The sequence below is a fragment of the Vulpes vulpes genome, chromosome 11 (assembly GCF_048418805.1).
Source record: "Vulpes vulpes isolate BD-2025 chromosome 11, VulVul3, whole genome shotgun sequence".
In the NCBI taxonomy this organism is placed as follows: domain Eukaryota; kingdom Metazoa; phylum Chordata; class Mammalia; order Carnivora; family Canidae; genus Vulpes; species Vulpes vulpes.
The window spans coordinates 23,123,231-23,195,319 of record NC_132790.1 but is presented as its reverse complement, the minus strand read 5'-3'; the positions used below and the strand labels follow the sequence as shown (position 1 = coordinate 23,195,319).

The 72,089-nt window shown below is 40.1% G+C and overlaps 2 protein-coding genes across 2 annotated transcripts; one reads left to right on the top strand and one right to left on the bottom strand.

Moving 5' to 3' along the window:
- Positions 1 to 18,086: 18,086 nt before the first annotated feature.
- Positions 18,087 to 19,031, top strand: LOC112928595 (olfactory receptor 52K1). Its single transcript, XM_026010404.2, has one exon. It carries the CDS (start codon positions 18,087 to 18,089, stop codon positions 19,029 to 19,031), a length of 945 nt encoding a protein of 314 aa, XP_025866189.2.
- A 27,110-nt stretch (positions 19,032 to 46,141) lies between these two features.
- LOC112928602 (olfactory receptor 52M1-like) lies at positions 46,142 to 47,095 on the bottom strand. The gene has a single exon (XM_026010411.2). It carries the CDS (start codon positions 47,093 to 47,095, stop codon positions 46,142 to 46,144), a length of 954 nt encoding a protein of 317 aa, XP_025866196.1.
- Positions 47,096 to 72,089: the final 24,994 nt, after the last annotated feature.

The window sequence follows — 72,089 nt, the reverse complement described above, 5'->3', positions numbered from 1 at the left end:
AGATTCTCTCTCTCCTCTGCCTCCCCACCTGCTCACTTGCTTGTACACACTGTCTCTAAAATAAATCTAAAAAAAAAGTGTTATGTAGAAATCCCACTTTGTCTCAATATCCCAGGCAATCATCCATCATGGGAAAGTGCTGAGGCCAATAGTTAGGAGAGGTAAAGTTAGATCCAGTATACTTCTGTCAAAAGGGAATATGTATAGCTGGGGTGTAGAGCTCTGAGATTGCTTTTAAAACATATAAATCTACCAAAACTAAATCATGCAGAATTAGAAAGCCTAAGCATAACTAGTTGAAGACTGAATCAGTAATCAAAAGCCTCCCATTAAAGAAAAATCCAGGAACAGAGGGCTGCATTGGTAAATTCTACCAAATATTTAAAGAATTGACACTACTCCTTCTGAAATTTGTAAATAAATAAAAAAAAATAAAAGGAAGGAGTACTTTCAGACTCCTTTTATGAAGCCAGCATTACCCTGATATTAAAGCCTGACAAAGCTATCACAAGAAAACGAGGCTAATATCTCTGATAAGTATAGATATGAATATCCTCAATAAAATACCAACAAACCAAATCCAACAATACACTAAAAGGATCATACACCACAACTGACAGGGATTTATCCCTGGGGTTTTTCTTTTTTTTTTTAAATTTTTAAATTTATTTATGATAGTCACACAGAGAGAGAGAGAGGCAGAGACACAGGCAGAGGGAGAAGCAGGCTCCATGCACCGGGAGCCCGACGTGGGATTCGATCCCAGGTCTCCAGGATCGCGCCCTGGGCCAAAGGCAGGTGCCAAACCGCTGCGCCACCCAGGGATCCCTATCCCTGGGGTTCTTCAATAAATTTATACATATATATCAATTAAGTATATGCCACATTAACAGGATAAGGGATTAAAAAATTCACATAATCACCTCAATAGATGCAGAAAGAGCATTCAAAAGAATTCAATATCCTTCCATGACAATTTCAAGTTCAGATTAAAAGGAAAATACATCAATTTGATAAAAGCTGTATATGAAGAGTCTGTAACTAACATTCTCAATGTGAAATGAATAAGACAGGAATGCCCACTCTTGAATATAAGAAATAGGGAAAGGGATCATAAGTGAAAGGAGAACTGAGTGGGAAAAATTAGAGAGGGAGACAAACCATGAGAGACTGCTAACTCTGGGAAGCAAACAAAGGGTTGTGGAAGGGGGGGATGGGGTAGCTGGGTGATGGGCACTGAGGAGGGCATTTGATGGGATGAGCACTGAGTGTTATAGTATATGTTGGCAAATTGAATTTAAATAAATAAAAAAGAATGCCCACTCTTGCTATTTCTATTTAATGTAGTATTGGAAGTCCTAGCCAAAGCAATTAAACAAGAAATAAAAGGTATCCAAATTGGGAAGGAAGAAGTAAAATTATCCTTTTGTCAGTTACAAATCTTATATATAATAAATCACAGAGACTCCTTAAAAATATTGTTAGAATTAAAACAAGTCAGTAAGTTCAGAATACAAAAATCAACATATAAAGATTAGTTTTATTTCTATACACTGACTGTCTTGAAATTAGGACAAAAATCCAATATACAATGGCGCCAAAAAGAATAAAACACTTAGGAATAAACTAATGAGGTGAAAGATTTAAATACCAAAAGCTATAAAATATCATTGAAAGAAATTAAAGACACACACACAAAATGGAAAGACCTCTCATATTCATGGACTGGAAGACTTATTAAAATGTCCATACTACTCAAAGCAACTTACAGATTCAATGGGTTATAGAAATAGAGAAAGAATTCCACAATTCACATGGAACTACAAAATGCCATGAATAATGCTAAGAAAAACAATGCTAAGAATGCTAAGAAATGCTAAGAAAAACAATGTTAAGACAAATGCTAAGAAAAACAAAGCTGGTGTCAGCACACTTCTAGATTTCAAAATATATTAAAAGCTACAGTAAATCAAAATGATATGGAACTGGCATAAATATAGATAGGCAGACCAATGGAACGAAACAAAAATCCGGAAATAAATCCACATATATGATCAATTGATCCTTGTCAGAGGTGTCAAGAATACATCCCTTCTCTTCAGCAAATGGTGTAGGGAAAACTAGGCATCTATACAAAAAGATAATTGTATCCTTATCTTTTACAGCATATACAAAAAATATCAACTCAAAATGGATTAAAAACTTAAACATAAGACCTGAAGTTATAAAATTCTTAGAAGAAAATATAGGGGAAAATCTTCATGACACTAGACTTGGCAATGATTTCATGGATAGGACATCTAAAGTAGAGGAAACAAAAGCAAAAGTCAACACTCTGAAGGGTTTTGCTCAGGAATGGATACTGTATTTTGTCAAATGCTTTCTCTGCATCCAATGAGAGTATCATATGGTTCTTGGTTTTTCTCTTGCTGATATGATGAATCACCTTGATGGTTTTACGAGTGTTGAACCAGCCTTGTGTCCCGGGGATAAATCCTACTTGGTCATGGTGAATAATTTTCTTAATGTGTTGTTGGATCCTATTGGCTAGTATCTTGTTGAGAATTTTTGCATCCATGTTCATCAGGGATATTGGTCTGTAATTCTCCTTTTTGGTGGGATCTTTGTCTGGTTTTGGAATTAAGGTGATGCTGGCCTCATAGAACGAATTTGGAAGTACTCCATCTCTTTCTATCTTTCCAAACAGCTTTAGCAGAATAGGTATGATTTCTTCTTTAAACGTTTGATAGAATTCCCCTGGGAAGCCATCTGGCCCTGGACTCTTGTGTCTTGGGAGGTTTTTGATGACTGCTTCAATTTCCTCCCTGGTTATTGGCCTGTTCAGGTTTTCTATTTCTTCCTGCTCCAGTTTTGGTAGTTTGTGGCTTTCCAGGAATGCGTCCATTTCTTCTAGATTTCCTAATTTATTGGCGTACAGCTGTTCATAATATGTTTTTAAAATCGTTTGTATTTCCTTGGTGTTGGTAGTGATCTCTCCTTTCTCATTCATGATTTTATTAATTTGAGTCTTCTCTCTCTTCTTTTTAATAAGGTTGGCTAATGGTTTATCTATCTTATTAATTCTTTTAAAGAACCAACTCCTGGTTCTGTTGATCTGTTCCACAGTTCTTTTGGTCTCGATATCATTTAGTTCTGCTCGAATTTTAATTAACTGTCTTCTTCTACTGGGGGTGGGGTCTATTTGTTGCTTTTTGTCTAGTTCCTTTATGTGTAAGGTGAGCTTTTGAATTTGAGTTCTTTCCAGTTTTTGAATGGATGCTTGTATTGCGATGTATTTCCCCTTCAGGACTGCTTTTGCTGCATCCCAAAGATTTTGAACGGTTGTATCTTCATTCTCATTAGTTTCCATGAATCTTTTTAATTCTTCCTTAATTTCCTGTTTGACCTTTTCATCTTTTAGCAGGATGGTCCTTAACCTCCAGGTGTTTGAGGTCCTTCCAAACTTCTTGTTGTGATTGAGTTCTAATTTCAAGGCATTATGGTCTGAGAACATAGAGGGGACTATCCCGATCTTTTGGTATCGGTTCAGACCCGATTTGTGACCCAGTATGTGGTCTATTCTGGAGAAAGTTCCATGTGCACTTGAGAAGAATGTGTATTCAGTTGAGTTTGGATGTAAAGTTCTGTAGATATCTGTGAAATCTATCTGGTCCAGTGTATCATTTAAAGCTCTCGTTTCTTTGGAGATGTTGTGCTTAGAAGACGTATCGAGGGTAGAAAGAGGTAGATTGAAGTCACCAAGTATAAGTGTATTATTATCAAAGTATTTCTTGAGTTTGGTTATTAATTGGTTTAAATATTTGGCAGCTCCCACATTCGGGGCATATATATTGAGGATTGTTAAGTCCTCTTGTTGGATAGATCCTTTGAGTATGAGATAGTGTCCCTCTTCATCTCTCACTATAGTCTTCGGGGTAAATTTTAATTTATCTGATATAAGGATGGCTACCCATGCTTTCTTTTGAGGACCATTTGAATGGTAAATGGTTCTCCAAGCTTTTATTTTGAGGTTGTAGGTGTCCTTCTGTTTAAAATGAGTCTCTTGTAGACAGCAAATAGATGGGTCCTGCTTTTTTATCCAGTCTGAAACCCTGCGCCTTTTGATGGGGTCATTAAGCCTGTTCACATTCAGAGTTACTATTGACAGATATGAGTTTAGTGTCATCATATCTATTCAGTCCTTGTTTTTGTGGATTGTTCCACTGAACTTCTTCTTAAAGGGGAATTTTAAGAGTCCCCCTTAATATTTCTTGCAGAGCTGATTTGGAGGTCACATATTCTTTCAGTTCCTGCCTGTCTTGGAAGCTCTTTATCTCTCCTTCCATTTTGAATGAGAGCCTTGCTGGATAAAGTATTCTTGGTTGCATGTTCTTCTCATTTAGGACCCTGAATATATCCTGCCAGCCCTTTATGGCCTACCAGGTCTCTGTGGAGAGGTCTGCTGTTACCCTAATATTCCTCCCCATAAAAGTCAGGGACTTTTTTTCTCTTGCTGCTTTAAGGATCTTCTTCTTATCTTTGGAATTTGCAAGCTTCACTATTAAATGTTGAGGTGTTGAACGGTTTTTTTATTGATTTTAGGGGGGTATCTCTCTATTTCCTGGATCTGAATGCCTGTTTCCCTCCCCAGATTCGGAAAGTTTTCAGCTAGGATTTGTTCAAAGACATATTCTGGCCCTCTGTCCCTTTCCGCGCCCTCGGGAACCCCAATTAAACATAGGTTTTTCTTCCTCAGGCTGTCGTTTATTTCCCTTAATCTGTCTTCATGGTCTCTTAATTGTCTGTCTCTTTTTTCTCAGTTTCCCTCTTTGCCATCAACTTGTCTTCTATGTCACTCACTCGTTCTTCCACTTCGTTAAGCCTCGTTGTTAGGACTTCTAGTTTGGATTGCATCTCATTTAATTGATTTTTAATTTCTGCCTGATTGGATCTAAGTTCTGCAGTCTTGAAGTCTCTGGAGTCCTTTATGCTTTTTTTCTAGAGCCACCAGTAGCTGTATAATAGTGCTTCTGAATTGGCTTTCTGACATTGAATTGTAATCCAGATTTTGTAACTGTCGGAGAGAGGACTGCTTCTGATTCTTTCTTCTGAGGTGAGGTTTCCTTCTAGTCATTTTGCTCAGTGCAGAGTGGCCAAAAACAAGTTGTATTGGGAAAAGTAGAAAAAGAGAGAGAGAAGGAAAGAAAAGAGAATAAGAAAAAAGAGAAAGAAGAAAAAAAGGGGAAAAAGGAGAAGAAAAAGAGAAAGAAAAAGAAAGAAAGGTGATAAAAAAAGGGCGGTGGGGGAAGCAATCAGAAATCAAAAAGAAAGAGAAAAAAAACACAAAACAAAACAAACAAACAAACAAAAAAACCCCAAAAAGACGTGGGAGTATCTTCCGATTCTGTATACTTTAAGTCCCTTGACTTCCCCTGGAACTGGTCCGTCTAGCTGGTCTTCTGGGGGAGGGGCCTGCTGTGCTGATTCTCAGGTGTTAGCACTTGGGGGAGCTGCTCTGCCCCTGCAGGGCTCAGTGGGGGTTGTTCACCCCGTGAGGCCCCGGGAGGAAGCCACAGTGGCGGGGGCAGCTCTGGGACCCTGGAGTCAGCTCCCGCAGTAGCTCCGGGGCTCTCCGGCTGCAGGGCCTGGGGGCTCCGGGGCGGGGCCGCTGATCTGCTCAGCTCCAGGCAGGAGCGTCCTTGCTGTCCTGGGCCCTCCCGGCCTCTGCCTGTCCCGGGGGAGGCCGGATCCTGGGCTGTGTCCCGGCGCCCTGTGCCCCGGGGCCTGCGCTGTTGGATTCGCTCGTGCCCCGCAGCCCCCTCCGCGGAGCCGCCGCCCGAGCCCCTCCGAGCTGCTCCGGGTCCCGCCGAGCGCTGCAGCCCTTAGGGAGCTCGGCGCATCTCCCGGGGCGCAGGTGCCTGTTAGTGTCCCCGGGAGCCCGAGGGCATCCCCGCCTTTCTGGGGATCCTGCTCCAATTCCCCGGGAGGCCTTTCCGCGGGGAAGGTCGGTGCAGCTCCTGCTCCTCCGGGACGGGGCTCTCCTGTCCTGGGGACACTCGCCCCGGCCTCAGCCCGGCTCCTCGCGGGGCCCCTCCCCCTTGGAGGCCTTTTGTTTCTTTATTTCTTTTTCCCCGTCTTCCTACCTTGATAGAAGCGCGAACTCTTCTCACTGTAGCGTTCCAGCTGGTCTCTCTTTAAATCTCAGGCCGAATTCGTAGATTTTCAGGATGATTTGAAGGTTATCTAGGTAATTTGTTGGGGACAGGTGACTTGGGGACCCTACTCTTCCGCCATCTTGCCCCTCCTCCTGATCTAGCACTTCTTGATATATATCCAATAGAATTGTAATCAGGATCTTTAAGATTTTATTTATTTATTTGACAGAGAGAACACAGCAGGGGGAGTGGCAGGCAGAGTGAGAGGGAGAGGGAGAAGCAGACTCCCCACTGAGCAGGGAGCCTGATGTGGGGGTCAATCCCAGGACCCTGGAATCATGACCTGAGCTGAAGGCAGATGCTTAACTGACTGAGCCATCCAGCTACCCTGGAATCAGGATCTTGAAAAGATTATTGGCACTCCCACATTCGTTTCAGCACATTCACAATAGCTAAGATGTGGGAAAAAGCCTAGAAGCCTTTATCCATGAACAGATAAAGAAAATGTGGAATACATATTTCATGGAATACTATTCAACCTTAAAAAAGACATTCTGTATTACTCAGCCATTTGAAATGACAAATACCCACCATTTGCTTTGGTGGATGGAACTGGAGGGTATTACGCTGAGTGAAATAAGTCAATCAGAGAAGGACAAACATTATATGGTCTCATTCATTTGGGCAATATAAAAAATAGTGAAAGGGAATAAAGGGGAAAGGATAAAAAATGAGTGGGAAATATCAGAAAGGGAGACAGACCATGAGAGACTCCTAACTCTGGGAAGCTAACTAGGGGTGGGGGAAGGGGAGGTGGGCAGGGGGGTGGGGGTGACTGGGTGACGGGCACTGAGGTGGGCACTTGACAGGATGAGCACTGGGTGTTATTCTATATGTTGGCAAATTGAATACCAATAAAAAATAAATCTATAAAAAAGACATTCTGCAATATGCAACAATATGGATAGATCTTGAGGATATTATGCTAAGTGAAACAAGCAAGCCCTAGAAAGATAAATACTGCACTGCAGGATTCCATTAATATGAAGTATATAAAATAGTCTAATTCATAAAATCAAGAACTAGGATGATGGTTACCAGAAACTGGGGGTGGGAGGGAAGGGTGGGAAGGGAGAATCGGGAGTTGTTAGGCATAAGGTTTCAGTTAAGATGAATCTGTACAAAAATTGTATCTATAGTCAATGATGTATTGTACACTTAGAATTTGTTAATGACACTTAAGAGGATAGCTCTCATATTTTCACAGTAAGACAAAATAAAGATGAAATAAAGACAAAATTAAAGGAGCATCTTTCAAAATTAAAGAAAATATTATGGAAAATTGTAGTCGGCAAAGTCCATGGCAGACCCTGGTATAAACTATTTTCCTTCTTCGAGCTTTGAAAAATAGCACTGAAGTCAGTTGTAGGTAGAATATCACTCCTTATTAATAATTCCCAAATATATTATTTATAAATAATACATTTATTTATTATTTATAAATAAGTAATCACATCCTCATCATCATGGCTTCTTGATAGGAACAATTTGGATTATTTTTTTAAATATTTTATTTATTTATTCACGAGAGACATATAGAGAAAGAGAGGCAGAGACACAGGCAGAGGGAGAAGCAGGCTCCATGCAAGGAGCCCGACATGGGACTCGATCCCAGGTCTCCAGGATCACGCCCTGGGCTGAAGGCAGCGCTAAACCACTGAGCCACCTGGGCTGCCCAACCATTGGGATTATTATTTCTATTTTAAGATAAGGAAACAGATCTGAGATCAGGGAAGGGTCATTCCAAAGTTACAAGCTGGAAATCAATGTCTAGCTTCAGTTAATATGTAGGATGCATGCAAAATAAGATCTATCAGATATTTTTGCTTGGTTAGGTTGGAGTTCCTGCCCCACCAGGTCACAGTTAGACAAGAGTTGGTTGCAGTTTATATGTATGAGGCTCTTTTTATTGGGACACATTGCGAGGAGGAGGTTGAGGTAAGTGGAAAGACCGAGGCACAAGCAAGATCTACCTGAAGTGCTCAGTGTCTGGGGAGTTAAGCATGACCCCTGGGAGGCATGGTTTGTACCACAAAAAAAGAAGGTGGCCAGGGCTGCAGGAAACTCCAGGGGTGAAAGCCCTGGGTCAGGGAAGTCCCCTTGTGTTAATCCCCTAAAGAAGAGGTCAGAGTCTTCCATGAGCCCCTGAGGACCCTCCTCGTGGCAGTAGTTTCTGCTTCTACAATCTTTTCAGAGATCATCAGAGGCTTACAAACATAAAGCCAGCTGCTCCCTTCCCAGCTCTCTCCTCTAAATCCTCCCACTGAAGTTGCATGAAGCTAATGGATAGAGCCAGGAATTCTACTTCAAACTGAGGACTGGGAAAAGAGCCTGGACTAAGGGAAACAAGAAAGAGGTGACAGGTATGGAGAGTGAGAAAGAAAAAGGGCACTCCTAATCTCCTCCCACAGCTAGTCTTGGTCCTAGGCATCAGCTCCCTGCTCTCGCTCCCCAATTCCTTTTTTGCCTCTATTTTGGCTCTTGAACTGAGGAGGTATTAGTACTAACAGTCTAATCCAAATATTCTGTCTATAAACTCCAGAAACTCCCTCCAATACAGAGGATGGCTGTTTCCTTTCTATGCCAAACACTGGTTCACCTCCAAGAAACTTTGGCTAATTATTTCTGTGTGGATACTGTCACCTCTCACCTGTCACTTCTTCTCCCAAACTCACCAGTATCCCTGTCCCCATTAGGAAGCTTCTGGATTAATCAATAGAGAAAATGAAGCCTGAACTAGGAAGGTACAGGGAGAGGTAAGAAATGTATATTTTTGAATAATGATGTGTTTATTGAAACATGCTGGTTCGACCACTGTCTAACAGTCTCTTCTTTCTAGGAAATAAGTATTAAGGGAAAAGATAAGGAACCATTTATTTGGCATTAATTAATTAATTAATTAATGTATTATTTTTAGTATTTGGCCAATTTATTATCTTTGTTTCTTCTGGAGCTTAAGGTAGGGAGGAAAAGAGCCCATTCTTTCTTTTTTTATCTATAAATTTATTTTTTATTGGTGTTCAATTTGCCAACATATAGAATAACACCCAGTGATCATCCCGTCAAGTGCCCCCCTCAGTGCCCATCACCCAGTCATCCCCACCCCCCACCCACCTCCCCTTCCACCACCCCTAGTTCGTTTCCCAGAGTTAGGAGTCTCTCATGTTCTGTCTCCCTTTCTGATATTTACCACTCATTTTTTCTCCTTTCCCCTTTATTTCCTTTCACTATTTTTTATGTTCCCCAAATGAATGAGACCATATAATGTTTGTCCTTCTCTGATTGACTTATTTCACTCAGCATGATACCCTCCAGTTCCATCCATGTCAAAGCAAATGGTGGGTATTTGTCGTTTCTAATGGCTGAGTAATATTCCATTGTATACATAAACCACATCTTCTTTATCCATTCATTATTTTAAAAAGTAGTCTTTAAAATGATTTCTGCCACAGAGATAAGCTCTATGGGAAATAATTTTGCAATGTCATTTCAAATATATGGAGACAAAACAATTTTTGCAATAGAAATATACTCCTGGAAATTCAAGATTTTTCATAATACATCAAAATAAATCAAAGAAATGAAAGAAAACAAATGTGACTGTCTCCTACTCTTTTTGAAACAGATCCACATGAGGTATTTTGATACAGTGGAGACTGTACGGTAGAGACTGAAAGAACAGAAGCTGGTTTCAGAAGTGGGCATAAATCACAACAGTGTAAACTTTGATTCTTGCTTAATGGTCATTACCAAATACTTCCTAATGATAATTACCTTCTCATATTCCTCTCTAATAAAAACTCACATTTTGCTATAGCCTCTGAATTCAATCATTTTATACATCAATATTTATACTTGGAAATACATTTTTAAATCTTGAAGACAAGAAAACATGTGAACATCTTACATGTATAAACTGAGTCCATACCCTTGAAATTATATAGATAAAAATATCCATAATCTTTAAAATCTTTTACTATACCCAAGGGCCTGCCTAGAGCAGGCAGGCAGACACTTTGTAAAATTTTATTTTTCCCCTCATTTTTCTGAGTTCCAAGTTATTCCAGAATTGCTGATGGGGTAATAATCATTCTGGCACCTTTTGAATGGTACAGAGGGATACATTTCTTATAGGTTCTTTTCCCACAAGCCACATCCTTGAAAGACTTTAGGTCAGTGACTATCTTCTTGTCTCTGGGTCTTAATCTTTCAAATTCATCATTCTGATATCTTTTTAATATATGTTTTATTGCCTACAAAATAAATGCAAGCATTAACTGAGTACTTTATGTGTATGGAAACCCATCTAAGCACTTTCAGGAGAAGACAGGTAAGTTCTGTAGTCTAGTGTCGACATTTTGGCTCTTGAAACAGTACAGAAAGGATAAAATATTCACTACAAAACAGGTTCCTGGGTTCTGGATAGTAGGGGAAGAGGACTGGCTCCATTCACATTCCTACTCTGAGATTCTGATTTTGAGAGAGGTAGATTTTTGATGAGCTTCAACAAAAATAGAGTTCAGGCACTGTTGGACACCCTGTGTTTAGAGGAAGAAACTGGATAAAACAGATAACTTTCTTTGTGAGAAGGGTGGTTAGGTCATAGGGTCATCAGTTATGTTCAGAAGGTAGATAGTCTGTACATTCTTCTGGCTTACTAAGAAGTAAAGTGAACTGTTTGTTTTTGCATATTTACTGGGGGTTAAGATGCAACAGATATGTGGTAACATTAACCATTTATATAGAGTGTTATGCAGCAGGCACTGTTCTTGGCACTTCTGATGATATGCCAGTGGAAAAATAAGTCCATTCAGGTACCCCATCTTTCTGCCCTAGTTCTTGATGTTGCAATTGAGCCCTTGGTTCTCTGTTCTTTATGAACATTTAATATCTATGAGACTGAGATCATCAAGATTGTATCTGCTTTCAATGATCCCAAGTTTATAACAGCAGCCAAAATCTCTCACACTCCAGTCTTATATATCCAAATATATAAGGATATATATGAGGTAACATGTTCACTTAGATTTCTGATAAAAACCTCTCAAACAACATGTCCAGAGTTAACATCTTGATCCCCTTCTCCACAACCTTCCCCCATCTCAATTGAGAACAATACTTTTTTTTGGTGCTCAAGTAAAATATCTCACATTTTTTATTCCTTCTTCTCTCATGACCTACATTTCAGTTGGTCAGATTCCTTTTTTAATAAATTAATTTTTTATTGGTGTTCAATTTACCAACATACAGAACAACACCCAGTGCTCATCCCATCAAGTGTCCCCCTCAGTGCCCGTCACCCATTCACCCCCGCCACCCGCCCTCCTCCCCTTCCACTACCCCTAGTTCATTTCCCAGAGTTAGGAGTCTCTGTGTTCTGTCTCCCTTTCTGATATTTCCCACTCATTTCTTCTCCTTCCCTTATATTCCCTTTCACTATTATTTATATTCCCCATATGAATGAGAACATACACTGTTTGTCCTTCTCCGATTGACTTACTTCACTCAGCATAAAACCCTCCAGTTCCATCCACATTGAAGCAAATGGTGGGTATTTGTCATATCTAATGGCTGAGTAATATTCCATTGTATGCATAAACCACATTTCTTTATCCATTCATCTTTCAATGGACACCGAGGCTCCTTCCACAGTTTGGCTATTGTGGACATTGCTGCTAGAAACATCTAGGTGCAGGTGTCCCAGCGTTTCATTGCATCAGAACATTTGGGGTAAATCCCTAACAGTGCAATAGCTGGGTCGTAGGTCAGGTCTATTTTTAACTCTTTGAGGAACCTCCACACAGTTTTGCAGAGTGGCTGCACCAGTTCACATTCCCACCAACAGTGTAAGAGGATTCCCTTTTCTCCGCATCCTCTCCAACATTTGTTGCTTCCTGTCTGTTAATTTTCCCCATTCTCACTGGTGTGAGGTGGTATCTCATTGTGGTTTTGATTTGTATTTCCCTGATGGCAAGTGATGCAGAGCATTTTCTCATGTGCATGTTGGCCATGTCCATGTCTTCCTCTGTGAGATTTCTCTTCATGTCTTTTGCCCATTTCATGATTGGATTGTTTGTTTCTTTGCTGTTGAGTTTAATAAGTTCTTTATAGGTCTTGGAAACGAGCCCTTTATCTGATACGTCATTTGCAAATATCTTCTCCCATTCTGTAGGTTGTCTTTTAGTTTTGTTGACTGTATCCTTTGCTGTGCAAAAGCTTCTTATCTTGATGAAGTCCCAATAGTTCATTTTTGCTTTTGTTTCTTTTGCCTTCATGGATGTATCTTGCAAGAAGTTACTGTGGCCAAGTTCAAAAAGGGCGTTGCCTGTGTTCTCCTCTAGGATTTTGATGGAATCTGGTCTCACATTTAGATCCTTCATCCATTTTGAGTTTCTCTTTGTGTATGGTGCAAGAGAGTGGTCTAGTTTCATTCTTCTGCATGTGGATGTCCAATTATCCCAGCACCATTTATTGAAGAGACTGTCTTTCTTCCAATGGATAGTCTTTCCTCCTTGAATGAGAGCTTTGCTGGATAAAGTATTCTTGGTTGCATGTTCTTCTCATTTAGGACCCTGAATTATCCTGCCAGCCCTTTCTGGCCTGCCAGGTCTCTGTGGAGAGGTCTGCTTTTACCCTAATACTCCTCCCCATAAAAGTCAGGGATTTCTTGTCTCTTGCCGCTTTAAGGATCTTCTCTTTATCTTTGGAATTTGCAAGCTTTACTATTAAATGTCGAGGTGCTGAATGGTTTTTATTGATTTTAGGGGTGATCTCTCTATTTCCTGGATCTGAATGCCTGTCTCCCTCCCCAGATTCGGAAAGTTTTCAGCTAGGATTTGTTCAAATACATATTCTGGCCCTCTGTCCCTTTCGGCGCCCTCGGGACCCCCAATTAAACGTAGGTTTTTCTTCCTCAGGCTGTCGTTTATTTCCCTTAATCTGTCTTCATGGTCTCTTAATTGTCTGTCTCTTTTTTCCTCAGTTTCCCTCTTTGCCATCAACTGTCTTCTATGTCACTCACTCGTTCTTCCACCTCGTTAACCCTCATCGTTAGGACTTCTAGTTTGGATTGCATCTCATTCAATTGATTTTTAATTTCTGCCTGATTGGATCTAAAGTCTGCGGTCATGAAGTCTCTGGAGTCCTTTATGCTTTTTTCTAGAGCCACCAGTAGCTGTATAATAGTGCTTCTGAATTGGCTTTCTGACATTGAATTGTAATCCAGATTTTGTAACTCTGTGGGAGAGACGACTGTTTCTGATTCTTTCTTTTGAGGTGAGGTTTTCCTTCTAGTCATTTTGCTCAGTGCAGAGTGGCCAAAAACAAATTGTATTGGGAAAAGGAGAAAAAGAGAGGGAGAAGGAAAAGAGAAAAAGAAAAAAGAAAAAAGGAAGAAAAAAGGATAAAAGAGAAGAAAAAGAAAGAAAAAGAAAGAAAGGTAAAAACAGGGGGTGGGGGAAGCAATGAGAAATCAGAAAAAAAAAAAAACAACAACAAACAAAAAACACGGGAGAGTATCTTTAAGTCCCTTGACTTCCCCTGAACTTGTCCATCGAGCTGGTCTTCTGGGGGAGGGGCCTACTGTGTTGATTTTCAGGTGTTAGCACTTGGGGGAGCTGCTCTGCCCCCGGCAGGTGTAGGGCTCAGTGGGGGTTGTTTACCCCGTGAGGCCCCAGGAGGAGCAGCCACAGTAGCGGGGCAGCTCTGGAGCCCTGGAGTCAGCTCCCGCAGTATCTCCGGGGCTCTCTGTCTGCAGCGTCTGGAGGCTCCGGGGCGGGGCCGCTGATCTGCTCAGCTCCGGGCAGGAGCGTCCTTGCTGTCCTGGGCCCTCCCGGCCTCTGCCTGTCCCGGGGGGAGGCCGGATCCTGGGCTGTGTCCTGGCGCCCTGTGCTCTGGGGCCTGCGCTGTTGGATTCACGCTCCCGCCCCGCAGCCCCCTCTGCGGAGCCGCCGCCGGAGCCCCTCGGAGCTGCTCCCGGATCCCGCCCGCCGCGCGCGCTGCAGCCCTTAGGGAGCTCGGGGCACTCTCCTGCGTGCTGCAGGTGTCTGTTAGTGTCCCAGGGAGCCTGAGGGCATCCCCGCCCTCCTGGGTCCTGCTCTAACTCCCTGCGGGCGCCTTTCCACTCGGGAAGGTTGGTGCAGTTCCTGCTCCTCCGGGACGGGGCTCTCCTGTCCTGGGGACACTCGCCCCGGCCTCAGCCTGGCTCCTCGCAGGGCCCCTCCCCCTTGGATGCTTTTTGTTTCTTTATTTCTTTTTCCCGTCTTCCTACCTTGATAGAAGCAAGAACTCCTCTCACTGTAGCATTCCAGCTGTTCTCTCTTTAAATCTCAGGCCGAAGTCGTAGATTTTCAGGATGATTTGAAGGTTATCTAGGTAATTTGGTGGGGTCAGGTCATTTGGGGACTCCACTCTTCCGCCATCTTGCCCCTCCTCCCCAGTTGGTTAGATTGCATAGCTCTTTTTTCAAATATATGCAAAATCTGATTGCTTCTTACTACATACATGGACATTCTGGTTCTTAGCCAATATTCGCCCTTCCCTCATCTCTAGAATAGCCCCCAGAATCTTTTATATTTTTACCCTTACACTTTCATGCAATTTTCATCATGGAGGCCAGAGGAAATGTAAACTTTGTCAAATATGTCATTTATTTGCTCTAAAGATGTCTTTGAAGGAAATGAACATTTGCCAAGCTCTGCAAAGGGCTTCAATGCTCTGTGTGGTCTAGCTCTATCTTTATGACCTCTATATATCTCTCACTTATTCACACCATCTAACCACACTGGCCTGATAGCTGAGCTTTGAACATTAGGCATATTTCTAGAACATTTGTTCTTACTGTTTCTTTTGCTTAGAGTTTGCCACTGGGGGATATTTCTCTATATTTTTCATCTCTTATGCCTCATTTCTTCTCATTCACCTTTTTTTTTTTCTGGCCAATGCTGTGACAACCGCTTTAGTGCAGGTATAGTCTGACTTCATCTTACTCATCTGCATCCTGCCCCTGGGCTTCTCTGCTCCATTGTATGGGGCACCTGAAGTAGACTGACTGCTCAGCTATGCTTATGCATGTATGAACCTGGAAGCGTGAAGAAATTAACACCCTCTGGGTCAACACTTGCCCTGGGTGGGGTGAATGTGGATGAATATACTGCTCTTTCATATCTCCAGTAGACAACTATGTAGGTGCCTTCTACGTGGTTCTTTTTTTGGAATTGGACAGAGTTGATCACAGCATTTACCCAGCTCACAGATAATGCCTGGATGGATTCTCTGCTTTCCTGTTTCATTCTTTCATCCCATTTTTCCCCAGTAAAATTATCTATATGGAATCCCAGGTTTTGCCTGGACTAGAAACCAAGCCATTTCCTTACCTCATTTCATCTTTGCCTAAATTCCCTTCCAGATAAGGCCTACTATGATTGATTTAAAATTGCTATCTTCTTTCTCTTCTAGCTTCAGGATTTCTTCTTACCTTCCCCCTTTTAAAAAAATACCTTCTATTATACTATGTAATTTAGTAATTATGTTCTTTTATTATCCTTTTCAAACCTTGAGTAAATGTGTTTTACTAAGGCATCATCCTGTTTTGTTTTTAGAGTTATCCTTAACCAATTTAGTAAAAATATTTAACCCTTCTCAGAAACTTATTGAATAAGTTTACTAAATATGTTGTGAATATAAAATGGAATGGAACTCAATATTAAGCTCTGAAGAAACTCAATATTCAGAGGTAAGGCAGAAACAGGAGATTTAAATGACAAGCTAATGAAGTAGGAAATGGTAGTATCAACCCAAGAGAAAAGAGGGTTTTAAGAAGACCATTGTCAATTCAGATAGAAGTTACTGAGAAGTCAAATGGTATGAAAGTAAGAAAGTTACAATGGCACCATCATTATAAAGGTTTTTGGTGGTCCCCATGAGAGCAGTTTTGGGAAAGTAATGAGAATGGAATACAGACTAGAATATGTTTGATTACCAAATGATATTTGAGAGAAGGTTGAATTCGTATTTAAGTATTTTCTATATGTTTTCTATGAAGAGAGGCAATTAATTTTTTAAAGTGTAGTTCTATGGAACTACATACTTTATATGGATATACTTAAATATAATATATACTTAAATATATACTTAAACAAATAAGGCTCAGCAAACACTAATTGAACAAAAGGGTTTTATACATAATCCTGTTTATTATCCTCCCCTATGATCCTTACATAAAACAAGGGGATTGCTATTGCTCATTTGTAGAGGGGGAAGCAAGGGCTTGGGGACAAGGGATTTGTGCAAGGTCATGCAATTAGTATAAGTAAACAGGATTATACATAATCCTGTTTATTATCCTCCCCTATGATCCTTACATAAAACAAGGGGATTGCTATTGCTCATTTGTAGAGGGGGAAGCAAGGGCTTGGGGATAAGGGATTTGTGCAAGGTCATGCAATTAGTATAAGTAAAATAAGTATAAGTCAATTGATCCAAGAACTTCAGGCTCTAAAAATCTTCCATACCGCATGAGAAGAAATAAGTTTTTAATTTGGATATGCTGAGTGTGTGTTACTTATTTGGCATTTAGATAGGCACAATATAGCCTAGTTATTTAGGATACTGGAATTGGAGAAATCTAGAACTCAAACTTAGCTGCCTATTAACTATGATATCTTAGACATATTAAGTTTTTGGAATTTCTTTTCTTAGATTGAAAAGAGACCTAGTTTTTTTCAGAACTTACTTTGTTCAGTGATACCTACATCATGTTTTAAGTATTATCTCAATGCTTAAAAAAGCCCACATTACCTAGATCTTGTAAGAGAAAAGATTGCATAAAAACTGGGGCACTCCAATGTTTAATGGTTTGAAAAAAGAAAAAATGATCTAGAGGGAAAGATAAAAATGTGTGGAGGGACAGCCACATGAACAGGGATTTTAACATGAATTTGGATAGAGAAGCAAAAGATACAGCTCCGTATTTTCTAAGCTGGAGGCAGGGCAGAGATTTGTGGATGTGGAAAGGAACTGTAGGATATTTTTTGGATTTAATAAAATCAGTTAGTTTTAGTCTTTCATCAAGGATATTCTTTTTTTAATTTATAAATTTATTTTTTATTGGTGTTCAATTTACCAACATATAGAATAACACCCAGTGCTCATCCCATAAGTGCCCCCCCTCAGAAAGATATATTTCAGAGCAGTTCTCTCCAGTAGAGCTTTCTGTAAGTGATGGAAATATTTTATCTGAGTAGTCCAATATGGTAGTCACCACTAGTCATGGTGGCTGTTGAGCACTTAAAAAGTGTGACTGAGATATTGAATAATTTTAAACAAAATTTTGAACAAATTTAAACAGTCACATGGGGCTAGTGGTAACCATATCTAATAGAGTAGAGCTACAGAAAACAGATTTTGTGATTAATAGGGGCATTAGAAATTACAAGCTTTATTTTACTTATATAGACATGTGAAACCTAAGATTTCAGGACAGAAAATGGTTTTTTGTTATTGTGAGCTTAGCTTAATTATCATGTAGAATGATACCCAAATATATTCTAAAGAAATGAATTAATGTAAACATTTTCACTTCTTTTATCAGGGTATTCCTGATGTTACCATGAACACAGAAAACGTTACCTTTTCTCCATTCCTTTATGTAAGTTGTCTTGTGATATCAGTTCTAATGATGTTTAATGTTCTATCTACTCCATGATTTCAAAGTTCCTTGAGGATAATATGGATTATGCTTAATTATATCAAAGAAGACTACTAACTGATTTTAAGGTCTAGCAATGGGAACAAAAGCTAATTCTCCTAAGGAGATATATATAGAAGGTGAAGCAGCCCCGTGAAAACGGACAAGGAAAATTTCTACAAACTATGACAGCATTCAATATCACCACAACCCATCCAGCTTCCTTCCTGCTGGTAGGAATTCCAGGTTTGGAGCAATTGCATGTCTGGATCTCCATTCCATTCTGCTTTGCCTATACTCTGGCCCTGCTAGGCAACTGCACCCTTCTCTTCATTATTCAGGCTGATGCAGCCCTCCATGAGCCCATGTACTTCTTTCTGGCCATGTTGGCAGCCATAGACCTGGTCCTCTCTTCTACAACACTTCCCAAAATGCTGGCTATTTTTTGGTTCAGAGATCGGGAGATCAGCTTCTATGGCTGTCTGGTCCAGATGTTCTTTCTCCACTCCTTCTCTATCATGGAGTCAGCAGTGCTGCTGGCCATGGCCTTTGACCGCTATGTGGCCATCTGCAAGCCATTGCACTACACCACAGTCCTGACTAGGCCCCTGATCACCAAGATTGGCATGGCAGCTGTGGCTCGGGCTGTGACATTAATGACTCCACTCCCCTTTCTGCTCAGACGCTTCCACTACTGCCGAGGCACCATGATTGCCCACTGCTACTGTGAGCATATGGCTGTGGTGAGGCTGGCCTGTGGGGATACTCGCTTCAACAATATCTATGGCATTGCTGTGGCCATGTTTATAGTGGTGTTGGACCTGCTGTTTGTTATCTTGTCTTACATCTTCATCCTTCGGGCAGTTTTACAGCTTGCCTCTCAAGAGGCCCGCTACAAGGCCTTTGGGACATGTGTGTCTCACATAGGTGCCATCTTATCTACCTACACACCTGTGGTCATCTCCTCAGTCATGCATCGTGTGGCTCGCCAGGCTGCCCCTCATGTCCACATACTACTTGCTATTTTCTATCTTCTTTTTCCACCCATGATCAATCCCATCATCTATGGTGTCAAGACCAAGCAGATTCGTGATCATGTGCTCAATCTGTTCCAGAGAAAGAAAGTGTAGATGCATACTTTCTTCCTTACCTACTAGTTCAGTACTGAGTGGATGCTGGATTGGGATGAAGGGGAAACATCATAAGTAGGAAAACTGCAACCTCCATGTTTGGTAATTCTTTAGTATGGCAAGGAAAATGAGGTTTCATTCTTCACAGATCTGGTCAGATCAAACTTTAGCCTGTCTGATAGAGATTTGACCTTTCTATTCTCATAGACTCATCTCACAATGAAGGAAAGCAGAGAAGCTTCCAAAATGCTATTGCCATCTAGGTGAAATATAATAGGAATATTGACTGAGACTGGCACAAGAAGTTGAGGTTTTGTTGAACTCTTCGTGTAGACTATGAATGAGGAATTGAACCACAAATTTTGTGACCTAATGGCCACTTCTTGTACTAAAGCTGCTTCCATTTCTTCTCTAACTGACATCCAGATCTCTGCCATTCTATTAGCCTACCACCACCTAATGTTATTGGCTCTACATTTGGATAGCTCCACTTCTAAAAAAAAAAAAGATGAGATAGATAGATAGAGATAGAGAGAGAGAGAGAGAGAGAGAAAATGAGAGAAGGGAGAAGAAGGGAGGGGGAGGGGTAGAGGGAGAGAGAGTCCTAAGCAGACTCAGCACAGAGCCCAATGCTGGGCTGTATCCTACAACCCCAAGACCCCAAGACCATGACCTGAACTGAAACCAAGAGTTGGATGCTTAACCAATTGTGCCACCCAGGAGCCCCTGGAGAGCTCTACTTCTAAGCAGACTTATTTCTTCCATTAAGTCAGTATGAGAAAAGTCCAAGGAAGAAGTCCAAGGAACTAACACAGCCAATTCCTTTGTTGAACACTTAGCAAAGGAGTCTTCTGACATCCCTTTATGTAAATGTATATCGTATAACTTTTCACATGCATATGTATTTTGTCTCAAAAAACCTGATCACTTAGTAATGTTTATTGAATGAAGAGCTGAATACCATCTTTGAGCTATGTATCATGGAAACAAAGATTAATACCCTTTCCTCTTGAAGTTGAGACTTCTGAAGCTAAAAGGAGTTAAAATATATAGTGGTGCTTTGCTTCAACGTGCATGGAACTGGAGGGTATTATGCTGAGTGAAGTAAGTCAATCGGAGAAGGACAAACAGTGTATGTTCTCATTCATTTGGGGAATATAAATAATAGTGAAAGGGAATATAAGGGAAGGGAGAAGAAATGTGTGGGAAATATCAGAAAGGGATACAGAACATAAAGACTCCTAACTCTGGGAAATGAACTAGGGGTGGTGGAAGGGGAGGAGGGCGGGGGGGTGGGGGTGAATGGGTGACGGGCACTAAGGGGGACACTTGACGGGATGAGCACTGGGTGTTATTCTGTATGTTGGTAAATTGAACACCAATAAAAAATTAATTTATTAAAAAATATGTATATAGTGGTGGTAGACTATATTATTTTTCACAGGTATTTACTCTCTCCTCCCTCTACCATGGAAGAGGAATTTCATCACCCCTTCATTATTAAATCTTGCTATGTCGCTGAGTAATATTCCAGTGTATACATAAACCACATCTTCTTTATCCATTCATGTGACTTCCTTTGGCTAATGCAATTTGAATGGTCTTGAAATATTCCACAATAATCACAAACTTCAAAATGTGTTTCTGTAGCTTGGCCTAGTTTTTTCTTTTTGCCTGTGTTAAAAGATTGAGCATGTCTCAACAGAATTTTTCCTTCAACCCAGACCAAGAGCCTCTGACTGTTTCCTGAGCCTTCCCAAACTCTTGTTTGGCTTTCATCAGAGATGGGGCATTGTGCGTGATAGATTAGAGTGCTGTTAAAAAACAATCACTATCTCATTGTAAAACTTCACGGACTATTGGGTTGGTCATCAGGACCTCTTTGGTCAACTGGGCATTAGCAGATGTGGTGCAAGCATAGACTTGAAATTTGTTTGTGCAATGGTCCTTGTTGTCTTCTGACTCTGCTGCCTGATAAGAGTTCATTTGTCCAACGAGAAGAGGAGAGAGTAGAGAGGAACTGCCTAATCAACTTGCAGCTTGAAGCAGAACCATACAAGCAAAGCCACTTTGGATCAGCAGATTCCCCAGCTAACTTGCAAAGGGATAAGCAAATCTAGTTGCTATCAGCAGACTCATTTCAGGCAATCTCCAGATGTATGAGATACATTTTTATTGTTATATGCCACAGGTTTTGTGGGTATTTTTTCCACAGTACATTTTGGGCTGACATTATCTGTTATTGTTATTTAGTAAACTGAATATAATAAATGGATTAAATAAGTATTTCAGGGTGTGAGATCTGATTTGTCCTTATGTTTGGTACAGAAATGATCTTGCCCTTCAGGTGATACTCCTACCCTCCACAGAATGTGATTTTGTCCAACATATAAGTCTAATAGTATATGAACTAAATTAGTATGTAATAAACAATGTGTGAATTGCTAGCTTTATTCACAATAGTCAAAGGTGAGTCATTTCTTATATTAATATATGTACTTGGAGCATAGCAGTATGAGAATACACATACTATTTTTGGAGTTGAAGTTTTACAGTTATGTAAATTATACAAGATGACATGGAAAACATGTACTAATTCAGACTTAATCACAAAACTTCCAACAATTCTTGCACCTTAGTTCTGGGTTTTCTGGAGCCTCAGTAATTGTCAGTAAATTGCCCAAACAATGCCTCTGCATGGATCCTTGACTGACCCAGAAATCAATTTTAGCTCCAGCCCATTGATATCTTGGAATGGTCAAATGACACAGTTAGAATGCAGACTAGTGTAAAAAAAGGGAAGCTTCACTCTAAATTTTAACAAAAAATAGTAGAAAAAGCACAATTCCTCAAATATAATTTCATGTAGTATTTGTTCAGAATGCTTCCGCATTGCTATTGTGCCTGTTATAACCCTTTATTGTATTTTTAAATCTGATTTGTACATTTCATCTGATATTGTGATTCTCATAGATAAATGTATATATTTTAACTCGAATATTGTAATTTTATTCTTTAAAAGTTTGATTTAGGTGTTATTTATATCTTCTGACACCTCTAACATGCTCAATCTTTCCTTTAGCCTCAATTATAAATGTATTCTGTATACTCAATATCTTTATATGCTAATTTTATCTGTACCTTGACTTGTTTTCTCTTATGTGTATTTCCTGGTAATTTTTGATTGAATGCCAGACATGTTGAATTTTACTTTTAGGTACTAGATACTTTATACACACACACACACACACACACATATATATATATATTCTTGAGCTTTATTCATGGTTAAGTCTTTGGAAATAGTCTGATGCTTTAGGTTTAGCTTTTAGGCTTTGTTAGTCAGGACCAGAACAGCTTTTAGTTTAGGCTTAATTTGTTACCACTACTCAGTAAAAGCATTTTTGAAAAAAAAAAAGGAAAATATGATGATTCATGACATTTCTTTTTTTTTAATGTGTTTTTTTTAATTTACGACAGTCTCACACACACACACACACACACACACACACACACACACACAGAGAGAGAGAGAGAGAGGCAGAGAGGCAGAGACATAGGCAGAGGGAGAAGCAGGCTCCATGAAGCGGGAGCCCGACGTGGGATTCGATCCAGGGTCTCCAGGATCGCGCCCTGGGCCAAAGGCAGGCGCTAAACTGCTGCGCCACCCAGGGATCCCTGATTCATGACATTTCCACTGGCTGTGGGAACAGAACTATTCCCAGCTCCATGTGAGAGCTGGAGATTTCTTCCCCTAATATTTTTGGGTGGTTGGTCTTTCCTTAAGTTTTAGGTAATTTCCTCCCATGTAAGCGCTGAATGGTGCTAAGACAAAGACTGAAGATCTCCAATGCATTTTCTCTCTTCTCCAGTACTCCAACCTATGAACTCTAGCTTCCTTGGACATTTGTTTGATATATTATTTGAGGTGCCACATGTGTGAAATTGGATATCAGATTTTTTAAAAGAGTAGGTATCATCTAAGTAGATAGAAAAAAAAATCAAACAACATAGCCAGATCCTGACATTTTTAAAAAATTTATTTTGAGGGCAAGAGCAAGCAGGACAGGGAGGGGAAGAGGGAGAAAGAATCTTAAGCATGGTCCATGCTCAGCATGCAGCCCAACATGGGGCTCAATCTCATGACTCTGAGATCATTACCTGAGCCAAAATTAAGAGTCAGTTGCACAACCAACTGAGCCACCGAGGTGCCCATGGATTTGGCATTTCTACCTCCATGGAATAGAACAAAAATCAAGAATGAAATGAAAGCAGGAATGGTCCTCAGAACCTTAGGAAATGCAGAGTTGGAATAAAAGACTGGAGAAGCCATGAAGTGATAGAATGTCCATGAACTATAGAAGATGTTAAAATTGCACATATCTCAGATTCCAAAAACCCTAATTGTCTAAAAATAATGTTCTGCAAAATAGGAGCACAAAATGGCCTACTCAGAAAAAAAAAATCTTAGAATTTTCATTTGTTGCTATTTTCTTCAGCCTTTTAATATTTATAAGTTTTATAATATAAAATATGATATGAAATATGTACTTAACCATCACATAAGGTACACTTGATCTATAAATACAATAATATGTGTCAAATATTGCGTACGTGTAAATACACATACACACATATAGGAGAATGATCAAATTTATAGTCTACTGACTTGGATTTCCTGGATCTATTCCAGCCATTTTTACCTCTTTTCTGGGGAAGCATGTTCTGGTTTCTGCTCTAATCCCAGCATTAAATCTTCTCTCTTCCCAGGAGTGGCACTTGGTTTATGTTTCAAGTAGTTTTAACACCAAGTAGAGCTGAAGTATAAAATATTTCTATCAGGGGCAGCCCCAGTGGCACAGGGTTTTGCGTGCCTGCAGCCCGGGGTGTGATGCTGGAGACCTGGGATTGAGTCCCATGTCGGGCTTCCTGCATGGGCCCTGCTTCTCCCTTTGCCTGTGTCTCTGTCCCCCCCCCCTCTCCCCCCGTGTCTCTATGAATGAATAAATAAAATCTTAAAAAAATATTTCTATCAACCACTCTTTGAAGAGTTCCTTGCCTGCCTGTGTTTGGGAAGTGAGTTAGAGACAGAGACCAAACTTACTAGGACCAGACTGAAGAATGGTCCTCACTGCTACCCTCAGTATAGCATCACCTCCAAAAATGATATGATTCAAGTCCAGGGTCTGAGGAGCTTTCCCTTGGGTGTGATTCCAGTTTGGGAGATGTCTACTCACTTTTGGTAGAATACTGAAACCTTCCTCTGAGGTCCCTCTGGGAACATGTTTTGTTGGTCCTGGCTTTGTGTCCCTCCTTAGTTCTGAAGTTTTTTTGAAACACTTTTTCAAGACAAATGTATTAAGTTACAGAAAAAGAAGGATGATGTAAAGTTTGATTGTTAAAGGAGATCTTATTTTAAACAGATAATTATAGGTACCAATATATTTATAACTGAATACATTTAAAAGCTTGATATAGCGATTTTATTTTGAATACTTACCATTGACATGGATGGAATTGGAAGGTATTATGCTGAATGAAATAAGTCAGAAAGAATTATATGGTTTCACTCATATGTGGGATATAAGAAACAGCACAGGAGATCATAGGGGAAAAGAGGGAAAACTGAATGGGGAAAAAATCAGAGGGAGACAAACCATGAGAAGAAAGAGAGGGATGGGGTCATTGGGAGATGGGCATCAAGGAGGGTACATGATGTGATGAGTACTGGGTGTTACATGTAACTGTTATTGAACAGTATGTCTGAAACTGATGATGTACTAAGATGTTGGCTAATTGAATTTAAAATGCCAATATTTAATGTAATCCAGGAATTATATATTTTAGATGACAAAATTCTAGATAATAAACTTGATTTTGAAAAATTATCTCTTTATGCAGTTAAAGAGTTCACTTACAAGAAGTTGGAGAATCTCTTCCCTAAAGCACATATTTAGACCCTAACATTTGACTTGAAACTTTCAGAAGGGCAGGATTTGGATGGACCCATTTTCATTGTAGAAATGCAAATCAAATACCTTAGCTTTCACTTCAGGACTGTATTATGACTTTGTTGTTGTTGTTGTTGTTGTTGTTGTGGTTGTGTGTTGCAGTCTCTAATGATGTTACGAATGAATTGAAGAACTAATATTCTGTGTATGGCAATGTCAGCTTATAGATAAGTATGAAAATATTTTGTCCTTCATAATGATTGTAAAGTCCATTGTTAACACTGGCTTCCACTTAGCAAACAGCTGTCTATGAACCTAAGGGTTTTTTTTGAAGACTTAAGACAGTAACATCTTACTGTATTAATTGTATTGAGTTATAAAATACCCGGGTAATATGTAATTTGATCATCTTATCCATCTGAACTTAATGAACTTATGCATGATTTCACTAATTTATCCATCTACCTCTCCAAATGTTGATGCCTTAAATATGTTATAGGTGGCATTTTTATAATCACGAACGACAGGATCAGAATAGAGCAGGGTGACAGACTCATATCAAACTTGAATTCTAGGAGCTAGAAACACTGTCTCTTCAGCATCCAATTCTTAGCAGCCCAATGTGCCCTAATTGTAATGTAATCTGCTTAGTTATAGCTTATTTTTTTGATGACTGCTCAAAGTTCTGCCCAAGAATTAGTTTGGAGTCTAAATGCAGTCTATTTGATGACTGACACCTTGCTTCCTACAGTCTCCTGACTTTGGTTGACTTTCTTCTAAGCTTCTGCCATTACCAGCAATATCACACCCACAAGAAAGGGAATGAGAAGATACATGAATAGAGGAAGATGTTTGGATTCTGAGTCATCAGAAAAGGAAGTTTTTATCCTCATTCAATATGAAATAGAAATCACAGGATGCAGAGTCTGCTGAAAGATCCTCAATGGAATATTGCTCCCATTTCTGGTGCTCATAGGCATGTAAAAGATTCCATTCCTGTCTTCCCTTGGTAAACAGACTGTTTTTCAATTTAGGACCTAATAGAGCTTTGGGGTCTTTTGCTAAAATCTTATTTTACAGATGTCAACAAAGTTCCCAAATTAATAGGTAACTATCTCATTCAAGGTCATAAAATCACTGTGTTTTTAAAATAGTCATAATGATAATAGTGAAAGGGAATAGAAGGAAAGGGAGAAGAAATGGGTAGGAAATATCAGAAAGAGAGACAGAACATGAAGACTCCCAACTCTGGGAAACAAACTAGGGGTGGTGGAAGGGGAGGAGGGCAGGGGGTGGGGGTGACTGGGTGACGGGCACTGAGGGGGGCACTTGATGGGATGAACACTGGGTGTTATTCTGTATGTTGGCAAATTGAACAGCAATAGAAAATCTATTATTAAAAAAAATAAAATAGTCATAACGGATTCCTGGGAGGCAGGGCAAGATGGCTGAAGAGTAGGGTCCCCAAGTCACCTGTCCCCACCAAATTACCTAGATAACCTTCAAATAATCCTGAAAATCTACGAATTCAGCCTGAGATTTAAAGAGAGAACAGCTTGAATGCTACAGTGAGAAGAGCTCGCGCTTCTATCAAGGTAGGAAGACAAGGGGGAAAAAAGAAATAAAGAAACAAAAAGCATCCAAGGGGGAGGGGCCCCGCGAGGAGCCAGGCTAAGGCCGGGGCGAGTGTCCCCAGGACAGGAAAGCCCCGTCCCGGAGAAGCAGGAGGTTCACCAATCTTCCCGGACAGAAAGGTGCTCGCAGGGAGCTCGAGCAGGACGGGGGCGGGGTGGGGATGCCCTCAGGCTCCCAGGGACACTAACAGACACCTGCGCCCTGGGGAGAGCGCCACACCCCGCGGCCAGCTCACTAAAGGGTTGCAGTGTGCGCCCCGCTGGACCCGGGAGCAGCTTGGTGGCGGCTGGGGCAGAGGCTCCACGCAGAAGGGGCTGCGAGGCCAGGAGCCGAATTCAACAGTGCAGGCCAGGGAGCACAGGGCGCCGGGGGACACAGCCCAGGATCCAGCCTCTCCCAGGGACAGGCAGAAGCCAGGAGGGCACAGGACAGCAAGGACGCTCCTGCCCCAAGCTGAGCAGATCAGTGGTCCTGGCCCCGGAGCATCCAGGCCCCTGCAGACTGAGAGCTCCGTAGTTAATATGGGAGCTGAAACCAGGGCTCCAGAGCTGGCCGCCGCCACTGTGGTTGTTCCTCCTCGGGCTTCACAGGGTAAAAAAACCCCCACTGAGCCTCACAGTGGCCTCACCGGATAAACAGCTTAAACATCTTTCACTGAGCCCTGCACCAGGCAGGGGGCTGAGTAGCTCCCCCAAGCGCTAACACCTGAAAGTCAGCACAGCAGGCCCCTCCCCCAGAAGACCAGCTAGACAGACAGGGGAAAAACAAATTATTGACCAAGCAGCACTGGAAAGTTCCAGGGGAAGTCAAGAGATTTACAGTATACAGAATCAGGATATACCCCCTTATTTTTATTTTTTATTTTTTAAATTTCTGTTTGCTTCCCCCCCTTTTTTCTTTATTATCTTTTTTCTTTTTTTTCTTTTTTTTTTTTTAATTAATTTTTATTGGTGTTCAATTTACCAACATACAGAAAAACACCCAGTGCTCATCCCGTCAAGTGTCCACCTCAGTGCCCGTCACCCATTCCCCTCCAACACCCGCCCTCCTCCCCCCTTCCACCACCCCTAGTTCGTTTCCCCGAGTTAGGAGTCTTTATGTTCTGTCTCCCTTCCTGATATCTTTTTTCTTTTTATTTTCTTCTTTTTTTCTTTCTTCTTTTTTCTTTTTCTTTCCTTCTTTCTCTTCTTTTTCTCCTTTTCCTAATACAACTTGTTTTTGGCCACTCTGCACTGAGCAAAATGACTAGAAAGAAAATCTCACCTCAAAAGAAAGAATCAGAAACAGTCCTCTCTCCCACAGAGTTACAAAATTTGGATTACAATTCAATGTCAAAAAGCCAATTCAGAAGTACTATTATAAAGCTACTGGTGGCTCTGGAAAAAAGCATAAAGGACTCAGACTTCATGACTTGCAGAATTTAGATCTAATCAGGCAGAAATTAAAAAATCAATTGAATGAGATGCAATCCAAACTAGAAGTCCTAACGAGGAGGGTTAACAAGGTGGAAGAACGAGTGAGTGACATAGAAGACAAGTTGATGGCAAAGAGGGAAACTGAGGAAAAAAGAGACAAAGAATGAAGATTGATTAAGGGAAATAAACGACAGCCTGAGGAAGAAAAACCTACATTTAATTGGGGTTCCCGAGGGCACCAAAAAGGACAGAGGTCCAGAATTTGTATTTGAACAAATCATAGCTGAAAACTTTCCTAATCTGATAAGGGAAACAGGCATTCAGATCCAGGAAATAGACAGATCCCCCCTAAAATCAATAAAAACCGTTCAACACCTCGAGATTTAATAGTTAAGCTTGCAAATTCCAAAGATAAAGAGATCCTTAAAGCAGCGAGACAAGAAATCCCTCACTTTTATGGGGAGGAGTATTAGGGTATCAGTAGACCTCTCCACAGAGACCTGGCAGGCCAGAAAGAGCTGGCAGGATATATTCAGTGTCCTAAATGAGAAAAAATGCGGCTAAGAATACTTTATCCAGCAAGGCTCTCATTCAGAATAGAAGGAGAGATAAAGAGCTTCCAAGATAGGCAGGAACTGAAAGAATATGTGACCACCAAATCAGCTCTGCAAGAAGTTTTAAGGGGGACTCTTAAAATTCCCTTTTAATAAGAAGTGCAATGGAACAATCCACAAAAACAGGGACTGAATAGGTATCATGATGACACTAAACTCATATCTTTCAATAGTAACTCTGAACGTGAATGGGCTTAATGAATCCATCAAAAGGCACAGGGTGTCAGACTGGATAAAAAAGCAGGACCCATCTATCTGCTGTCTACAAGAGACGCATTTTAGACAGAAGGACACCTACAGCCTGAAAATAAAAGGTTGGAGAACCATTTACCATTCAAATGGTCCTCAAAAGAAAGCAGGGTTAGCCATCCTTATATCAGATAAACTAAAATTTATCCCAAAGACTGTAATGAGAGATGAAGAGGGACACTTTATCATACTTAAAGGATCTATCTAACAAGAGGACTTAACAATCATCAATATATATGCCCTGAATGTGGGAGCTGCCAAATATATCAATCAATTAATAACCAAAGTTAAGACATACTTCGATTATAATACACTTATACTTGGTGACTTCAATCTAGTGCTTTCTACACTCAATAGGTCTTCTAAACAGAACATCTCCAAAGACACAAGAGCTTTAAATGATACGCTGGACCAGATGGATTTCACAGATATCTACAGAACTTTACATCCAAACTCAACTGAATACACATTCTTCTCACGCGCACATGGAGCTTTCTCCAGAATAGGTCACGTACTGGGTCACAAATCAGGTCTGAACTGATACCTAAAGATTGGGATAGTCCCCTGCGTATTCTCAGACCATAAATGCCTTGAGATTAGAACTAAATCACAATAAGGAGTTTGGAAGGACTTCAAACACGTGGAGGTTAAGGACCATCCTGCTAAAAGATGAAAGGGTCAACTAGGAAATTAAGGAAGAACAAAAAAGATTCATGGAAACTAATGAGAATGAAGAAACAACCTTTCAAAATCTTTGGGATACAGCAAATGCAGTCCTGAGGGGAAAATACATCGCAACACAAGCATCCATCCAAAAACTGGAAAGAACTCAAATACAAAAGCTAACCTTACCTAAAGGAGCTAGAGAAAAAACAGCAAATAGATCCTACACCAAGCAGAAGAAGAGAATAAAACTTCAAGCAGAACTCAATGAAATAGAGACCAGAAGAACTGTGGAACAGATCAACAAAACCAGGAGTTGGTTCTTTGAAAGAATTAATAAGATAGATAAACCATTAGCCAGCCTTATTAAAAAGAAGAGAGAGAACACTCAAACTAATAAAATCATGAATGAGAAAGGAGAGATCACCATCAACACTATGGAAATACAAACGATTTAAAAAACATTATGAGCAGCTCTACGCCAATAAATTAGGCAGTCTGGAAGAAATGGACGCATTTCTGGAAAACCACAAACTACCAAAACTGGAACAGGAAGAAATAGAAAACCTGAATAGGTCAATAACCGGGGAAGAAATTGAAGTAGTCATCAAAAACCTCCCAAGACACAAAAGTCCAGGGCCAGATGGCTTCCCAGGGGAATTCTATCAGACGTTTAAAGAAGAACCCATACCTATTCTACTAAAGCTGTTTGGAAAGATAGAAAGAGATGGAGTACTTCCAAATTCGTTCTATGAGGCCAGCACCACCTTAATTCCAAAACCAGACAAAGACCCCACAAAAAGGAGAATTACAGACCAATATCCCTGATGAACATGGATGCAAAAATTCTCAACAAGATACTAGTCAATAGGATCCAACAGTACATTAAGAAGATTATTCACCATGACCAAGTAGGATTTATTCCCGGGATGCAAGGCTGGTTCAACACTTGTAAAACAATCAATACGATTCATCATATCAGCAAGAGAAAAAACAAGAACCATATGATCCTCTCATTAGATGCAGAGAAAGCATTTGACAAAATACAGCATCCATCCCTGATCAAAACTCTTCAGAGTGTAGGGATAGAGGGAAATTTCCTCAACATCTTAAAAGCCATCTACAAAAAGCCCACAGCAAATATCATTCTCAATGGGGAAGCACTGGGAGCCTTTCCCCTAAGTTCAGGAACACCACAGGGATGTCCACTCTCACCACTGCTATTTAACATAGTACTGGAAATCCTAGCCTCAGCAATCAGAAAACAAAAAGAAATAAAAGGCATTCAAATTGGCAAAGAAGAAGTCAAACTCTCCCTTGTTGCTGATGTCATGATACTCTACATAGAAAACCCAAAAGCCTCCACCCCAAGATTGCTAGAACTCATACAGCAATTTGGTAGCGTGGCAGGATACAAAATCAATGCCCAGAAATCAATGGCATTTCTATACACTAACAATGAGAATGAACAAAGAGAAATTCAGGAGTCAATCCCATTTACAATTGCACCCCAAGGCATAAGATACCTAGGAAGAAACTTAACCAAAGAGGTAAAGGATCTATACCCTAAATACTACAGAACACGTCTGAAAGAAATTGAGGAAGACACAAAGAGATGAAAAAATATTCCATGCTCATGGATTGGCAGAATTAATATTGTGAAAATGTCAATATTACCCGGGGCAATTTACACGTTTAATGCACTCCCTATCAAAATACCATGGACTTTCTTCAGAGAGTTAGAACAAATTATTTTAAGATTTGTGTGGAATCAGAAAAGACTCCTAATAGCCAGGAGAATTTTAAAAGAGAAAACCATAGCTGGGGGCATCACAGGCCAGATTTCAGGTTGTGCTACAAAGCTGTGGTCATCAAGACACTGTGGTCCTGGCACAAAAACAGACACATAGATCAATGGAACAGAATAGAGAACCCAGAAGTGGACCCTGAACTTTATGGTCAACTTATATTCGACAAAGGAGGAAAGACTATCCACTGGAAGAAAGACAGTCTCTTCAATAAATGGTGCTGGGAAAATTGGACATCCACATGCATAAGAATGAAACTGGACCACTCTCTTTCACCATACACAAAGATCAACTCAAAATGGATGAAAGATCTAAATGTGAGACAGGATTCCATCAAAATCTTAGAGGAAAACACAGCCAACACCCTTTTTGAACTTGGCCACAGTAACTTCTTGCAAGATACATCCACGAAGGCAAAAGAAACAAAAGCAAAAATGAACTATTGGGACTTCATCAAGATAAGAAGCTTTTGCACAGCAAAGGATACAGTCAACAAAACTAAAAGACAACCTACAATGGGAATGGGAGAAAATATTTGCAAATGACGTATCGGATAAAGGGCTAGTTTCCAAGATCTATACAGAACTTATTAAACTCAACACCAAAGAAACCAACAATCCAATCATGAAATGGGCAAAAGACATGAACAGAAATCTCACAGAGGGAGACATAGACATGGCCAACACGCAAATGAGAAAATGCTCCGCATCACTTGCCATCAGGGAAGTACAAATCAAAAGCACAATGAGATACCACCTCACACCAGTGAGAATGGGGAAAATTAACAAGGCAGGAAACCACAAATGTTGGAGAGGATGTGGAGACAGGGGAACCCTCTTGCACTGTTGGTGGGAATGTGAACTGGTGCAGCCACTCTGGAAAACTGTGTGGAGGTTCCTCAAAGAGTTAAAAATAGACCTGCCCTACGACCCAGCAATTGCACTGCTGGGGATTTACCCCAGAGATACAGATGCAATGAAACGCTGCGACACCTGCACCTAGATGTTTCTAGCAGCAATGTCCACAATAGCCAAACTGCGGAAGGAGCCTTGGTGTCCATCAAAAGATGAATGGATAAAGAAGATGTGGTTTATGTATACAATGGAATATTCCTCAGGAATTAGAAATGACAAATACCCACCATTTGCTTCGACGTGGATGGAACTGGAGGGTATTATGCTGAGTGAAATAAATCAATTGGAGAAGGACAAAAATTATATGGTCTCATTCATTTGGGGAATATAAATAATAGTGAAAGGGCATAAAGGGGAAATGAGACAAAATAAGTGGGAAATATCAGAAAGGGAGACAGAACATAAAGACTCCTAACTCTAGGAAATGAACTAGGGGTGGTGGAAGGGGAGGTGGGCGGGGGGTGGGGGTGACTGGGTGGGGCCGGCACTGAGGTGGGCACTTGATGGGATGAGCACTGGGTGTTATTCTATATGTTGACAAATTGAACCCTAATAAAAAATAAATTTTTTAAAAAAGATAAAATGGTCATAACGTGGTTTGATTATATAGAGCATTATTTTCATACAAAGTTGTTAATGCAGAAACTTAGACGTTTCAGGAGTGTTGGGAAGATTCAGACTTTGGAAGCCTGCCAGTCAAGATATTTTTTTTGTGTAAGACTATATTGTTAGCTCTGAAAAGGCCTTGGAAGATAATGAGGCACTCAGCAGAGAGTGTGCATGAATAAGAAGATAATTCTTCCATATCTATACCAGTAGTTTCTTGGTTTGGGCTAATAGGCCTTAAAACAAGCTAATGTTCATAAATTTTTCATTTAACTAGGAAGAATTTCTGAGAAGATTTAAGATAGGAACAGGAATAGTATCTTTTCTGTTGGTCCATGATTCAAAATAGAATTATTTGAAGCTGAGCTGTTTAGAAACAGATGACAGCGAGCTTAATCTATTTAGAGGTACTTGCCTCAAACTAGAGCAGCCAGCAGGACCTCTGGTTAAACAAAATCAGTCCGTTGGATGAGTTTTTTTCTTGGTTATTGGTTCACCTCAACAAAAGATGGTCCAGCAGAGGGAGCCATAATACAGTGATAGTATGGTGGTGAAAGCAGATCTCAAACTGGTGGAACCAAGTTTCAAATCCAGGTCAATAAGCCTTCATGAAATTAAGTAAGTTCTCCAAAGTCAGTTAACTACACTATTTTGCAAGTGAGGCATTTATATCCAAGGGTGTGAGGATTTAACTAGTCAACCTATATAAAGTAACTATATACTCAGGTTCATATCTGGCACACACACAAAAAAAGATATTTAACAAATGATAGTTGTGAGGACACTAAATCCTCTTAAGTGGCATGCTACTGCTTCCCTCTAGTTGTAGCCTTTTACTCTCGCAAGCATAGGAAACATCTCAATGCCATAGATCCTCTCCCCAGAACCCCATGTTGCAGTAACTGATGTCCCAAGTCTGCTTAACTTTTATCTTAGTTTGTAACTTTTTATTCTAGTCCCAGAGTAAAACATCTCTTAGTGAGCTATCCTAGCCCTATGAATGAATTCTTATTGTCAACAGGAGTGATCAAAAAGGCAAATGCATTGTTCAAGAGGTGAAAGTAAGGTTCTACCTGTACTAAAAAGATACATAGAGTAGTGTTGACTATGGATTTTCCTTCCTGCCTTAGACTGGATGAGGGTGGATATATAGAGAAACCTGATATACCAGTTATGGTTTTATCAGAGAGTTGGAACCAAAATGAATGATATGGAATGAGGGATTTATTATAAAGGATCAGACCTTAAGCAATTAGGGGATCTGGCAAACTATATGGAAGACTATGAAGTGGCCCTATAGTTCAGTAGGACCAACACTCAGGAAGAAAGCTTGGATGTGGATTATAAGAGTAGATAGTAAGGATATGCATCTCCCAAGGATGAACTGGAACCTACAGAGGAAGCCTAGAATCCACATATCACTCACTGCCTCCAATCTTTACAATGCAGGTGCCGGCCACCATGGAGCTGAACATACACTTGGCCCAGGATCTGGAGAAATGGAAGGAGATGTGGCAGGAGATGAAGGAATTGTGGGCTCAGCTGCCAACGAGTGAACCTATAGATCAGAGACAAAAAGGAGTTATGGCAGCACCTAGCACTCTTTACACCTTTAGAAAATAATGGCTGCTGTTTAACTTCTGCCTTCCAATCTCAGAAATGGGCCCTCTATCCAGTACTAACCAGGAGCCTCTCACAGGGAAAGTGGTTCTGGGAAACAGTTCCAGCATGGTCAGGAAGATGCAGTACAATGCCCTAACATTAGATGCATCTGAGAAATCTTAGACTAATGAAAATGAGAATCCCTTAACTCCTGAGTGAAAATATACCTATTTAACTGTATTATATTTCTGTCTATATAAGCTACCTGTAGCATACAGGGAGATGCCTAAATCCCTTGAATGATTAGGCCTCACTCTGAGTCACTTTTGTATCCATCCAACTTTAACAGATCAGGATTAGACCAGAAAATATTTCTTGAGAAGGAGTCCATGTCAAGATTCTTATCCAATTCTGAGAAACATAATAAATGTTATACTTGGCTGATGTTGGTTCCATTTGAATCAAGTGAGCAAGGGAGTTTCCCTCAATTCTTTTTTTTTTTTTTCCTAACAAAAAATATTTTAATGTAGGAAGCAACATGTGAACATTGAGGTGGTAAAACTGAGGTTACAATTATACGATAAATATAAAATGATATCCTTCTGGCTTAATGGAAAAAATAAGTTGTGACTTATTTGTTGACTTACTCAACATCTTGGTTAAGTACAGGGAAAACGGGCAGGAATGGCACACACATATGCAAAGATTGAACAGTTCAAATAATCTTTAGCTCTTCTGAGAAAATATAGATGGGAAATCTGTAGCAAATACTTGCGTAATATGGTGGTTCAGTCCACTAGTGATCATCTGTTCATGCCCTTCAAGTAAATGCAGTTGTTTTTGAGCATTAGAAACTAGATTTAAAGCAAGTCCCTGCTCAACAAGCTAATGATACTAAAAATCCCTTACATTTAAAAATACAGTTTAAGTTTGGAAAAAGTTTTAGGTAAAGTAAAGCATACTCATTTCCATGATTACTTTTATTTATTTTTTTTTAATTAATTTTTATTGGTGTTCAATTTACCAACATACAGAAAAACACCCAGTGCTCATCCCGTCAAGTGTCCACCTCAGTGCCCGTCACCCATTCCCCTCCAACACCCGCCCTCCTCCCCCCTTCCACCACCCCTAGTTCGTTTCCCCGAGTTAGGAGTCTTTATGTTCTGTCTCCCTTCCTGATATTTCCCAACATTTCTTCTCCCTTCCTTTATATTCCCTTTCACTATTATTTATATTCCCCAAATGAATGAGAACATACACTGTTTGTCCTTCTCCGATTGACTTATTTCACTCAGCATAACACCCTCCAGTTCCATCCACAGAGGAGAACACAGGCAACATCCATGATTACTTTTAGATAGAACTGAGACTACAGTACTATATTATACATTGTCAGGTACACTGCTGTGCACAGGTAATTCCAATTACCATATTTTATGTTTGTTGGTCATCAATAGCACAAATTTTATGCTCCAAAAGAAATTTATCAATCCAGCAAAATGGTTACATTTAATTTTCTTTTAAAGACAGATTAACTAAATTTAAGGAAGAACTGCCTTTTACTGATATCTCATTTTCAAATTACTCATACAAACTTACCAAAGAATTATTATGTATTTTGCTCCGCATCAACCTGCAAAAGGTTTCCCAACACAGATGCATCATTTCTTGTTCAGTTTCCAAAAATAAAGGCTTTCTACCTGAAAGCATTTACGTTCCTAGTTCTCTAAAGTAAACATTAAAAAACAAAGTACAAAAAATGATCTCCCCTCTTCTAAAGAGCCCACTTAGTTACATAAGGTATTTTCTTTCCCAACACTTTTTCTGATTCAAAAGGTATTTACTGGGATCCCTGGGTGGTGCAGCGGTTTGGCGCCTGCCTTTGGCCCAGGGCGCGATCCTGGAGACCCGGGATCGAATCCCATGTCAGGCTCCCGGTGCATGGAGCCTGCTTCTCCCTCTGCCTGTGTCTCTGCCTCTCTCTCTCTCTGTGACTATCATAAATAAATAAAAATTAAAAAAAAAAAAAACAAAAGGTTATTTACTTCCTAAGAACATGAAGGATCTTCATTTCAAACCCATCAGTCCATTTCCATGGCAACACTGCGGGGTTCCTTGGCTACCACAAGTCACATTAGTTGACTGTGGAATTTCTCAATCTTCTTTACATCTTGGGCTTGGTCTGTTCTTTTTTTTTTTTTAATAATAAATTTATTTTTATTGGAGTTCAATTTGCCAACATACAGAATTGTATGTTGCTCAACCTATCAAGTGCCCCACTCAGTGCCCGTCACCCAGTCACCCCCACCCCCCGCCCTCCTCCCCTTCCACCACCCCTAGTTCATTTCCCAGAGTTAGGAGTCTTTATGTTCTGTCTCCCTTTCTGATATTTCCTACCCATTTCTTCTCCCTTCCCTTCTATTTCCTTTCACTATTATTTATATTCCCCAAATGAATGAGAACATATAATGTTTGTCCTTCTCCGACTGATTTATTCATTCAGCATAATACCCTCCAGTTCCATCCACGTTGAAGCAAATGGTGGGTATTTGTCATATCTAATGGCTGAGTAATATTCTATTGTATACATTGTATACATAAACCACATCTTCTTTATCCATTCATCTTTGGATGGACACCGAGGCTCCTTCCACAGTTTGGCTATTGTGGACATTGCTGCTAGAAACATCGGGGTGCAGGTGTCCCGGCGTTTCATTGCATCTGTATCTCTGGGGTAAATCCCCAGCAGTGCAATTGCTGGGTCGTAGGGCAGGTCTATTTTTAACTCTTTGAGGAACCTCCACACAGTTTTTCAGAGTGGCTGCACCAGTTCACATTCCCACCAACAGTGCAGGAGGGTTCCCCTTTCTCCACATCCTCTCCAACATTTGCGGTTTCCTGCCTTGTTAATTTTCCCCATTCTCACTGGTGTGAGGTGGTATCTCATTGTGGTTCTGATTTGTATTTCCCTGATGGCAAGTGATGCGGAGCATTTTCTCATGTGCATGTTGGCCATGTCTATGTCTCCCTCTGTGAGATTTCTGTTCATGTCTTTTGCCCATTTCATGATTGAATTGTTTGTTTCTTTGCTTTTGAGTTTAATAAGGATTCCTTGGCTACCACGAGTCGCATTAGTTGACTGTGGAATTTCTCAATCTTCTTTACATCTTGGGCTTGGTCTGTTCTATACACCAAACAAACTAAATCATCTGTTACTTTATTTTTTTTTTAAATTTTTATTTATTTATAATAGAGAGAGAGAGAGAGAGAGAGAGAGAGAGAGAGAGAGGCAGAGACATAGGCAGAAGGAGAAGCAGGCTCCATTCACCGGGAGCCCGACGTGGGATTCGATCCCGGGTCTCCAGGATCGCGCCCTGGGCCAAAGGCAGGCGCCAAACCGCTGCACCACCCAGGGATCCCCATCTGTTACTTTAATACAGAAACTTCCATTCAGAAGGCCTATATTTGAGAACCACACGTGCCTTCATAGGGTCGGCAAGGTAGAGTTTCTCCGCCGCAGCTGAATTCTTCCCAGGTCTGGTACTGCGGCATTGTGGGTCCGCAGCGGACTGCGGGAGGGGGCACAGCCCGGCCCACCTACCACCTACCTTGGGCCGCCAGAGACCGGTGCGGGGGGGGGGGAGAGGCGGGGGCAGCGGCCCAAGATGGCAGCCAATTTCCCTCAATTCTGACAAAAAGGGTAAACCATATTATTCCCACAAGAAGGAGGTTTGTGTTAGGGAAGATTTCCAGGAATATAGACCTCTAGATCTAAGACTTTTATTTCTAGGTATTTTGCAGTCACTTCTATTTTAAAATTTTATTTTTATTTATTTATTTGTATATTTTTAAATTGGAGTTAAATTTTTCAGTCTTTGAGGAACCTCCACACAGTTTTCCAGAGTGGCTGTACCAATTCACATTCCCACCAACAGTGCAAGGGGGTTTCCCTTTCTCCACATCCTCTCCAACATTTGTTGTTTCCTGTCTTGTTAATTTTCCCTATTCTCACTGGTGTGAGGTGGTATCTCATTGTGGTTTTGATTTGTATTTCCCTGATGGCCGGTGATGCAGAGCATTTTCTCATGTGCTTGTTGGCCATGTGTAGGTATTTTTTAAAAGATTTTATCTATTTATTCATGAGACATAGAGACAGAGACACAAACAGAGACAGAGACACACACAGAGACAGAGACACAGAGAGAGAGAGACACACACACACACACACACAGAAAGAAGCAGGTTCCCTGCAGGGAGCCTGATGTAAGACTCAATCCCAGGTCTCCAGGATCATGCCCTGGGCTGAAAGGCTGGTGCTCAACTGCTGAGCCACCCAGGCATCCTGTGTAGGTCTTTTTGGTGAAATTTCTATTAATGTTTTTTGTCCATTTTATGATTGGATTCCACTTACGAAAAGCCCACAGCAAATATCATTTTCAATGGGGAAAAACTGAGAGCCTTTCTCCTAAGATCAGGAACAAGACAGGGATGTCCACTCTCACCACTGCTATTCAACATAGTTTTGGAAGTCCTAGCCTCAGCAATCAGACAACAAGAAATAAAAGGCACTCGAATCGGCAAGGAAGAAGTCAAACTCTCCCTCTTTGCAGATGACATGATACTGTTCATAGAAAACCCAAAAGACTCCACCCCAAGATTGCTAGAACTCATAGAGCAATTCGGCAGTGTGGCAGGATACAAAATCAATGCCCAGAAATCAGTAGCATTTCTATACACTAACAATGAGACTGAAGAAAGAGAAATTAAGGAGTCAATCCCACTTGCAATTGCACCCAAAAGCATAAGATACCTAGGAAGAAACCTAACCAAAGAGGTAAAGGATCTATACCCTAAAAACTATAGAACACTTCTGAAAGAAATTGAGGAAGACACAAAGAGATGGGAAAATATTCCATGCTCATGGATTGGAAGAATTAATATTGTGAAAATGTCTATGCTACCCAGGGAAACTTTCACATTCAATGCAATCCCTATCAAAATACCATGGACTTTCTTCAGAGCCTTGGAACAAATCATCTTAATATTTGTGTGGAATCAGAAAAGACCCTGAATAGCCAGGGAAATATTGAAAAAGAAAACCAGAGCCAGGGGCATCATAATGCTGGATTTCAGGTTGTGCTACAAAGCTGTGATCATCAGGACAGTGTGATACTGGCACAAAAACAGACACATAGATCAATGGAACAGAATACAGAATCCAGAAATGGGCCCTCAACTCTTTGGTCAACTAATATTTGACAAAACAGGAAAGACTATCCACTGGAAAAAATGCAGTCTCTTCAGTAAATAGTGCTGGTAAAATTGGACATCCACATGCAGAAGAATGAAACTAGACCATTCTCTTACAACATACACAAAGATAAACTAAAAATGGATGAAAGATCTAAATGTGAGACAAGAATCCATCAAAATACTAGAGAACACAGGCAACACCCTTTTTGAATTTGGCCACAGCAACTTCCTGCAAGATACATCCATGAAGGCAAGAGAAACAAAAGCAAAAATGAACTATTTGCACTTAAGATAAAAAGCTTCTGCACAGCAAAAGAAACAGTCAACAAAATGAAAAGACAATTTGCAGAATGGGAGAAGATATTTGCAAATGACCTATCAGAGAAAGGACTAGTATCCAAGATCTATAAAGAACTTATTAAACTCAACAGCAAAGAAACAATCCAATCATGAAATGGGCAACAGACATGAACAGAAATCTCACAGAGGAAGACATAGACATGGCCAACAAGCACATGAGGAAATGCTCCGCATCACTGGCCATCAGGGAAATACAAATCAAAACCACAATGAGATACCACCTCACACCAGTGAGAATGGGGAAAATTAGCAAAGCAGGAAACCACAAATGTTGGAGAGGATGTGGAGAAAGGGGAACCCCCTTGCACTGTTGGTGGGAATGTGAACTGGTACAGCCACTCTGGAAAACTGTGTGGAGGTTCCTCAAAGAGTTAAAAATAGCTACCCTATGACCCAGTAATTGCACTACTGGGGATTTATCACAAAGATACAGATGCAGTGAAATGGCAGGACACCTGCACACCAGTGTTTATGGCAGCAATGTCGACAGTAGCCAAACTGTGGAAGGACCCTTGTTGTCTATTGAAAGATGAATGGATAAAGCAGATGTGCTCTATGTATAGCATGGATTACAGCCATAAGAGGAAGCCATTAGTAATGGCATTACTCAGCCATTAGAAACAACAAATACCTACCATTTGCTTCAATGTGGTTAGAACTGGAGGATATTATGCTGAGTGAAATAAGTCAATCTGAGAAGGACAAACATTATATGGTTTAAATAATACGGGGAATATAAAAAATAGCAAAAGAGAATAAAGGGGAAAGGAGAGAAAATGAGTGGGAAATATCAGAGAGGGTGACAGAACATGAGAGACTCCTAACTCTGAGAAACGAACAAGGGGTGTTGGAAGGGGAGGTGGCCAGAGGGATGGGTGACTGGGTGATGGGCACTGAGGGGGGCACTTAACAGGATGAGCACTGGGTGTTACATGTTGGCAAAGTGAACTCCAAAAAAAATACACAAAAAAAATTTAAAAAGAACAATGATACTTGCGTGAATGAGAAATGAGACTCCTAACTCTGGGAAACGAACTAGGGGTGGTGGAAGGCGAGGTGGGTGGGAGGTGGGGGTGACTGGGTGATGGGCACTGAGGGGGCACTTGATGGGATGAGCACTGGGTGTTATTCTATATGTTGGCAAATTGAACACCAATAAAAAATATCTTTATAAAAAAAAAAAGAACTTTAACTCCTATGGGCAGGAAGGTTCCAATCCAAGTCCTATTAGATAAAGATTTCTCACATTTATGTTGCCTTCATCCTCAATGAAAGTCTATCCTGGGGCAAGCCAAAAACTTTGGAAAGCTTGCCAATGCAGTTGAATTTTGCCAAATCTTTGCTAACAATTTGTAAATTGTCTTCAAGAAGGTGTTAGAGTATAATTGTCTTTTACAAATTGTGCAAAACATTATCCATAGAGAATCTAGAAATCTTTTATCAAAAATATCAAAGAAAGGGGCAGCCCTGGTGGCTCAGTGGTATAGTGTCGCCTGCAGCCCGGGGTGTGATCCTGGAGTTCCAGGATCGAGTCCCACGTTGGGCTCTCTGCATGGAGCCTGCTTCTCCCTCTGTCTGTGTCTCTGCCTCTATGAGTAAATAAATAAAATCTTAAAAAAATAAAAAAAAATCAAAGAAAGATGAATGGATAAAGATGTGGCATAAAAAAGATGTGGCATATACATATTATATATTTTATTATATATATATATATAAGATGGAATATTATTCAGCCATCAGAAAGGATGAATACTTACCATGTACATCAACATGGATGGAATTGGAGAGTATTATGCTGATTGAAATAAGTCAGTTGCAGAAAGACAATTATCATATGGTTTCACTCACATGTGGAACATAAGAAATGGTAAAAGGGACCATAAGGGAAAGGAGGGAAACTGAGTGGGGAAGTTAGAGAGGAAGACAAATAGTGAGACACTCCTAACTCTGGGAAACAAAGGGTTGCAGGAGAGGAGGTAGACGGGGGGTAGGGTAACTGGGTGACAGGTACTGCCAAAGGCTCATGATGAGATGAGGACTGGATGTTATATGTGGCAAATCGAATTTAAATGATATTAAAATAATCTCAATCCTACTTCTGTGGTCTTGCAATTAATTTTGTGTCAAATATGAAAAAGGGATACTGTATAAAAACTCATATCGAGAAATGCTTTGATAATAATACACTTATACTTGGTGATTTCAATCTAGCTCTTTCTATACTAGATAGGTCTTCTAAGCACAACATATCCAAAGAAACGAGAGCTTTAAATGATACACTGGACCAGATGGATTTCACAGATATCTACAGAACTTTACATCCAAACTCAACTGAATACACATTCTTCTCAAGTGCACATGGAACTTTCTCCAGAATAGACCACATACTGGGTCACAAATCGGGTCTGAACCGATACCAAAAGATCGGGATAGTCCCCTGTATATTCTCAGACCATAATGCCTTGAAATTAGAACTTAATCACAACAAGAAGTTTGGAAGGACCACAAACACATGGAGGTTAAGGACCATCCTGCTAAAAGATGAAAAGGTCAACCAGGAAATTAAGGAAGAATTGAGAAGATTCATGGAAACTAATGAGAATGAAGATACAACCGTTCAAAATCTTTGGGACGCAGCAAAAGCAGTCCTGAGGGGGAAATACATCGCAATACAAGCATCCATTCAAAAACTGGAAAGAACTCAAATTCAAAAGCTCACCTTACACATAAAGGAACTAGAGAAAAAGCAACAAATGGACCCCACCCCCAGCAGAAGAAGACAGTTAATTAAAATTCGAGCAGAACTAAATGATATCGAGACCAAAAGAACTGTGGAACAGATCAACAGAACCAGGAGTTGGTTCTTTGAAAGAATTAATAAGATAGATAAACCATTAGCGAACCTTATTAAAAAGAAGAGAGAGAAGACTCAAATTAATAAAATCATGAATGAGAAAGGAGAGATCACTACCAACACCAAGGAAATACAAACGATTCTAAAAACATATTATGAACAGCTGTATGCCAATAAATTAGGAAATCTAGAAGAAATGGATGCATTCCTGGAAAGCCACAAACTACCAAAACTGGAGCAGGAAGAAATAGAAAACCTGAACAGGCCAATAACCAGGGAGGAAATTGAAGCAGTCATCAAAAACCTCCCGAGACACAAGACTCCAGGGCCAGATGGCTTCCCAGGGGAATTCTATCAAACGTTTAAAGAAGAAATCATACCTATTCTACTAAAGCTGTTTGGAAAGATAGAAAGAGATGGAGTACTGCCAAATTCGTTCTATGAGGCCAGCATCACCTTAATTCCGAAACCAGACAAAGACCCCACCAAAAAGGAGAATTACAGACCAATATCCCTGATGAACATGGATGCAAAAATTCTCAACAAGATACTAGCCAATAGGATCCAACAACACATTAAGAAAATTATTCACCATGACCAAGTAGGATTTATCCCTGGGACACAAGGCTGGTTCAACACTCGTAAAACCATCAATGTGATTCATCATATCAGCAAGAGAAAAACCAAGAACCATATGATACTCTCATTGGATGCAGAGAAAGCATTTGACAAAATACAGCATCCATTCCTGATCAAAACACTTCAGAGTGTTGGGATAGAGGGAACTTTCCTTGACATCTTAAAAGCCATTTACGAAAAGCCCACAGCAAATATCATTCTCAATGGGGAAGCACTGGGAGCCTTTCCCCTAAGATCAGGAACAAGACAGGGATGTCCACTCTCACCACTGCTGTTCAACATAGTTCTGGAAGTCCTCGCCTCAGCAATCAGACAACAAAAAGACATTAAAGGCATTCAAATTGGCAAAGAAGAAGTCAAACTCTCCCTCTTCGCCGATGACATGATACTCTACATAGAAAACCCAAAAGCCTCCACCCCAAGATTGCTAGAACTCATACAGCAATTTGGTAGCGTGGCAGGATACAAAATCAATGCCCAGAAATCAATGGCATTTCTATACACTAACAATGAGACTGAAGAAAGAGAAATTAAGGAGTCAATCCCATTTACAATTGCACCCAAAAGCATAAGATACCTAGGAATAAACCTTACCAAGGAGGTGAAGGATCTATACCCTAAAAACTATAGAACACTTCTGAAAGAAATTGAGGAAGACACAAAGAGATGGAAAAATATTCCATGCTCATGGATTGGCAGAATTAATATTGTGAAAATGTCAATGTTACCCAGGGCAATTTATACGTTTAATGCAATCCCTATCAAAATACCATGGACTTTCTTCAGAGAGTTAGAACAAATTATTTTAAGATTTGTGTGGAATCAGAAAAGACCCCGAATAGCCAGGGGAATTTTAAAAAAGAAAACCATAGCTGGGGGCATCACAATGCCAGATTTCAGGTTGTACTACAAAGCTGTGGTCATCAAGACAGTGTGGTACTGGCACAAAAATAGACACATAGATCAATGGAACAGAATAGAGAACCCAGAAGTGGACCCTGAAATGTATGGTCATCTAATATTCGATAAAGGAGGAAAGACTATCCATTGGAAGAAAGACAGTCTCTTCAATAAATGGTGTTGGGAAAATTGGACATCCACATGCAGAAGAATGAAACTGGACCACTCTCTTTCACCATACACAAAGATAAACTCAAAATGGATGAGAGATCTAAATGTGAGACAAGAGTCCATCAAAATCCTAGAGGAGAACACAGGCAACACCCTTTTTGAACTCGGCCACAGTAACTTCTTGCAAGATACATCCACAAAGGCAAAAGAAACAAAAGCAAAAATGAACTATTGGGACTTCATCAAGATAAGAAGCTTTTGCACAGCAAAGGATACAGTCAAAAAAACTAAAAGACAACCTACAGAATGGGAGAGGATATTTGCAAACGACATATCAGATAAAGGGCTAGTTTCCAAAATCTATAAAGAACTTATTAAACTCAACACCAAAGAAACAAACAATCCAATCAGGAAATGGGCAAAAGACATGAACAGAAATCTCACAGAGGAAGACATGGACATGGCCAACATTCACATGAGAAAATGCTCTGCATCACTTGCCATCAGGGAAATACAAATCAAAACCACAATGAGATACCACCTCACACCAGTGAGAATGGGGAAAATTAACAAGGCAGGAAACAACAAATGTTGGAGAGGATGCGGAGAAAAGGGAACCCTCTTACACTGTTGGTGGGAATGTGACCTGGTGCAGCCACTCTGGAAAACTGTGTGGAGGTTCCTCAAAGAGTTAAAAATAGACCTGCCCTACGACCCAGCAATTGCACTGTTGGGGATTTACCCCAAAGATTCAGATGCAACGAAACGTCGGGACACCTGCACCCCGATCTTTCTATCAGCAATGGCCACAATAGCCAAACTGTGGAAGGAGCCTCGGTGTCCATCGAAAGATGAATGGATAAAGAAGATGTGGTTTATGTATACAATGGAATATTACTCAGCGATTAGAAACGACAAATACCCACCATTTGCTTCAACGTGGATGGAACTGGAGGGTATTATGCTGAGTGAAATAAGTCAATCGGAGAAGGACAAGCAGTGTATGTTCTCATTCATTTGGGGAATATAAATAATAGTGAAAGGGAATATAAAGGAAGGGAGAAGAAATGTTGGGAAATATCAGGAAGGGAGACAGAACATAAAGACTCCTAACTCGGGGAAACGAACTAGGGGTGGTGGAAGGGGGGAGGAGGGCGGGTGTTGGAGGGGAATGGGTGACGGGCACTGAGGTGGACACTTGACGGGATGAGCACTGGGTGTTTTTCTGTATGTTGGTAAATTGAACACCAATAAAAATTAATTAAAAAAAAAAACTCATATCGATTTCCCCATTCAGAAATTCTGCTCTCCACTTTGAGAAAATCCACAGTGAAGTGGAATATAATCTAGCATTCTTCTTAGACCTTTATCACCACACCTCAGGTAAGAAAGACCTAGTTGCATAAGTGTCACTGCATAGGCTTCTTCAGTGTTTTTCTACCATCACTATCTGTATGCCCCACAGATGCAGAACAGTCACTTGGGTTGAGACCCTGCTTTAAGAATGTAGAGAAGTCTCTCTCGAATCTGTTTGGTACGGACAGCATAGACAACTGGGTTGAGAATGGGTGGAATGAGGAGGTAAAAGTTGGCCAAAAGGATATGGATATGAGGAGGCACATGATGGCCAAAGCGGTGAGTGAGAGAAGAAACAGCAATGGGGATATAGAAGACAAGAATGGCACAAATGTGAGAACTACATGTCCCTAGAGTTTTAAGCCTGGCCTCTGGGGTGGCCAACCCCATTACAGCCCTGAAAATCATCACATATGAGGCAGTGATAGCTAATGAGTCTAGGATCAATACCAGGAAGCCAATTCCCATTCCATACAAGTTGTTGACTGTTGTGTCACCACATGCTAAGGTAACTATGGCCATGTGCTCACAATAGGAATGGGCAATGATTTGGGTCCGGTAAAGAGGCAGCCTCAGGCGAATCATCAGAGGCAGAGGCCCAATGTAGAGTACTCCACGGAAGAGGGCAGCCAAGCCCAAACGACCCACTGCTGCATGAGTGAGCACCAAGGTGTGGCGTAATGGGTCACATATGGCCACATAGCGATCAAAAGCCATGGCAAGGAAGATTCCTGACTCAACAGTGGCAAAGCAGTGGATGAAGAACATCTGAGCCAAGCAGGCATCCAGGTCAATGTTGTGGGCACCAAACCAGAAGATGGCTAGTAGTTTGGGCATGGTAGACGTTGAAAGGACCAAGTCAATGATAGCCAACATGCACAGGAAGAAGTACATGGGTTGGTGCAGGCTGCGTTCCACCTTTATCACTGCCAGGATAGTCACATTCCCCACTATAGCCACCAGGTACATAGAGCTGAAGGGGATGGAGAGCCAGATGTGCAGGGATTGCAGCCCTGGAATACCAGTAAGCCAGAAAGAACTAGGCACCAAACAGGCATTATTAGACATGAACATGTTTCAGGCTGTGGAGTATCCAGGAGATAGGAGCTCTTGGATTTTTGCTCTTATGAGAGGTATTGTTTCTGGAAACTGTAGACTACTAGATTCTTATTTTCATCCTGTGCAACTGCTGGAACCTATAATAAAGAAGTCTCAAAGTCTGCTTGACATATTACAGATTTTATTAAACTATGCATGAAAACACTCATTGCTACATGTAGAAACAGGCATGCTCATGACTTCTAATGCTAAAATACCCTACTCCACCCTGGAAGTCTCCAACTTCTTTATCACTTTTCAGTATTTTTGCTTTGAGAAACACTTCTTAAAGGAAATGGGAACTACAGAAAAGTTCTATGTGCAATGATTAAATGTAAACCCATGTAGTGTGTTTAGCTCAATGCATATGTACTTTGTATAAATAGCAACATTAATAACATCAATAACACCAATTTCCTATTTGCAATTACTGATTTTATTTTTTTAAAAAAGATTTGAGAGAGAGTATGCAAGAGTGGGGAGACAGGGGTGAGGTAGAGGGAGAGACATCTCCAGCAGATTGCCTGCTCACCATGGAGCCTGACTCAGGGCTTGAGGTCATGACCCTGAGATCATAACCTGAGCAGAAATCAAGAGTCAGATGCTTAACCAACTTAGCTACCCAGGTGTCCCTAAAATTGATTTTATAATGAAAAATTGGAAGTTATGTGTGTTCAAAATAAAGCATTGTTTAGGTTGTAGGACATCCAATGAGTTAGAATTATGTTTATAATATTTTTAGATCTATGTATTTACCTGGGAAAATGTATACATCATGCTACAGTAAATGAGGGGACAGCAGGAGGCAGATTAAACTATGATAGAATTTCATTAAAATACAGGTATGTGTCATAGTTGTAAAAACCCCTTTTTAATTTTCTTTCTGTATTTATGTATATTCTGGCTTTTAAAGTGGACAAGGACTTTAAAAGTAGTCTTAAAACTATTAAAGTCCAAAGACAGAGTGACTATTTACTAAGGAAAATATATCTGTGAGGTACAATTTCTTTTTCTCTGGATTAGTCAGATTGCCAAACCTAATTGGCTTCTTCAAAGAGATTTGGTACAGGATCTTATTTCTCAAAGAAAAGAATCTTTCATTTAAGGTTGCCCAGATTTCATGGTTAAAAGATAAAGAGACAAAGTTCCTAAAAAGTTTACTCTTAGGACAGAGACTATTAAGCTTACTGAGTATCTGGGTATCTATAAGATAGGTAAAAGAAAAGATGCATCTTTCTATAAGTATTTCTCACTGTATGTTTTGCCCATTACCTGGTGATAATTAAGAAGAATGGATTGAAAGAAAACAGTTGATAGGATCCTTCTTTCTGACCACATCCCTCTTGGTCTCTAAAGAGACAGATAAGCACTAAATCACTGGCCATTACTTGTAAAAGTCTACTTTTTTTTCCTGCCCTTCAGGCATCTCTCACTAAGAATTCAAGAGTGGCTCCTGTTGTTTCACATCTGCAGGGTTCAGAACCTAAGAGTACCAAGTTTAATTTGAGTCTTGTCCTGTCTTAGGGTTGCCATCCTGCTGTTTCCCGTCAGATTCTCAGCAATAGTAAGTCTCAGACTCCCTGTCCTCACAATGGTGACTTTCTTCATACAGCCACATTTTTGCTGAGATGTTTCATCATTTTTTTGTTTTTTACTGGGGCAAATTTCCCCCATTCTTCAAGGCCCATCACAGACCACCTCCCTTCTACAAAGCCTTTTTTGGGAGCTCCAGTCTATACCAGAGTGGTTGAGTAGTCATGAAATTCCTAATTGTCTCAAATGAGCCCAAGAACATTTCAAATACTCTTGTACAAAATATAAACAGTAATTACATTTCTGTGACAAATAAGTATAAGAAATGGACTTATGTAACCTCAGGGATTCCTAACACTAGCTCCCATACAACTTTTTATAAGTTTGCTTACTTCTTCGTCAGCAGCCATTGATTGGGTGCTAAAAAAAATTTTTTTTTAAAGTTTTGTGAACTTTAAAGTTTTCCACAGGTGTTCTTGTTACATTAACCTCACCAACTTCAGCAATTCTGTGAATCAAGTACTTTAATATGCTAGTAAGTGATCACATGTGAAGTTATTTCCTCAACTCAAAAGTGAGCTTTCCTGGATCTATTGTGTAGATCCAAAGGCAGCTCAGAACATGAGCTTTGCTGTCTAATAAAGCAAATTTCCCATTCCAAACTTTTATCTTACTCTCTATCTGGGAAAGTAGCCTAATCTCTTTATGTGTCAGGCTTTTTTCCACATAAAATATGGAGAGAATATCAACTGCAAAGGATAATTATAAAGAACAAATGAAATAGCTATGAGGTTCTTGGCACAGGGCAGCAGCTTTGTCCCCCTGAATTCTTACTCTTCACTATGAGAAGCAGATCAGAACTTTTAGATTCTGCAAATTGGCATAGTTTGCTATTTGTCTTACATGGGACATCATTGAAGTACTCCCTAAAGTCTAGGAATTACAAAGATGGGACAAGGATATAAGGGGAACACAAATCAATATACAATTTTATCTCACACTGAAGAGAATGTCTGAAGTGTTCTCTAAAAAATATTGTGATAGACCACCAATCCAAAGCAGAAAGAGGCCTGATTTCTCAATGTAGGGTAAGCTAGTTATCACAGAAGGAATTAATGTTCATTTGATAGACTTAAACCCAGATTTCTAACTTTGATTTGTGCCAGACCCAGTTTATCCAATGAAGCTGTAACCAAATTTTGGGTTGGGACAAGCAGAATATGAATATATTTACAAAAAAAAATCCACCAAATTGATAACTGGCATATATTTTTTCAAGATTTTATTTATTTACTCATGAGAGACACCGAGAGAGAGGCAGACACATAGGCAGAAGGAGAAGCAGGCTCCATGCAGGGAGCCCGATGAGGGACTCAGTCCCGGGACTCTGGGATCACGCCCTGAGCCAAAGGCAGATGCTCAGCCACTGAGCCATGCAGGGACCCCAATAACTGGTGTCTTAAGCCATGGTTTGAACTAGGTTGTAGCTCTGGAATTGTGTCACTTTACCTAGAGTATTCCAGAGAAACATTTTGCAAGTCCTAGAAGCAGCAGCATCCTGGTGGGTCTGAGACTCCAAAAGGTTTTGTTATGGTAAAATTAACATAGATTAACAGCAAGATAAGCTTAGGTTCAAATACTAACTCTGCTGTTTCTGGCTGATTTAGGGAGTATGTACTCTCTGCCTCTGTTTCCTAGTCTGAATGAAGGAAGTAATAGCTACCTTAGAATTGCTTCATATAGTAAATGAACTATTTATAAATGTGTGCATGAAGAAGCTCAAGTGTTAGGAAGCCTGTATTCCCTCCTTACCTACTCCTCCCCTCTGTTCTTTGCCCTCTTCCAGAGAGCACAGACACAGCATTATTTCCATAGGACCTTGTGGAATCCATATCCTAAGATAAGTAGCTTTAACATGGGAATAGTCACAGTTGAGACCTGCTGATGGTATAAGGATCAACTCAGAAGGTTGTCTGACTGTGCAGCAACAGACTGTAGGCCCGATAAGGCTAAAATAGTCAATTTTTCGTCTTATGTTCTGATGGACAGTGTTATGCAATGAGATTCTTGCCCTGGGGTTTCTTCTTTTTCTTCATAACCTAGGCCAAATTATGCTTTATTTATTCTGCTTTTGACTAGACCCAGGAAAAGAGAAGCCCTGGTTGAACCAGAAAACAAATGTAGTTTCTAGAACTTGGAGTTTTCTCCCAATGACTGACTCCCTTCTCTGGAATGTACTTACCCACTGAGAGTGCTGTTCACAGAGCTCTAGGCTGTGTTCTATACAGTGGTCACCTCTTATTTGGATGCTTCGACAAATTTAGAGTCAAGGGGAGGGAGGCCATAGCCCTGATCTTTTTAGCATTTTGTCCTGTGTCTTCTTTATCCAGGGCTGAAAATAGCCAGTTATTTCCTAATGGCTGCACAAAGAAGCCTGAACCTTTACTTCTGGATCTTCAGTTACCCCTTCCTTGGGAGCACTCTTCAACTCTTAATCCCACTCCACTACCAGGACTAGATCATAGACTCTTAAACTATTCCCTTGAGTGGGGCTCTTGACTGGCCCCAGGTCTCTGACTACCCAACCCTCAAGTCTGAGGTATTTTAAGGACTCCAAGAGGGACACTGGGAAAGAGTTCACAAGAGAAGTGTGGAAAACTACCAGATGCTGATATAATCATATGGATACTTTATTACTTATATTTAAAAAAATCTAAGTTATGCCTAGATATGTTTTATATACTACGTATATTTCACCAACACTAATTTTGCCTTTTGCTTTTTAGAAGTTCATGTTTATGATTACAAATCTTATTTTTAAGCAAACTGCAGTATGTGTCCAAGTCTGTGGTTACTTTAACTTTCACTTCTCAGTAGTGGACTAGTTTCAGTTTTTATATGCCAAGTGGTACATAGTTATCAATATTTTTTCTGTTCAACCTTAGGATAGGATCCCAGAAGGTAGATTACTGACCATTGGTGCAGGCCTCATGAATCCTGTTGCCAAACAGCTTTCCAAATCATTCTTCCAGTTTGTGTTTAACCCAGTGTCAAATGAGTTCATTTGCTAAATTGCCCTTCAGTAATTTTTAAAATACCCATTATATAGATGAGCAAAGCAAAACCTTGTTTCATTTTTTTATTTCTACGGAGAAGATATTTTTCTGTATTTGAACAATTTGTAACCAATTTTGAAGTTTCTTTTCCCTTTTTTTACATAGTATTCTTAAATGAAGGAGAATGACTATTTCAGAATATATGGGAAATATGGAAATGTTATTTAAGTTTTTATTTAAATTCTAGTTGGGGGTAGAGGCAAGATGGTAGAAGAGTAGGGGTCCTCCTTTCATCTGGTCCCCTTAACTTAGCTAGATAACTATCAAATCATCCTGAACACCTATGAATTCACCTGTAGAATGGCTTGAATTCTACAAATAGAAAAGTAACCACTTTTTGCAGGATAGGAGTAGAAGAGAAATGGAGACGACATATGCATAGATAAGCGGCAAGAGGAAGACACCTGTATAAGCTGGTTACTGGAAAGCAATGTAGCCCTGGAGCTTAAAATTGGGACCTTAGAAATGTGCTCCAGTGAGACTTCCCTGCCTGAAGGTGCTGAGTAGCGAAGCAAGTCAGAATCCCAGGTAGGATAGTGAGTGGGGTCTCAAGATCCCCAGATCCCTCAAAGAACAGGGATGCCTGAGGCAGCAGAGTTCTCAAGCATGGAATGTGGAAACTGGTTTAAGTCAGAGCCAGGGAGAGGACTTGCAGCTTGTTTCCCCATAAACTGAACTTGGAACCATGATCAGGTGACCACTTTCTATGTTGGGTACCTGCAAAGGGCTGGAACACAGCAACCCTCTGTCTTCCCCCTGGGAGAAGCAAAGCAGGTGAGTACTTGACAGGGCAAATGCTCTCTGTGCCAGGGCCCTGTACAAGAACAGAAACAAGGGGACACTCCACTTCCTCTGGGAGGGCCAGAGAGAGTGCATGAATAATAGGGCAAAAGCTCTCCCTGCCCGGGCCCTGCAAAGTGCACAAGGCAGCATCTCTCTGCTTTCCCCCAGGACTATCAGAGTGGCTGGGCACCATAAGAGTCTTCAGACTTTGGCATGCACCAGGAGGTTTTAGCTACAGGGCTGGAGATCTCCCTGTGGCCATTTTTATTTTCACCCTCTAAAGAGGTGCAGAAAGTGTTTAGGGAACATAAGCCACGCGCAGCAAGCAGCTTACACAGCCTGGTCCCCTGGGCTTAATCTGCCTGGCCACAAACACCTCAATCAGCTCTGCAGGCCCCTCTTACAGAAGACCAGCTAGAAGTACAGGTGAACAGCAAGTTCACTGACCAAACAGGACTGCAAAACTCCAGTGTTAGGGGAACATAGTATATAGGACTTGAGGGTTTTTTTCTTAGGATTTATCCTTCAGTTTAAATTTTTTTTCCCATTTCAGCTAGTTTTTGAATTTTTTTCCCATTTCAATTAGTTTATTTTTATCAACTATTTACAAATACATGTTATAGATATGTTCATTTTTGACTTCCTTTCACTGTATTCAATTATACATACATACACACACAGTTTTTATAATTTTGGAATTTAGTATCTTAGCACACAGGCCAAAATACACTTAACCAAGTGGATCACCCTGTTTTGTCCACTCATATTCTCTCTCCCTTCCCCACTCCCATTTCCTTTTCCTTTTTTTTTTTTTTTTTTTGGTCTTTTTCTTTTCTGATTTCTGACCTGTTTGGATTGGTCTAGTGTGTATTTTGCTTGGGTCATGGTTGATATTTTTGATTTTGTTCACTTGTTCATCCATTCTTCTCTGGACAAAATGACTCAAAGGAGGAATTCACAAAAGAATGAACCAGAGGTAATGCTCTCTGCCATAGATCTAATTGACATGGATTTAAGTAAAATTTTAGAGATGGAATGAAGGATAACAATTATAAAGTTACTACCTGGGCTTGAAAAAAGCATAAAAGACTCTAGAGAATCTCCTAGGCTAAAGTTAAAAATGCTCTGATATGCAGTCTAAATTGGATGCTCTAATAACTAGGGTAAATGGAGAAGAAAGTGACATAAAAGACAAGTGGATGAAAAGGAAGTGGAAGAAGAAAGTTAAAAAATTGGAGAATCTTGAGGAGAAGCTTTGAGAGAGAAGTGATGCCATTAAAGAGGCCACATCAGAATTACTGGAGTGCCTGAGGATGAAGAGAAAGAGCACCAGAAGGTGCTCTAACCAGTTAGGCTACCTGAAGAAATGGATGCATTCCTAGAGAGATATAAGCTTCCAAAACTGAAACAGGAAGACCTATAAAACCCATATTTGAGCAAATAGTAGCTGAAAAATTCCCTAATCTGGGGAAGTAAATAGGCATTCATAACCAAGAGGTAGAGGATCACTCCCAAAAATAAAATAAAAATAGATACACACCCCAACATAATAGTGAAGCTTGCAAATTTCAGAGATAAAGAGAAAAATCTTGAAAGCAGCTGAAGACAAGGGATTCCTAACATACAGAGGGAGAAATATTAGATTGACAACAGACCTATCCACAGAGACTGTCAGGCCAGAAAAGGCTGGCAGGATATATTCAGGGGACTAAATGAGAAAAACGTGAAGCCCAGAATACTTTATCCAGAAAGAGTATCATTCAGGATGGAAGGAGAGATAAGATTCCAGGACAGACAGAAACTGAAAAAATATGTAACCACCAAGCCAGCCCTGCAAGAGATATTAAGGGGCATCATGTAAGTGAAGAGGGTCCAAGAGTAACATGAACCAGAAAGAAAATCTACAGAAACAAGGACTTTAAAGGTAATACAATGGCACAAATTAATATTTTTCAATAATTACTCTGAATGTAAATAGGCTAAATGCTCCAATCAGAAGACACAAGGTATCAGATTGAATAAAAAAGCAAGACCCATCCATATGCTGTCTATAAGAGACTCATTTTATACCTAAGATACCTCCAGACTGAAAGTGAGAGGGTAGAGAATAATTTACCAAGCAAATGGACCTCAAAAGAAACCTGGGGTAGCAATCTTCATATCACACAAGTTAGATTTTAAAACAAAGACAATAAACAATAAATAAATAAAACAATAAGGGATGAAGAGGGACACTGTACCATACTTAAAGGGTCTATCCAACAACAAGATCTAACAATTGTAAATATTTATGCTTCTAATTTAGGAGCAGCCAATTATATTAATTAATAACCAAAGTAAAGAAACACAGATTATTAATAGTAAGGGACTTCAATACCCCACTCACAGCAACGGACAGATCTAAGCAGAAGATCAAAAGAAAACAAGGACTTTGACCCACTGGATGAAATGGACTTCAGATATATTCAGAACACTCCATTCTAAAGCAACAGAATACACATTCTTGTCGAGTGCCCATGGAGCATTCTCCAGAATAGATAACATACTGGGTCACAAATCAGGTCTCAACTGATACCAAGATATTGGGATTATTCCTTGAAGTATTTTCAGACCACAATGCTCTGGAACTAGAACTCAATCATAGGAGGACAGTTGGAACTCAAACACTTGGAGGTTAAAGAGGATCCTACTGAAGAATGAATGGGTTAAGGAGAAAATATTAGAAAGATTCATGCAAACTAATGAAAATGAAAGCACAATTGTTCAAAATCTTTGGGATACAGAAAAGGCAGTCCTAAGAGGGAAGTACATTTCAATACAAGACTCTCTCAAATTAGAAAAATCTCAAATACACAAGCTAACTTTATATCTAAAGGAGCTGGAGAAAGAACAGCAAATAAAGCCTAAACTCAGGAGAAGAGAAATAAAGATTAGAGTAGAAATCAATGAAATAGAAACAAGAATAGTAGAATGGATGAAGGAAACTAGAAGCTGGTTCTCTGGAAGAATAAGATTGATAAACCCCTAGACTAGACTTATCAAGAGAAAGGACCCAAATTAATCATGAATGAAAGAGGAGAGATCATGACCAACACCAAGGAAATAATTTAAACATTTTGAGCAACTCTAGGCCAACCAATTAGGCTACCTGAAGAAATGGATGCATTCCTAGAGACATACAAACTTCTAAAACTGAAACAGGAAGACATAAAACCTGAACAGACCCCTAACCAGTAAGGAAGTTGAGGCAGTCATCAAAATCCTCCCAAAAAACAAGAGTCAAGGGCCAGATGGCTTTCCAGAGGAATTCTATTAAGTTTTTAAAGGAGGAATTAATAATTATTCTTGTAAAGTGGTTTCAAAAAATAGAAATGGAAAGAAAACTTCCAAACTCATTCTATGAGGCCAGCATTACCTTGACCCCTAAACCAGACAAAGACCCCACCAAAAAGGAAATAAAGGCCAATATTCCTGATGAACATGGATGCCAAAATACTCACCAAGATACTACCCAATAGGATCGAACAGTACATTAAAAGGATTATTCATTATGACCAAGTGGGATTTATTCCTAGGCTGCAAGGGTGGTTCAACACTCAAATCAGTGTGATACAGTACACTGATAAAAGACAAGAACCATATGATCCTTTCACTTGATGTAGAGAAAGCATTTGACAAAAACACAGCATCATTTCCTTATTAAAATTCTTCACAGTGTAGGAATAGAAGGAACATATTTCAATATCATAAAATCCATATACGAAAGGCCTACAGGGAATATCATTCTGAATGAGAACAAACAGCTTTACATCTAAGGTCAGGAACACGACAGGGATGCCCACTCTCACCACTGTTATTCAACATAGTACTAGAAGTCCTAACCTCTGCAATCATACAACAAAATAAAAAGGCAAACTGTCAAACTCTCATTCTTACCAGATGACATGATAACCAATGTGGAAGACCCCACAGACTCTACCCCAAAATTGCTAAAACACATACAGCAATTCAGCAATGTGGCAGGATAAGAAAAAAAAATCAATGCACAAAAATCCATTACATTTCTATACACTAACAATGAGACTGAAGAAAGAAATTAAAGAACTATTCTCATTTACAATTGTACCAAAAACTGTACAATACATAGGAATAAACTTAATCAAAGAGGTAAAGGATCTGTACTCTAAAAATTATAGAACAGTTATGGAAGAAATTGAGGAAGACTCAGATATGGAAAAACATTCCATGCTCATGGATTAGAAGAATATTGTTAAAATGTCTAGGCTAAAAAAAAAAATGTCTAGGCTACCCAGAGCAATCTACATATTCAATGTAATCCCTATCAGAGTACCATTAACATTTTTCACAGAGCTGGAACAAATAATCCTAAAATTTGTATGGAACCAGAGAATACCTTAAGTAGCCAGAGGAATGTTGAAAAAGAAAACCAAAAGTGGGTGCCATCGCAATGTCTGACTTCAAACTATAATACAAAGCTGTGATAATCAAGAGAGCATGGTGCTGATACAGCCATAGATCAATGGGATAAAATATAGAACCCAGAAATGGAGCCTTAACTCTATGGTCATCTCTTCAACAAAGCAGGAAAGAATATCCAATAGAAAAAAGACAATCTCTTCAATAAATGGTGTTGAGAAAACTGGACAGCCACACGATAAAGAATGAAACTAGACCCTTCTTTCACCATACACAAAGAAACTCAAAATGCATGAAAGACCTAAATGTGAGACAGAAGTCCCTCAAAATCCTAGAGAAGAACACAGGTAGTAACTTTTTGCAAGACACATCTATAAAGGCAAGGAAAACAAAAGCAAAAGTGAACTACTGGGACTTCAAGATAAAAAGCTTCTGTAAAGCAAAGGAAAGTCAACAAAACTAAAAGGCAACCTATAGAGTGGAGGAAGATATTTGCAAATGACATCTCAGATAAAGGGCTAGTATCAAAGAGCTATAAAAAAACTTCTCAAACTCAGCACCCACAAAAACCAAATAATCCAGTCAAGAAATGGGCAGAGGACATGAACAGATGTTTCTCCAAAGACAACATACAAATGGACAACAGACATGAAAAAATATTCCCCATCACTTGTCATCAGGGAAATACAATTCAAAACCACAATGAGATGCCACTTTATACCAGTTAGAATGGCAAGGTTAACAAGACATGAAACAACAAATGCTTTCGAGGATGTGGAGAAAGGGGAGCCCTATTACACTGTTGGTGAGAATGCAAGCTGGTGCATTCTCTATGCAGCCACTATGCAGCCACTATGGAAAACAATGTGGAGGTTCCTCAAGAAGTTAAAAATAGATCTACCCTACAACCCAGCAATTGCACCACTGGGTATTTGCCCCAAAGATACAGATGTTATGAAACAAAAGGGTACCTGCACCTCAATGTTCATAGCAGCAATGTCCACAATAGCCAAACTGTGGAAGGAGCCAAGATGTCCTCCAACAGATAAATGGATACAGGAGATGTGGTATAATATATATAATGTACACACACACACACACTGGAATATTACTCAGCCACCAGAAAGGATGAATAGCTACCATTGTAAATGGTGGATGGAATTGGAGGGCATTATGTTGAGTAAAATAAGTCAATTGGAGAAAGAATTTTCATATGGTTTCACCCATATGTGGAATGTAAGAAATAGTGAATGGGACTACAAGTGAAAGGAGGGAAACTGAGTGGGGGAAAAATTAGAGGAAGATGAACCATGAGAGATGCGTAACTCTGGGAAACAAAGGGGAAGGGGAATTGGGTGGGGGGATGGGGCAAATGGGTGATGGGCATAAAGGAGGGCACATGAGATGAGCACGGAGTTCTATATGTTGGCAAATTGAGTTGAATATTTAAAAGATTCTTAAGTAGTTCAGGAGAGGGTAGTAATGTCCTTGAAGTTTCAAATTAGGTAATTGCTAACATCTTAGGCAAATCTGGAAGGATATAAGACTCTGGATGTAAGAGAGGAATCCAATCTGATTTTAAAGCTCTTCCCCCTCCCCCTCCTTCCACCAGATTTGAGATATAACTGGCATATTACATTTGTGTGAGTTAAGGTATACAATATGATTATTTGGTACACATGTATTTTCAAATGTTTACCACAGTAAGATTAGTTTACACGTCCACCACCTCACATAATTACCAATTTTTGATGGTGAGAACGTTTAATACCAACATGCTTAACACCTTTCAGGTATAGAATACAGTATTAACTACAGGTACCATGTTGTAGAGGATATTTGCAGAGCCTATTTTTCTTATAACTCCGAGTTTGAACCCTTTGATAAGTATTTCCTTTCCTTCAACCTCCAGTTGCTGACAACCACCGTTCTACTTTTGCTAGGAGTATGGCCTTTTAGATTCCATATGTGAGGGATGCCTGGGTGGCTCGGCAGTTAAGCATCTGCCTTTGGCTCAGGTTGTGATCCCATGATGTGGACTGAGTCTCACATCAGGCTCCCTGCATGGAGCCTGCTTCTCCCTCTGCCTAGGTCTCTGCTTCTCTCATTAATAAATAAAATCTTAATAAAAACTTTAAGGCTTAAAAATAGATTCCATATGTGAGATAATGTAGTATTTGTCTTTGTCCACCTGATTTATTTCACCTTGCATAAAGCCATAAGGTTCCATCCATGTTGTCAAATGGCAGGATTTCTTTTTTAAGGTTTATACCGTTTTCCCTGGCTGCTATGAGGTATTCATTCTTCAGTCAATCCTGATTGTCAGGACTTATGAGTACTAAATAGCAGAAAGATACCACTCCTAGGTATACGAAACTACTATCATATGAGCAAAAGTATGGTAAGGCTATTTTTGCCAACAAGGGGAAGGGGCAGGGAGAGACAGAATGAGAGTGAACCACCACCATAACACTGTGTGGCTCAGGCACATGTCTTCTCTGTATGAAGTAGCCCCTTGGGTGAAAATCTGCTGTTCCTAGATCAGCTCTCTTATTGATAGATTCCTCATACATGTCTAAAATGATTTATTAGTCCCTATTTTGGATGACACCATTTTAATTATCTTATTGTAGCATTAGGGAAGGAAGGACTTTTTAAAGATTTTATTTATTCATGAGGCACACCAGAGAAAGGCAGAGACATAGGCAAAAGGAGAAGTAGGATTCCTGTGGGTAGCCTGATGTAGGACTTGATCCCAGGATTCTGGGATCTTGCCCTGAGCCAAAGGCAGATGCTCACTGAGTCAGTTCTCTTAGAGCTGAACAAAATTTTTGGTAGGTTATGCATACCACTGCTAAATAATGGGTTACATGGATCAGAAGATAGATTGGATGGTGAGATAGCTAGAGTTCTAGAACAGGTTTGTGATAAAAACAACAAAACAGGACACATATTATGGAGGTTCCTGAAATGGCTAAAGATAGACCTACCATATGATCCAGCAATTCTACTTCTGGGTATATATACACAAAGTAAATGAAAACAGGATAGCAGATGTAGGTATTCCCATGTTTACTGCAGCATTATTCACAATAGCTAAGATATAGAGACAAAAAAGTGCCTATCAATGGATGAATGGAGAGGTGATCACATATATACACAGGATAGTATTCAACCATGAGAAAGGAGAACATCCTGTCATTTAACGGACATTATTCTTAGTGAGGTAAATCAGAAAGAGACCAATACTATATGATATCACTTATATGGTAACTATAAAAAAGCTAAACTCAAAGAGTACAGTGAAGTTTGATAATTACCAGAGAATGGTGGTGGTGAGGTGGGATGGAGGGGAGAGGTGGAGGAGATAAGATGGGTATTTAAAAGGTGCAATTTTTCAATGAGCAGTAGGGTCCTAGATACAATGTCTATATTCCACTACTGTACATTGGGTATTATAATCAAACCTGCTAGGAGACTGCATCTTAATTATTCCAACCACTGAAGAAATTATGTGATGTGATAGAAATAGCTAATTATTACTACAATGACAGTCATAGCAGAGCATATATATGTATCAGCATATTGTATACCCTATGACAAAACATGTAAATTTCAATTAAAAAATTGTTATCTAAGTGTTTTGCGAAAAAACAAAAATCTGTCAACCAAGATACCTCCAAACTATTCTTTAAATATGGAGAAAAAATACACACATTACCAGATGAATGGAGAGATTCACTGATAGCAGAGTATAATTATAAACATTGTCCATCAGGGCAGCCCAGGTGGCTTGGTGGTTTAGCACCGCCTTCAGCCCGGGGCCTGACCCTGGAGACCCAGGACTGAGTCCCACATCAGGCTCCCTGCATGGAGCCTGCTTCTCCCTTTGCCTGTGTCTCTGCCTCTCTGTGTCTCTCATGAATAAAATCTTAAAAAAAAAAAAAAGATTGTCCTTCAGGATGGAAAGAAAATATACCGGAGGGTAAATCAAGCATGTAAGAAAGAATGAAGAACATTAGAAACATTAGAAACCTGGGAGATTTCATGACAACAATTATATCTTCCTCACTTATTGATCTATTTATGTATATTATATATACATCTAATAGAGTACCAAATATAGGGGGAAAAACAGAATTGAAGGGAAAAATAGTTGGAAATTTCAATACCATATTCAGTTTACATAACAATTAGCAAGGATATAGAAAATTTGAACACTATCAACCAAATCAAAATAGTTCAATCACATATGGAATATTCTCTAGGAAAAAACTATGGTATCCCATAAAACAAGTCAATAATTTTTTTAAAAATTCCCCTGGCTATTCGGGGTCTTTTCTGATTCCACACAAATCTTAAAATAATTTGTCCTAACTCTCTGAAGAAAGTCCATGGTATTTTTATTTTATTTTATTTTATTTTTTTTTTAAGTCCATGGTATTTTGATAGGGATTGCATTAAACGTGTAAATTGCCCTGGGTAACATTGACATTTTCACAATATTAATTCTGCCAATCCATGAGCATGGAATATTTTTCCATCTCTGTGTCTTCCTCAATTTCTTTCAGAAGTGTTCTATAGTTTTTAGGGTATAGATCCTTTACCTCTTTGGTTAGGTTTATTCCTAGGTATCTTATGCTTTTGGGTGCAATTGTAAATGGGATTGACTCCTGAATTTCTCTTTCTTCAGTCTCATTGTTAGTGTATAGAAATGCCACTGACTTCTGGGCATTGATTTTGTATCCTGCCACGCTACCAAATTGCTGTATGAGTTCTAGCAATCTTGGGGGTGGAGGCTTTTGGGTTTTCTATGTAGAGTATCATGTCATCGGCGAAGAGGGAGAGGGTCTGTCTGTCCTTGCTGGTCTGTTTACCATACATAATATTCCTTTGAAGTATGCACATCTGGAGCAACAAGCTTATCTATTTACCAAGGTCTTCTGGCACCCGTGAGTCTGTCTTGCATGCTGAGAAAGGGAAACTTTGGAGGGTTTCACAAACCTGCTAAAAATAAACCCCTTCTTGGCTTTGTTTTGCTCATGCTATAAAATGTTGTAAAACCTTGAATAAAGCTGGCACTGCTTGGACATCATTCACTGTGTCCCTCCTGTCCCCATCTCTTTTATTTTCCTCATCCCCTTATCCTCGGGACCCTGATCGTGTTGCTGCAGTGCACAACAATCTGCCTTCAGCTTAGCTCGGGTCATGATCCCTCTGCCACTCCTTCTGCTTGTGTTCAGTCTGTCAAATCTTTAAAAATTTTTTCAGTTCTGGAGGCTGGAAGCCTGACAGCATAGTACCAGCATGGTTGATCTGCAGTAAAGGGTCTCCTGGATTTCAGACCACCACTTCTTTGCTATGTCCTCATGTGGCCTTTCCTTGATTGTGTGTACGTGAATAAAAAGTAAGAGCTCGGGGATGCCTGGGTGGCTCAGCGGTTTGGCGCCTGCCTTTGGCCCGGGATCGGGTCCCGTGTTGGCCTCCCTGCATGGAGCCTGCCTCTCCCTCTGCCTCTCAATCTCTCTCTTTCTCTCTCTCTCATAAATGAGCTCTCTGGTGTCAAAGGACACTAATTCTATAGGATAAGGGCCATACCCTTACAACATCACTTAATCATAATCGATTCTTAGAGGGTCCAACTGCAAGTAGTCCCATTAGGACTTTAAAATATTTGGGGGTGGTGGTGGACAGATACAATTCACAAATCATCTCATGGATTCCCATGACTTTTTGTCATTTACCCAAAAAAACTATTACCAAAAAAATCATTTGCCAATATAGCTGAAAGTTTGCATACATTTGGAGATCTACCCACCCCCTGAACTTTGTCTTTCAATGCCATCCCTAAGAATGACCCCAAAAGGAATCCCTTCCTGGGGGCTATTTGGCCTCAGTAAAATTCCTAATTATTGGTGGATTGAGAGAAACTTCAGGATTGCTTCAGATATTTAGCAATCACAGAGATCCCATTTCTCCACTCTGGTTTTGAATTTTAGTAACATTTTAGCTTCTTTAAAGCCCAAATTAAAATTGGTAGCCTATCAATTTATAAGGACGACTTTGGTTAACAAGAACTACAGAAGTCCTGTTGAATCATGATCTGTACAAATTAGTGTTCTGAAGGAATGCACAGCCTGCGGGCTTGTTATTAAGAAACACAGAGACCGTGACCCTGGTACTGTCTCTCAAGTTCAATGACAGACTGGGGTAGTATGGTAGGAAGAGTTGTTTTATTTCTATAGGTTGTATGTTCAATTTGGTGGAGCTAATGGCTGACAGAAACTACTTGGAATATGGCAGCTGAAAGTCAGCTACATGTAAAACCAGCAGAGACTACTTTGATCTCTACTCACATTCTCCAACACTATTTTTACACTATTTTTGAATCCAGATTTTTCTCCTTTTGTTATTTCAGTTAGTAAATTTTCATTGCCCTGATTTCATGAGGAATTCATAAGAGAGAATATCTGGCCTACTCTTCAAATTTTGGACTTGACAGGTCCCTAATTACATAAGCCAATTCCTTAAAATTGCTCCTACACACACTCACACTCACACAAACCCACCCCACCCCATCCCCTCTGGTTCTGTGTTTCTCTGGAAACCCCTAATTCAGTTTTTGGAAACTAGAACAGATCCATAAGGATAAGTTTTCTAAATTGATTCTGGTGTCTACAATTAGTTCTTTACTCTGATTAAATTTAAGAACACCACGATTGCCAGCAGTAAAGAATGAGCAGTTCATGGCATGATAGGGCAATAGATATGACGTATTACCATTGGATACTTGTAATCAAATACTTATAGGAGGCAAAGTTATGGGTGACCATGGATGATAGCTTCAAACATTTATCAAATTAATGAATAGAATGGACAATGGACAAAGTAGAAGGGAAAAAATATGAGCTCAGATGTTCAAATTCCCAGCTCAAGAGCTACATAAGTGAACTGAAGGTGTCTGTGTGCCCTGTAGTCACAGAACTGAGACTGCTGGAGGGACAAAAAAGATGCAGAATCTTATCCTAGGGATGGATAAGTCACAATGCAAGTTAAACTCAGCCTTGTAGGGTCTCTATGAAAGTACAGGTCTTGATTGAGAAGAAATGGGATCCTAGAAGTTGGAATGGGGATATAGGAGAAGACCCTGATAAAGCCGGAGACATTGAGGCCCTTCATTCTGATGAATCTTCTTTGCCAGTTGAAGTGGCCTCTCCAACTGTCTGAAGGGGATTAATCCTGAATTGGCTGAGGAAACTATTGACTTCTGCTAAGGCAGGTACCATAAAGGACAATGCAGATTCTACTTAGAATCTACTTCCACTCACTTTACTTTTAGGCCCATTACTATACTTAAGTCCCAGCAAGAGCCCTAAAAGTTGGGGAATAAAGTGACCTGTTAGAAAGAACACTACCCTCCAAAAGAACTCCACTTTTCTATTTCATACAAACAAACCCAGAGAATATGTGTGGGAATGGACATAAAGGGTGTTGGATAATAGTTGAAGGAAGATAAAATCCGATCTGGTCAAGTTTATTGAGGTGAGTCCAATAAGTAGAGTTTCAAGATTTAATATTGCAACTTAGGGAGTTAGAAATGGTCTCTTAACAGTTTGGTTTTTGGGCTGAAACATGGACCAAATGGTGGCCCACAGAAATTAACTTGAAATGTCAAGTGTGCTTTGGAAAACTGTACAGAAAGGGATTCAGAGACTGGAGATGGAGTTTTAAGGTAGATTTGTCACTTAAGGTCTGCTCACATACCCTTAGAGGATCCAAAGAATACACCTTCCACTACAATTATGATGGAAGAGTTTGTGAACGGAGCTCCAGCATCTTTGAAGTGTTCTGTGATTACTCTTTTCTGTAGGTCAGACCTTATAGTCTACATGGAATGGTTGTAATTATTTCCTGCTGTCCTAGTATCCAAGTAGTAGGGTTTAATTGCTAAAGACAAGGTGGGCATGGTTACTGTGATGGACAGCACAAAGTACCAATTAGGATATTCTGGCTAGTATAGACTTAGGCTTTGACTAGTTGATTCTGGTAATTCTAGAACTGAGACAGAAGTCCATTAAATTCTTATTTGATCTGTAGAAGCAGGAAATCCTGGGTGAAGTCTAACCAGAATCTCAAAAGCAGTCATGGCTCCTCAGTCAATTCCCAGACCTGAACCAATTTACAGACCCACAGCCTCTTGAATGAATCAGTCTGGGGCCCTTCAGGGGACAATACATGGTACACTACTGAAAGTTTATACTGTTAATCTTTTGCCCAGTCTTTCCCAAGATATCTATTGTTTGTAATTGGGATAATTGTACATGGGGGAAAAGAAATAATCAGACTATAGACACTAGCTCTGAATGGTCACCAGTTCTAGTACACCCCAAATGTCACCGTGGTCCAATCAGAGTAGGGTCTATAGAAGTAATGTGATTGAGATCTATCCCAAATCCACCTTACACCAGACTGGGTATCCAAATCCATCCTTTGGTTATTTCCCAGTTTCAGAATGCATAAAAGAAACACACACTCGAGGACCTAGGCAAGATGGCAGAAGAGTAGGGTCCTCAACTCACCTGGCCCCACCAACTTACCTAGATAACTTTCAAAACATCCCGAACATCCATGAATTTGACCTGAGATTTAATGAGAGAATAGCCAGAACACCACAGAGAAGGGTTTTAGCTTCTAGCAAGGTAGGAAGGCGGAAAAAAAATAAAGAATCAAGTTGGGGAGGGTCCCCACGAGGAGCCGGGCTAAGGCCAGGCAGCAAAAGCCTCCAGGATAGGAAAGCCCAGCCCCAGAGAAGCAGGAACCTTAATAATCTGCACCAGATTCTTCCCAGCGGGAAAAGTGCTCAGCAGGGAAATCGAGCAGAATCACAGGAGGGGCAATGGAGCCTCCAGTCTCCCAGAGTCACTAACAGAGGAAGTGTGCCCAGGGGAGAGCACACCACACACTGTGGGCCAATCTCTGTAAAGGGCTGGAGCATACGCCTGGAAGGGCCTTGGGAGAAGCCGGTTGGTCAGGTGGGGGCTCTGGGTGGAGGGGGCTGTGCCCTGCTGCCATTGGGAGCTACAGCCCTGGGAGCACGATTCCAGCAGCACAGGCCCCAGATCCCAGGGCGCCGGGTAGACACAGCCCACAATCTGGGGGGACAGGTGGAAGTGGGGAAGGCACAGGATAGCAAAGACTCTCCTGCCACCGGGTGCCCCCAAGCTGTGCAGATCAGCACACTCAGGGGGCCTGGAATCATCTAGGCCAATGTGGACTGGGAGACTGCATTAGTTACTGCGGGGAGTTGACTCCAGAGCTGGAATTCTGGTCACTGACATTGTTTTTCCTCCTTGTGTTGCTGTGGTAGAGGTACGGCTACCAGGGAACAGGGGCCTCATGGGGTAAACAGCTCCCACTGAGCCTGGCACCCAGCAGGGGGCAGGGTATCTCCCCCAGGAACACACACCAAAAAATCAGCACAGTGCATGCCTCCCTCAGAAGAACAGCTGGAAGAACTGGGGAAGAGGAAATTCTAGACCAAACAGTGCTGGAAAGCTCAGGAGGAAGTCAAGGGATTTATAGTGTATAGAACTAGAGAGTACCTACCCCTTTTTCTCCCTTTTCTAGTACAACTCCTTTTTATATCAAACTAAACTATTCCAGTATTTTTTCCCTTTTCCCGCCTTAACTACAATATTTTACCACCTCTTCATTTTTAAGTTTCTTCCTTTTTTGCTTTCATATTTCTACAATTACAGGTCCTAGATATATTTTCCACTTCTAGATTCCCTTCAACATACTCAAATTTGAGATATAGAAGTTGTTTTTTTGTGTTTTTTATTTTCTCTGCCTTATTTTGTTCTACAATGGCAAAGTTAATACCTTATAAAACATGAACAGCATGGACCTAGAACCAAGTGGCATACCATGCTGGTTTATTCTGTAAGATTATATTCTATCTTAGTTGACCATAAAGTCCAGGGTCCACTTCTGGGTTCTCTATTCTGTTCCATTGATCTATGTGTCTGTTTTTGTGCCAGTACCACGTGGTCTTGATGAACAAAGCTTTGTAGTACAACCTGAAATCTGGCATTGTGATGCCCCCAGCTATGGTTTTCTTTTTTAAAATTCCCCTAGCTATTCGCTATTCGGGGTCTTTCTGATTCCACACAAATCTTAAAATAATTTGTCCTAACTCTCTGAAGAAAGTCCATGGTATTTTGATAGGGATTGCATTAAACGTGTATATTGCCCTGGGTAACATTGACATTTTCACAATATTAATTCTGCCAATCCATGAGCATGGAATATTTTTCCATCTCTGTCTTCCTCAATTTCTTTCAGAAGTGTTCTATAGTTTTTAGGGTATAGATCCTTTACCTCTTTGGTTAGGTTTATTCCTAGATATCTTATGCTTTGGGGTGCAATTGTAAATGGGATTGACTCCTGAATTTCTCTTTCTTCAGTCACATTGTTAGTGTATAGAAATGCCACTGACTTCTGGGCATTGATTTTGTATCCTGCCACGCTACCAAATTGCTGTATGAGTTCTAGCAATCTTGGGGGTGGAGGCTTTTGGGTTTTCTATGTAGAGTATCATGTCATCGGCTAAGAGGGAGAGTTTGACTTCTTCTTTGCCAATTTGAATGCCTTTAATGTCTTTTGTTGTCTGATTGCTGAGGTTAGGACTACTAGTACTATATTGAATAGCAGTGGTGAGAGTGGACATCCCTGTTTTGTTCCTGATCTTAGGGGAAAGGCTCCCAGTGCTTCCTCATTGAGAGTGATATTTGCTGTGGGCTTTTCGTAGATGGCTTTTAAGATGTTGAGGAATGTTCCCTCTATCCCTACACTCTGAAGAGTTTTGATCAGGAATGGATGCCGTATTTTGTGAAATGCTTTCTCTGCATCTAATGAGAGGATCACATGGTTCTTGGTTTTTCTCTTGCTGATATGATGAATCACATTGATTGTTTTATGGGTGTTGACCCAGCCTTGTGTACCGGGGATAAATCCTACTTGGTCATGGTGAATAATTTTCTTAATGTACTGTTGGATCCTATTGGCTAGTATCTTGTTGAGAATTTTTGCATCCATGTTCATCAGGGATATTGGTCTGTAATTCTCCTTTTTGGTGGGGTCTTTGTCTGGTTTCGGAATTAAGGTGATGCTGGCCTCATAGAACGAATTTGGCAGTACTCCATCTCTTTCTATCTTTCCAAACAGCTTTAGTAGAATAGGTATGATTTCTTCTTTAAACATTTGATAGAATTCCCCTGGGAAGCCATCTGGCCCTGGACTTTTGTGTCTTGGGAGGTTTTTGATGACTGCTTCAATTTCCTCCCTGGTTACTGGCCTGTTCAGGTTTTCTATTTCTTCCTGTTCCAGTTTTGGTAGTTTGTGGCTTTCCAGAAATGTGTCCATTTCTTCCAGATTGCCTAATTTATTGGCGTATAGCTGTTCATAATATGTTTTTAAAATAGTTTGTATTTCCTTGGTGTTGGTAGTGATCTCTACTTTCTCATTCATGATTGAGTCTTCTCTTTCTTTTTAATAAGGCTGGCTAATGGTTTATCTATCTTATTAATTCTTTCAAAGAACCAACTCCTAGTTTTGTTGATCTGTTCCACAGTTCTTCTGGGCTCGATTTCGTATTTGATAAAGGAGGAAAGACTATCCACAGGAAGAAAGACAGTCTCTTCAATAAATGGTGCTGGGAAAATTGGACATCCACATGCAGAAGAATGAAACTGGACCACTCTCTTGCACCATACACAAAAAGAAACTCAAAATGGATGAAAGATCTAAATGTGAGAGAAGATTCCATCAAAATCCTAGAGGAGAACACAGCCAACACCCTTTTTGAACTCGGCCACAGCAACTTCTTGCAAGATACATCCATGAAGGCAGAAGAAACAAAAGCAAAAATGAACTATTGGGACTTCATCAAGATAAGAAGCTTTTGCACAGCAAAGGATACAGTCAACAAAACTAAAAGACAACCTGCAGAAGGGGAGAAGATATTTGCAAATGACGTATCAGATAAAGGGCTAGTTTCCAAGATCTATACAGAACTTATTAAACTCAACACCAAAGAACCAACAATTCAATCATGAAATGGGCAAAAGACATGAAGAGAAATCTCACAGAGGAAGACATAGACATGCCAACACACACATGAGAAAATGCTCTGCATCACTTGCCATCAGGGAAATACAAATCAAAACCACAATGAGATACCACCTCACACCAGTGAGAATGGGGAAAATTAACAAGACAGGAAGCCAGAAATGTTGGAGAGGATGCGGAGAAAAGGGAACCCTCTTACACTGTTGGTGGGAATGTGAACTGGTGCAGCCACTCTGGAAAACGGTGTGGAGGTTCCTCAAAGAGTTAAAAATAGATCTGCCCTACGACCCAGCAATTGCACTGTTGGGGATTTACCCCAAAGATTCAGATGCAATGAATCTGAATGCCGGGACACCTGCACCCCGATGTTTCTAGCAGCAATGTCCACAATAGCCAAACTGTGGAAGGAGCCTTGGTGTCCATCGAAAGATGAATGGATAAAGATGTGGTTTATGTATACAATGGAATATTCCTCAGCCATTAGAAATGACAAATACCCACCATTTGCTTCAATGTGGTTGGAACTGGAGGGTATTTTGCTGAGTGAAGTGAGTCAATCAGAGAAGGACAAACATTATATGTTCTCATTCATTTGGGGAATATAAATAATAGTCAAAGGGAATAGAAGGGAAGGGAGAAGAAATGTGTGGGAAATATCAGAAAGGGAGACAGAATATAAAGACTCCTAATTCTGGGAAATGAACTAGGGGTGGTGGAAGGGGTGGAGGGCAGGGGGTTGGGGTGAATGGGTGACGGGCACTGAGGGGGGCACTTGTCGGGATTAGCACTGGGTATTATTCTGTATATTGGCAAATTGAACACCGATAAAAAATAAATTTGTTATGAAAAAAGATTATATTCAATCTTCATTCTCATTCTGCCCCCCTTTTTATCTAATTTATGTTTTGGTGGTCAATGTTGGGACTTTCTACAAGTATTGCTGGTTTATATAAATTTGGGACTGAGAATCTGTAACATACAGAACTTAAAACACTCAGAACCAAGAGGATCACCCTCTATGAGCACTCAAGGTAGACTACATTCTCCCTCCACTACAACTTCATCACTACCACCATCTCCCAAGTCCCCCCCTTTTTTTCTTCTCTTTTATGTTTTTCCCTCTTTACTTTAGCTTTCTCTTTTGCGATTCTTGGCCTTTTACTTTTTACTATTTTAGATTTTTCACTTTAGTGGTCCTTTTGTTTTATTTTGTTGTGGTCTTTGTTTTCATTTTCTGGTCTCTGACCTCAAACATCTAGGATGAAATTTACTTAGGTCATGGATGGTATTCTTGACTCAGCTCACTCATACAGCCATTCTGCAATGAGCAAAGTGACTAGAAGGAAGAATTCACCACAAAAGGAACAAGTAGAAGCAGTACTCTCTGCCACAGAGTTACAGAATTTGGATTACAATTCAATGTCAGAAAGTCAATTCAGAAGCACAATTATAAAGCTGGTGGCTCTGGAAAAAAAGCACTAAGGATTCGAGAGACTTCATGACTGCAAAATTTATATATAATCAGGCTGAAATTTAAAAATCAATTAAATGAGATGCAATCCAAACTGGAGGTCCTAAGGAGGGTTAATGAAGTGGAAGAAAGTGAGCGACATAGACAAGTTGATGGCAAGGAAGGAAGCTGATGAAAAAAAAGAAACCATTAAGAGACCATGAGGAAAGGTTAAGGGAAATACAGGATAGCCTCAGAAGGAAGAATTTGCGTATAATTGGGGTTCTAGAAAACACCGAGAGGGCCAGATGCCAGAAAGCATATTTGAACAAATCATAGCTGAGAACTTCTCTAATCTGTGGAGGGAAACAGGCATTCAGATCAAGGGGGTAGAGAAGGCCCTCCCTAAAAAATAAAATCTGTTCAACGTCTCGACATTTAATAGTGAAACCTGCAAATTCCAAAGATAAAGATAAAATCCTAAAAGCCAGCAAGAGACAAAAGATTTTTAACTTATAAGAGGAAAAATATTAGATTAACATCTGACCTCTCCACAGAGACCTGGCAGGCCAGAAAGGGCTGGCAGGATATATTCAGGGTTCTAAATGAGAAGAACACGCAGCCACGAATACTCTATCCAGCAAGGTGCTCATTCAGAATAGAAGGAGAGATAAAGAGCTTCCAAGATAAGCAGAAACTGAAAGATTATGTGAACACCAAACCAGCTCTGCAAGAAATATTAAGGGGGACCCTGTAAAAGAAGGGAAACCCACAGAAATAATCCACAAAACCAGGGACTGAATAGTTATTACAGTGACATTAAATTCATATCTTTCAATAGTAACTCTGACATTAATGGGCTAAATGATCCCATAAAAGACACTGGGTTTCAGACTGGATAAAAAGAAGCAAGATCTATTTGCTGTCAAGTGACTCATTTGAGACCTAAGGACACCTACAGCCTGAAAATGAAAGGTTGTATGTAGAACCATTTATCATTCAAATGGTCCTCAAAAGAAAGCAGGGGTAGAAATCTGAGTCAGAAAAAATAAGTTTATCTGAAAGACTGTAGTAAAAGAAGAGGGACACTGTATCATACTTAAAGGGTCTATCCAACAAGAAGACTAACAATCATGAATATTTATACCCTTAATGTGAGAGCTGCCAAGTTTATCAATTAATTACTAAAGTAAAGAATACTTAGATAATACACTAATAGTAGGAGACTGCAACATTGCGCTCTCTGCAACGACAGATCTTCTAAGCACAACATCAAAGAAACAAGGGTTTTAAATGATACACTGGACCAGATGGATTTCACAGATATATACAGAACTTTCCATCTGAACGTAACTGAATACACATTCTTCTCAAGCGCAAATAGAACTTTCTCCAGAATAGACCATATACTGGGTCACAAATGAGGTCTTAACTGATTCCAAAAGATTGGGATTGCCCCTGCATATTTTCAAACTACAATGCTTTGAAACTAGAACTCAATCACAAGAAGAAATCTGGAAGA

Coding starts and splice junctions, on each gene's coding strand:
- LOC112928595 (XM_026010404.2), top strand. CDS start 18,087: ATGACAGCATTCAATATCACCACAACCCATCCAGCTTCCTTCCTGCTG.
- LOC112928602 (XM_026010411.2), bottom strand. CDS start 47,095: ATGTTCATGTCTAATAATGCCTGTTTGGTGCCTAGTTCTTTCTGGCTT.